This window comes from Crinia signifera, chromosome 12, assembly GCF_055691185.1.
Source record: "Crinia signifera chromosome 12, ASM5569118v1, whole genome shotgun sequence".
NCBI lineage: Eukaryota > Metazoa > Chordata > Amphibia > Anura > Myobatrachidae > Crinia > Crinia signifera.
Window position 1 is genome coordinate 75,162,649 of NC_139228.1, and position 72,089 is coordinate 75,234,737.

At 46.1% G+C, this 72,089-nt stretch overlaps 2 protein-coding genes across 5 annotated transcripts; both read right to left on the reverse strand.

Annotated features, from left to right (window-relative positions):
* Window positions 1-3,481: 3,481 nt before the first annotated feature.
* LOC146050610 (uncharacterized) lies at window positions 3,482-17,784 on the reverse strand. Of its 4 annotated transcripts, XM_083167697.1 has the most exons (7): window positions 17,406-17,562; window positions 17,130-17,250; window positions 12,991-13,069; window positions 11,973-12,684; window positions 7,429-7,629; window positions 6,499-6,715; window positions 3,482-4,424 (listed from the first exon to the last, which is right to left on the reverse strand). In XM_083167697.1, exons 4-7 carry the CDS (start codon window positions 12,649-12,651, stop codon window positions 4,238-4,240), a joined length of 1,284 nt encoding a protein of 427 aa, XP_083023823.1. In that variant the 5' UTR covers window positions 12,652-12,684; window positions 12,991-13,069; window positions 17,130-17,250; window positions 17,406-17,562; the 3' UTR covers window positions 3,482-4,237. The 4 variants fall into 4 exon arrangements, with proteins under 4 accessions (XP_083023823.1, XP_083023825.1, XP_083023822.1 ...); XM_083167699.1 differs by lacking the exons at window positions 12,991-13,069; window positions 17,406-17,562 and adding an exon at window positions 17,646-17,784; XM_083167696.1 differs by lacking the exon at window positions 12,991-13,069 and having other exon boundaries at window positions 17,406-17,560.
* A 12,742-nt stretch (window positions 17,785-30,526) lies between these two features.
* MIS18BP1 (MIS18 binding protein 1) lies at window positions 30,527-53,321 on the reverse strand. Its single transcript, XM_083167769.1, has 8 exons — window positions 53,315-53,321; window positions 49,849-51,559; window positions 47,550-47,722; window positions 44,009-44,160; window positions 42,276-42,424; window positions 41,659-41,746; window positions 32,581-32,632; window positions 30,527-30,922 (listed from the first exon to the last, which is right to left on the reverse strand). Exons 1-8 carry the CDS (start codon window positions 53,316-53,318, stop codon window positions 30,819-30,821), a joined length of 2,433 nt encoding a protein of 810 aa, XP_083023895.1. The 5' UTR covers window positions 53,319-53,321; the 3' UTR covers window positions 30,527-30,818.
* Window positions 53,322-72,089: the final 18,768 nt, after the last annotated feature.

Sequence of the window (72,089 nt, forward strand, 5' to 3'; positions counted from 1 at the left end):
TATAAAAAAAACTATCACACGGGTCCCCACAGGTAACAAAAATAAAATACATTGGCCCTTTACATGAAAAGAAGAGACAAATAAATAACAGTTGAACTGGTGGTGGCTGTAAACTGGTTTGGGCATTTCCAGATCTGGGGGCACACATGAGAACTCAAGGCACACTAGTGTGCCACGGCACAGGGGTTGAAAAACACTGCCCTAGGCAATCACTTCCGAGGCGTACAGCACTCCAACAGTTCATGTTTTCCAGCTCACCTCGTGGATAGACAGGTGCACTCATTACTGACTAACACATTTTAAAAGATCCACAGGTGGAGCTAAATACTTCACTTGTGATTCGGTGAGAAGACCTGGAAAACGTTAACGGTTGCTTTGAGGACTGGAGTTGGCTACCCCTGGTGTACGCCAACACACAGAAACAGGGTTCAGACAAGTTGCTGCCCAGAGAAGACTGGGCACTCTGCCTGGACACAGAAAGGGCAACCCCTCTCCACCATTTAAATTTTTTTTTCCCATCAACCGCACCCCAATGACTTAGTTATGTTAGGCAAAATGCGTGGTCATAGATCATGTAACACCCAAAGGACATATTTCTGAGGCAAAATGCGTGGTCATATCGTGTAACACCCAAAGGACATATTTCTGAGGCAAAATGCGTGGTCATAGATCATGTAACACCCAACGGACATATTCATGAGACAAAATGCGTGGTCATATCATGTAACACCAAAAGGACATATTCCTGAGGCAAAATGCATGGTCATATCGTGTAACACCCAAAGGACATATTCCTGAGGCAAAATGCGTGGTCATAGATCATGTAACACCCAACGGACATATTCATGAGACAAAATGCGTGGTCATATCGTGTAACACCCAAAGGACATATTTCTGAGGCAAAATGCGTGGTCATATCGTGTAACACCCAAAGGACATATTCCTGAGGCAAAATGCGTGGTCATATCGTGTAACACCCAAAGGACATATTCCTGAGGCAAAATGCGTGGTCATATCGTGTAACACCCAAAGGACATATTCCTGAGGCAAAATGCGTGGTCATAGATCATGTAACACCCAACGGACATATTCATGAGACAAAATGCGTGGTCATATCGTGTAACACCCAAAGGACATATTCCTGAGGCAAAATGCGTGGTCATATCGTGTAACACCCAAAGGACATATTTCTGAGGCAAAATGCGTGGTCATATCGTGTAACACCCTAAGGACATATTCCTGAGGCAAAATGCAGGTAGACATACATTAGGCCGACAAGCCAGAATGCATGACGTGCTGCGATTATCAGCATTCTTCCAATCCCATTTGAATTGAATCATCTCCTTAGACCAGGCATGTCCAACCTATGACCCTCTAGCTGTCGTGAAACTACAAGTCCCATCATGCCTTGCCACAGTTTTGCTATTAGGGTATGCTAAAACTATGGCAAGGCATGATGGGACTTGTAGTTTCACAACAGCTGGAGGGCCATAGTTTGGACATGCCTGTCATACCCTATAGGGGTATGGGTCAGAGTTGACAGTATGAAGGTCGACAGGCCTAAGGTTGATGGGTCAGAAGCTCGACACAAGCATTATATAGTCAATAGGAAGGTCGACAGTCAAAAGGTCGACATGTGTTTTTTGCCTAATGTCGCCATAAGTCGACATGGACACCATATCCGTGTCCCACATCCCCTCGTCATCATGCTCCAGCCACAGTGCCTCGCTACACTCGTCATACTATTATATTCTCCGGCCACGCCCTAGCTGATGGGGTAGGGTATGAAACACCGCCTGTTTTGGGGGGTGGGACATGAAAAACTCATGTCAACCTTTGACTGTCAAACTTCACATTGTTGACCTAATGCTTGTGTCGACCTTCATAGGTTGACCTAGGGACTCTTTCCCCTTATACACCAGGTTCTACAAGTGACCATACGCTACTGTAAGAAGTCCCAGCAGTGTATGACTATCCAATCCCTCTCGAGCCTCCAGGATCACATGCGATACATCACATGCAGTCCTTCTGAATGCAACGTATTGCATGCGACCCCACTCCCTGCCGTCGGGAGGGGGGGGCGAGTCGGAGGTCGGACAGGCAGCAGGTCCAACATCCGACCCCGATCCTCACGGGACCGCGCATCAGTTCGGATGTCATAAACATGTGATCTGGCCCCATTTCACCAAGTTCTCAGCCCAATCCCTCGGAATCGGGTAAAATAAAGCCAAAATCACAGTCGAGCCATCTTTCAGACCTACCACCCGGGATTTTAAACCCGGTACAATCCGGGGTTTCAAAAAATCCCGGGACAATTGCGGGTGCGCAGGACTGGGGATTTTAGTCTACTAAAAAAATAGCCGTTCAGACGTATACTAATCCCGGGATCATGCTTGTGCACTTGAAAAATCCTGGCATTTTCTGCATACATCTGAAAAGGGGTATAACATACTAGGGGCATATAAAGCTGAGGTTCCAACGTTGAAAATCTCTCTGTGTTATTCCAAGGTACATGTCATTAATAAACTCTACACTTAGGAGGTTAATCCGGTACATTCGCTCGGATGCGAATTCGAATCCTTGCGAGTGAACCACATACTAAACCGGAGCACCATTCGCAAGTCGCGTATGTTCGCAATGGATGTTTTACATGTGGAAGGTGCACGCATATGTAAGGTTGCTCTGAGCAACCTTACATATGCGTGTACGCTCAGGGGGGGGAAGTGGGCGGGCAGCTGACATCCGGTGATGTCCGCATGTCAATCACCGCCTCATTAGCATGGGAACGCCCATGAAATGCTGGGCGTTCCCATATGCTAATGGGACAGCCCGCCACCCAACACCCCTACGCTAGCAAAGATGGGCGCGTGCACCCAGCAAACAGTTTGTATGCCGTAGATGCACGCACCCAACGCATGCACAGAAACGCGCAAAGATCGGCCCCGTGCGAATCTGAATAAAGGTCCTTATTGACATATGTGATTCATACATGATCTTGGCGGGGGATGGGGCATAAGGCTGGTTAAACATGTTGCAGCTCGACTTTCAGTTGCAAAAAAACATCCTCGATTCAAAGCAAAACATAAAATGTACTTTGTTTGAACCCAACAAAGTGGTGACCCGGATAGAAATCATTGATGTGACAAAAACGTTATTTAATAATGCATTAGGCACTTAATCATTGAAAGACTATTTGTCTCTATTGGGGATATGTACAGTAACGCAGACATCCAGCGCCATAGTCTATCATATAGTGTCTTGTGCATCGTGTAGTAGGCAAATAATAGCCGGTTCTGCCAGAAAGAAAACGTAATCTACGGGTAAGTTTCCTCTCCTAGTACAGCAGTCTCTATGGTTACCAGCACAACTGCTGCACGCTATAAGGGGTTATGGTCACTAGGTCGATGTCCATTGGGTTAGGTCAACCACTGATGACATGGTTAAGGCCAACAGTCAAACAAGTTTTTTTTTTTTTTTAATGTCAACATGTGCCAACAGGTGCCCTACCATCCACTACGGAATGGTGTGAGGAAAAATAAAGCATTGAGCCAAGTGGTACACTTTGACAGTGTCCAAGTCAACATTTTGGTCAAAAAAACATGTCAACCTTTAAACTGTCTACCTAATGCATGTTTCGACCTTCCAACCCTCTCAAACTATTGTCATGACGACCGCCAGTGGTCAACTCAATGCTCCATACCCATCAGTGAGAACCATGTCTATTTTTGCTTATTATACAGGGCACAAGACAATGTAAAAAAAAAATAGAATATTTTTCCTTTTTTGTTTTTTTTTTTTAAAGGAGTAGACCGGCCACCAATACCAAATAAAACTATATATAACAATCCATCAGCCCAACAACAGTTCTGTGACAGAAGGAAAGGGTACCCCCATTGTGACGATTGAAATGTAAACTCTTCTAGGTGCTAAATTATTGCTTTGAAAGAGTCTGACAGTTATAAAAGTAAATTTCATTTTCACAGATCAAAAAAAAAAAAAAAAAAAAAAAGGATTGAAGTTGCAAAGAGAGAGAATAAGCAATCCCCCCCCCCCCCCCTCATACCCCTCGACAAAAAAATGATACTGTTCAACAAGCTTAGAAAATAAATAAATCCAAAATCAGCATCTTTATAAATAAAATTCCCCAGGCAGGTCCCGTGCCTTCTGCAGCGATGTGAAGTGGTGCGGAACGGGTGCAGCAAACAGCAGGAATTACGGGTGACCTTCGGAGTCCGTCTCACCAGCAACAGTACTTTACACTTTCCATGGACCTCTCGAGAATTAAGCCAATTCTGTTCGAAGTGATTTGTCTAAATGCAAGGATTGCTTCGGGGGTCAGATGCAGGTTGTTTGAAATATCGAGAACACGTAAGGAGTACAAGTTAGCGAGAACAACCAGGGTGTCTTCGGTCAACCTGGTATTGCTGGAAGAGAAAGGAGAAATATTGCAAATTTAAATGGTGTATCTCTTCTACTCACAGCAGAATGATATTCAAGTACCTAGACATTACAAGAAACCCAAGAATAAATCAGTGGAAGCCCAAAGTACCTCATACTGGATACTATCTCCAAGTAGATTCTTTAGCTGGTACTAGCTGCATTGCAAAATGTATAGATAATATATAAGTACACTAACAAAATATTAGTTGCTTATAAACTAACATCTTTCCCACTCTCCGCACCTTTGTGATTGTAGTCCAATAAATCAAAAATGATTAATATAGTTTCATTAAGGGGTCCAGTTCAAGCTAAATCAGACTATTTTGTTTCTAAATTTGTCCAATTATTGAACCTTTTAAATAGCCCATGAAAATGACGGCTTCTGCAACGTACTTTCACTTTGAGCTGTGACAGTTTTTAACCCACAAACTCTCCAACCCACTTCAGTCCCTATCTCCAATCTCTGTCTCTACACCCTCTCTATATATCCAGCAAGTTTGAAACAGAAGCGTCCCTGCAAAAATTACTTTAACTTTCAGTTATGAAATCTTTAAAGCACTTTGCCTCATAGAGGTGAGGAGTAGTTAGCCTTTTATATTTATATAGATTCTAGAAGCACGGAAAATTCCCTTAACTGAAAACGTACTATAGATTTTATGTTAAAGTAAATGCCAATGTATTGATCAGACAATTTTAACGCAAAGCAACGTAGAGTAATATGCAGTTAAACTGTTGAGGGATTATGTTTGTAAGGATTTATTTTCTTTATTTTTTTATTTGAAAAGGCCAAAAACAAAATCAACCCAAGGTTTATCAAAAATCCCACGTGACACTTATGGATAAGCCACGGAAAGTAGACAATTTTCAACTTAACAATTACATCATCCAGATATCTGAAGTGACACAGAACCTCCGCAATCATGCAAAAAGGCAGATTACAGTACAGTGGGCTTGATGGGTGGTAGGTCAGTTCACCTGGAAATGGACGGTACACATGAGAATGGAACAGTAGCAGGCCCGGTAGACGTGCAAACTTAAGACTTCATCTCAGCCATTCGGGCAGCTAGGAACAAACCCGTTCACTGTCCGAAAAATCTGTCTCGTACTAATACTATGGAACACTAGGAAAGATGAGTTACCGTAGAGACGGCAAGTGGACCTTGACTGAGACTTGTAAGATATGTGTGGGAGCATCATGGTTAACCATGCTTAGGTACAGGTGACAATTAGTTCTACAATCAAATCTGGTTTAAACCAAAATTTGTGACTCCAGACACAACACCGTGACTTCTTTAAAACCTTGTTGAAAAAAAGCCTATTGTAAGGGATTTCCTGGTGTTAGTCCACATTTCTGTTGTTTGTGGTCTTTATCCAAGTAAGCTGGAGCAATGCAGTAAATCAAACACGCACACTAAACATATAGGGAGGTGAATCAAATAAGGGGTGCTAAGTCTGCCTAGCATCAAGATTCGCCCCAAACATTCTTTAATCCTAATGTATTTCCCATAACTTCTGACTGCTCAGTCCATCTTGAGCTAGTGTAGAAAGTTTTTTTTTTCTTCCTATTGGTTTAATTAATGTTAAGCTTCGAAACAGACAGGGGACCAAAAGGCATCTAAAACTAGTGTTTTAATTCAAAATGCTTCAAGCCAGTGACATATCAAGTGCTAATGCTTAACTCCCTTCTTTAATTGGGTTTGTCCATGTCTATGAAAAGTACTTTTGTAGGTTTTGTTTAAGTCTAAAAAAATATATATTTTTTTTTTAAAGCTTTCAAATAAATCATATCATCAAAACCTAAAAAAACTTAGAATTGTTCACGGTAGAAAACATTAAAAACATGGTTGGTCAGGGTTTCTAATTTATAGAAATGTTTTACAAGGATTAACTTTTTTCTTTGCTTTAAAATGTTAATGAAAAAAAAAAAAAAAAAAAAAAAAAAAACATTGTTTTTGAGAACCTGTTTTTTTTCCCCCCAATCCTTCTGATTGGCCAGATTCCTCCATTTTTAAATTGGCCAGATACATTCTGTGGCGCCAGCAATAGCTTTCCTATTACCTGAGGTAGAGGTTTTGCAGCTGTGGAAATAACCGAGGTAAAGTTTTCACTGTGTCGACATCATATCCGTAGGAAAAACTCAAGTTCAGGGACTTCAGCTGGCTGGCACTCCTGGAGATCCAGTCGAGAGTCTTATAGGAAATTTTTGTGCCCGCCATGCTCAGGATTTCTAATTTAGAACATACTGGACTTATCAATGGTACAAACGGTGCGGCCCCTGGCAAATAAACAGTTCAGTCAGATTGGAGAACATGGAATCAATTCTCTAGCCCACGGGTGGCCAAACCTGTCCTCAAGATCTACCAACCGCTCACGTGTCTCAGGCAACCTGTGGATCTATAGTAGGAATGATTGAAGAATGTTGGAAAATGTGACAGTAATGACTACACCTGTGCACCAGGTAGGTGATTTGGAAACCGTGGAGCATTGGTAGGTCGAGGACCGGTTTGGCCACCGCTGTTCTAGATAATGCCAAGATACAGTATGTACGTCTATGAAACCACCTCAGGCCTACAAGATGTGGATGGACAGAAAAAAAAAACGAGGGACTAGAAATCTATGACTTTATCGGTTCACTCCCAATTGTATCTGCGGTATGCCAACATGCACCCAAAGAAAAATATAAAAAAACAAAAAAACAACTGTCCCGCACCTGATAGCAAAGAGAGAGAGAGTTCTGCCACTGGGACTACTTTTCCCTTGCCAAGGCTTAACAGTCACTGAGGTTCCAGGTAAAATCTAGATCTCACCCCATGGAGGAGGTAACAGAAGGTTCCAACCCTGGAGGCACAGGGAGGACACGAGAAGACAAAGTGGGGTGAAAGGAAGAGAAGGGACAGGGAAATGAGGAAAATCAACGCTTACTTTTCAGTTTGGCCAAAGCTGCCACTTGTCAAGTGACTCAGAAGTAGATGAGAAAAGACGACTTACATTCAATCTTCAGCTCGGTCAGGTGCGGAAGCTTCACCAGAAGGGTCTCGATGAATTCTTCGTGCTGTAGATACTTATAATGGCGCAGACAGACGCTTTTCAGAGTGGACAGCTGGTAAAACGCCTTGCTGGACAGACCGGCGCAGCCAGAATTCATCAGCTCCAGTTTCTGGAGCTGTAATCTGGATATACATGGTTGCTCTGGATTGAAGAGAATACAAAATCTTTATTTATGTACCTGCAGCCAGTTCAGTGTGCACTTTCTGCCACTAACAGAAACTGAGCTGTCTACAGCTTACACCCACACGTATTTTATCTACCTCTCGACTGAGCATCCGTGTAAAACCCCTGAAGTCTTTTTCAAGACGAAACGCGTCGGATTATTGATGTCGTATTCCGAAATGGAAACAATGTCCAGATGTGGATCTTCTAATAAAGCATTCTGGTTTTAATTTAATTGGGTCACTGTATTATATACCAGTAATATTGGTGTGAATTGTACTAGGTGGTGAAAGCGCTCTCTATATTTCTTGTTTCTATTTCCCATTTTTACCTCCCACTAAAAGGGGGGGGTTTATAGAGTAGCTCATATCTAAGGGCGCACGTGGGGTCATTCTTTTGTTATAATTTTGCTTTAATGGAAGGGGGTGGGGGTCAGATTGTATGAAAAAAACATTCTAGAAATAGACAGAAGGCTCCAGAAACCTATAAATGATATAGTATATATTAAATGACATTCAAAAGGTCGACATGGGTTTTCGGGGTTTTTTTTGTTGTCTATGTCAACATAGGTCGGTATGGACACCGTCTTAGTGCACCGCATCCCTTCGCATTGGCTCGCTACACTCGGAACACTATTATATTATCCCACCGCACCGTAGTGGATGGTAGGGCATGAAATATCGCCAGTCGACACATGACAGCACAGGAAAAAAAAAATCATGTCGACCTTCCCATTGTTGATATTCCGACTCGGTCACCATATTTCAGGTCTCGACCTAAGTCCTGCCGTACCTTTATGGGGTCGACCTAATGACCATGTCCCACCTGTACACAATACAGAGAAGACTAATGATAGCAGTGCACAGTATTGCGTTCCACTAGTTATGGGGGAGGAGGTTTTCTGTAACGTACATTACTGCGACTTCCCCGACTGGAGATCCCACTTAAACCGTTCGGGACCTTCCCGGTTGTCAGGATCCTTTTGCATTTGATATATCGCATGCAATCAAAGCAAGTGCTGCCGAAGGCACTTTCGATCTAGGGGCTCGGATCTGATGCGCATGGGACCGTGCGCCAGATCGAACACCCATGACGCCTGCAAAGCATTCTGGGTCTCCTCCAGCTTTGGGCATCAGTGGGAAAGCATGAGCGGAGGTCTGTATTTATTGAGCTCATACTGTAGGGTCCTTATCTGGTTTTCCAGTAAGGGGTTGCACCTAAAGGTGTAGGCAACCACCAACATAATCAAAACAATGAAAATGACACAATTTATCCCATCTCTCTCATTAGCACGCCAGTATAACACTTACATTTTACCCAAATGTAAAATATAAAAACAATTTAAAAAATCTTCCTGAACAGACGAGGCATTATTGTGTGGCCTCGTTCAAATCAGATGGGACTTCAGCTTCACCTACCAAAAGGATCAGGTGACAATGGGCCTGATTCAATAAAGATCGGTCCCCGACGTATTCACTCCTGGGACCGATGTTTTGGCTCTACGGATGCCTTAGGCACTGGTTGGAGGAGGCGAGGGGGATGGTGCATGGGAACACCCAGTGTTTTATGGGTGTCCCCATGGGTATGCGGGCATGCCAACGCCTGACGTCACAGGACACCACCCACCTGCCCCGTTCCCGGAGCCACACTCTGCAAATATAGGTCAGGTAAGACGGACTTATATTTGCGAACAGGAGAAAAATCATTAGATGGTTGGAGACATTTTGCATTGCGGCGTGGATGTTTGCGCGTGGGGCGGATATTCACTCGGGCGGCGTTTGAGGGCTCGTTAAGAAGCAAATCTGCATGATAACGAGTTTTACTAAAATCAGACCCGATATACATGGGGAACTGCAAATTGAAAATTGTTCTTCGTTGTATGACAAAGGGCCTTATTCTAGTTCACTCTTTCTGACAAAATCCTTCTTAGATGGACAAAACCATGTGCAATGCAGGTGGGGTAGATGTAAAATGTGCAGAGAGAATTAGATTTGGGTGAGTTATTTTGTTTCTGTGCAGGGAAAATACTGGCTGCATTATTTTTACACTGCAATATAGATCTCACTTTGAAGTAAAACCCCACCTAAATCTAATTCTCTCTGCACGAGTTACATCTGCCCCACCTGCAGTGCACATGGTTTTATCCATCTAAGAAGGATTTTGTCAGAAAGAGTGAACTAGAATAACCCCCAAAGTACATGTGAGAATACTGTATGTTATAATGTCCTATTTGTGAATACAGAAAACATTATTACAGGTAGTTCTGGCCTTTGGCCTTTATACAGAATCTGATGTTCTACTTTAACACATGAGCTGCTTTCTGCAAACACAATTTGTAAACCCAGCTGGCAGCCATTGTGCTATAAGTGTGTTACAGGTCAAGTACTGTACAGATTACGGATGGGAGTGGGGCAGATGGGAACGGGTTGCACATGTGAAGAGAGATTTAAATCAGCTGTTTTGTTGCTGCTCGAGCTTCCTCTGTAATGTACCCGTATATTTATAATAGGATTGGAGAAGGCAAGTAGGACAGCTTAAAAAATTTTAAAAAAAACCAACACATTATGGTGCCTTTAGTAACGACGTGGGGGAGTGGCTGGATCACTTGGCTTCCAGAAGCAATGGGGGTTATTCTGATTCACTCGGAAATACACAATCACTCTCTCACAAAACCATGTGCACTGCAGGTGGGGCAGATGTAACATGTGCAGAGAGAGTTAGATTTGGGTGGGGGGGGGTGTACTTCAAATTGATATCTATATCTATATTGCAGTGTAAAAATAAAGCAGTCAGTAGTTACCCTGCACAGAAACAAAATAACTCACCCAAATCTAATTCTCTCGGCACATGTTACATCTGCCCCACCTGCAGTGCAGCATGTTTTTTTCTGTTACAGGGTGATTGTGCCTTTCCGAGTGAATCAGAATAACCCCCAATATGCTTCAGGAAACCAAGCAAGGGAACCCGATCTTAAACTGAAAAGTAGCTTACAATCAAACCAGCAGATACAGTTATGCGCATGCTGTGTAATGTAAGCAAATATTGGGGGAGGTTCTGGTTGGCTCACTAAGCAACAACAAAAATATATCGCTGCTTAGCGAGCCATCTAACGCCGCCCACCTGGTGAGCGAATGACCCCCCTCCCCACTGTGGTCCGCACATCCGCCGCTTTGTGAATGGCTGTTTTGCATAAAGAACCATCTGCAAGGTAGAGTACGGGGGGGGGGGGGGGGGGGGAAGAGACGTCTTGTGATGTCAGCTGCCCACCAGCGTTTTCCTGGGCACACCCAGCGGTTTTGTGTACACCCAGGAAACGATCCACCTCGATCCCCCCCCGTGCGAACGCCTCGCAACTATGCAAGTCGCCGAAGGTGTCCGCACCGCAGCCCTGCACATGCGATGCGAGCACACTGGGGACCCAACAGATTACAATCGGGTCCATTAAACAGAGTGTGCAGTCTGTGCGTAGCCCAGGACTTACTCAGCTGCCGCCTTGACGCCACTGTTGGGGGCCGGGCAGGCATCTACAGCGATACTGGGCTTCCCCCGAGCATACCGGTGGGGTCAGACAGCAGGGAACTTTTTGCCCTTTCAAAATCGGGCAGGGTGTGGCGCCCTTCTAAAACAGCCTAGCGTGAACACTATACTAGCAATCTAGTAGTAGCCCAGGCAATGTACCACATTAATACCACCAATGCACTGTAGAACATCCACCACAGCCCTGTGAAGTATATTGTAGCATACAGATGGAGCCGGCCTCATTCAATGCCGGCGCCCACCAGATCCTCTCCTCTGGCGAGCGCCTGCGATAGGGACTGGGATGCACGCACGTGCGTCCTAGTATCACGGCGGCTGGGCAGCGTCTCCCTGCCCATCTCCACTTCAGGGAGATAGGCAGGGTTTGGAGGGGCTCGGGGCGGTGAGGAGGACCGGTGGCGACCCGGGGCAAGCGAGCGTCTCATGCGCGCGGGGGCTGGCGATACTGTCACCAGCCCCTGCAAAGACCAGGCCGACTCCATCTGTATGTAGAACGTGTAATTCAATCGCACAGTCTGGAACGTGATCCTTAGAGGAGGAGGAGGGGTCCCATGCAGAGGGGCTTCCTGTGCTACCCTATGGGAACATCGCTGCCCTCCGTGACCGCTACTACAGAGGCTGCGCATACATTCCCATCAGCCAGTGGGATTTACTAGTGAGCACAATAATGATCCGTAGGAGCCGGACACTCCGTTCCCATTTCTTTAAGCAGCAGTCACATGAATCTGCACCGCACCCAGAAAACAGGTCCGGCCCTAAGGATATGATTGCGGTAAACCCCTTACCTTCAGCTGTGGATACAAAGTTATCGGGTACATTGAAGCACAAGGACAGCTTCCACTTATTCATGTTTCCAATAGCGAGGGACAGCTCGCGAAGTTTCGGGAGCCTAAATAAGATGTACTGGAGAGCCCTCTCGGGCACGGTGCCTTCCCGCGAGTGTAATGTCAGTGAGTACAGGTTCTGCAGTAAGACGATGCTGGTTAACGGTAGAACCCCGGAAAATGCCACTCGGCATAAGGATAAATGCGTCAGCTGCTGGAACAGCACAACCTCTGAGAATATATCTTGGTCCATCACATTGGAACAGTCTGTCAAATGCAGCTGATGAAGGCTTACAAGCGGCCTCAGACCCTGGAGGATCTCCCCCTTCAAGCAGGAGTCCATGGTCACGCTGGTCAGGTCCGGCAAGCAATTAGCCATCTTCTTGAACTGTTTCAGAGTCACCTTCGTCACTTCCACAGAGGAGATTTTCCGGCTCTGAAGGGTATCCCAGAAGCGAGCATTGAAACCCCCTATGCTCTTAAAAACAATAGTACTTTTCTTCCATAAGGAGGGGTGGTCGATAAGTGTCCGCAGGTAAGTGCACGTGGCCCGGACATTGGCTTTCTCCACTGGGGACAGGTACATGAAGATCTCGATAAGGACTTCTTGTGGCAACTGCAGCCACTCCATGAACAACATCTTCACAAGGCTGAAGATTTCCCAGTTTTAGATCTGCACATTAAAAACAAGAATAAGAGTTCATCAATAAATAGGTCATACATGATGTCTACTGGTCACGCACACACACGCCCGGCATTGGCACCATCAAGAGAGTTCACCCAAAAAATTCACTAGGAATAAGTTACATCAACCCATACGGTTCATAGAGGTCACTGGTTGAGGAACCTTCACCACTAAGGTGTGATTAGAAGTGCTGTGTTAAGGTGCCCATACACTAGAACGATCCCAAACCCCGAAAGCACAATTTAGATGGGCCGTGCGATTGTGTGCACATCGTGAGGTATATAGGTACGATACCTGGTCCCACGGGTCAAAGGGTCGATCCTCAGGTCACATGTGCTGCAGAAACAATCGCTCGTTGGATCACTTTTAAGACCTGCGTACAGGTTGTATGCAGGTCATTCTGATGTATGGCCCTCTTGACTAATTAAAACACAGTGAATTTCCATTGACAACAAAAGGATTGGTGAAATGCACATCAGATATATGAATCTAATCCCAATACGATCAATGCATCTAGATCCTCAGCATTTATGTTTAGAGATCAGGCTAGATCAGACATGTCCCAACTACGGCCCTCCAGTTGTTGTGAAACTACACATCCACGCATTCTCCAATAGCAAAACTGTGGCAAGGCATGATGGGACTTGTAGTTTCACAACAGCTGGAGGGCCAACGTTTGGACAGGCCTGCTCTAGATGATTTTTTGGTACTTATGTAGTATCTGGGCTGCCGATTTTTTGATTGTATGCCTTAAGTTAAGGCATACAATCAGATGCGATGCGATGCGATGACCCGATTTTTCCATAGGATTCAATGTTAAAATGGACTGAGTCCATTTTAACATGGAATTCAATGGGAAAAAGGGGTCCTTTTCATACCCCTACTATCCAAGTGGGCATGGAGTTGGATATAAACCTGTGGCGAGCGTAGCGAGCCACCGAGCCCGAAGCGTGGCGAGCGAAGCGAGCCCCGCGAGGGGACGGTATTCTGTGTCCGCTCGCCACGCTTCGGGCTCGGTGGCTCGCTACGCTCGCCACAGGTTTATATCCAACTCCATGCCCACTTGGATAGTAGGGGTATGAAAAGGACCTCTTTTCCCATTGAATTCTATGTTAAAATGGACTCAGTCCATTTTAACATTGAATCCTATGGAAAAATCGGGTCCATCGCATCGCATCGCATCGCATGCGATATGGTCGGGTGCGATGCGATGCGATGGACCCGATTTCAAAATCGGCAGCCCAGTTACTACATAAGTACCGATTTTTTTACATGATAAAGACCACCGTTAATGCCATTATCGTTCATGTTGTCTAGTGTGTATGCACTATAGGGGTCATTCAGCCGCCGCCCCACCAGAGTGCAAGTCGCTCATCTTCGAAGGATTTCCCCGGTCTGTGCAAGACTGCGTAACTAACCCTTCCAGAACTCTGCGACAGACAGGACTGTTGAGGATGCCCAGATATACCATGACATGGTGAAGATCCTGGCATCACGGGACATCGTCCGTAGCCAGCAGCAAGTTGTGAATAAGCCTTTAAAAAAAAAAGGCCATTTCTAATCACAGTCTCATAAAATGCAGGACCATCTCAGGTTCAGTATGAAAGGTGGTGACACGGGACGTCCCTGCTTCAAAAAAACAGGTGTAAATGGGGCCCAAACCAGGAATGTGCCTGCATGTCCCCGGAATTTAATTCCAGGGTTGGTCCCTGCATTGCTGGTGTGAAAGGGGTATTGGGAAATCAATCTACTCCAAACGGTTAACATGCAAAAGGTTCAAAAGTTCAACACAAGTTTTGTTTTTCAAGTTTATCATTTACCATTGACGTAAACTAGGATTGGGAATAGCAACTGGTGCCGGGCACAGCGGTAGCTGGGGGAGGCAGCTTACCCAGGGTGGATTCGGTATGAAATCCCGACGGTCAAAATCCCGACATATAGAATGTACAGGTGAAACAGTCTACATGCCTTTCGGTCGACAGGTGCGAGGTCGACATGGTTTTTTTCACAGTTTTTTCACCCGAATGTCGACATGGACACAGTTGCAAGTGAACCGCAGCCACTCACAATGCCCCGCTGCGCTCGGCACACTATTTTATTCTTCCACCACGCCGTAGTGAATGGTAGGGCATGAAATACCGCCTGTCGGCACATGTCGGTTCAAAAACCAGTGAAAAAACCCATGTCGACCTCGCACCTGTCGACCGAAAGGCATGTAGACTGTTTCACTTGTACATTCTATATGTCGGGATTTTGACCCCGTCGGGATTTTAAATGTCGGGATTTTAAATGTCGGGATTTTGACCCCGTTGACTGCATCTCACCCAGGGCATGGTCAGCAAAGCAAGACTGTAAGGGGCCACATTTCCATTCATTTGTCTCAGATACAGTGAAACATACATTTTTCTGCTAGCCGGACAGGTACGGAAGTACCTGTCAACGTTTTATACCCCTTTCACACCGGCCTAAATTCCCGGGTAGGGAACAACCCATGACTAGCGCTGTTGTGTAATGTTCCTGACCAGCAACCCGGGGTGAGTACTCTCCGCCGCCAACCCGCAACAGAAAATGCAGGTACTTTTCTGATGTGAAAGAGGTCAAACCGGGAATGCCCCGGCATGATCCCTGGGTGGGTCCCTGCATTTTCTGGTGTGTAAGGGGTATTTCATGTCATACTTTTGGGGGTTGACCGATTGACTCTTTTTACTGAAGATCTACTGAACATTACCCTAGGGAACCAACCACAGGATAAGAAGCAGCTTAGACTGACACCTAAAAGGAAGTACATAAAATCTTGCATTGACTCATTCCACAAAACCATAATCTTGGCTCTACATAATTCATAGAAATAATCCATGCGATCCATGTTACAATAACATTTAGGAACAAAAGAACAGTTAAAGTGCATATATTAATTTCCCTGCACATCGGCTGCTACACCCATATTGGTTCCCCACGCCAACTCATTAAGCATCATTATATAATATGGGTGGAAACCCCCTTCAAAAGGAATCACTTTTAATAGGACCAATAAATGTAAACTACACAGGTCTGTGAATACAGAAGAGTCACTAACAATAAGTGTATGCACCGGAGACGCAGGCTTCAGGATCTTGGAGGTAACTCAGACCTGCCGGCCAGCTAGAGTGAAATCCCGCCTTGCGGACAGAGGTGTATGTCCAAACCCCATAGTAAAAGGCTCATTATTGATTTTTTTTACACTGACCACAAGTCATCGTAGGCAGAGAGACTTTACTGCAGCATGGCCTCGCACATACGTACTACGGTCCATATGCTTGCGCAGTGTACCGATAATTGGCACCTGTGCAATCAGGTGTGAATTACCCCCCTGAACAGAACCAAGAGATATTAGACACATGAGAGAGTTCAGCAGAGGGAAACATCCTGTAGTAAAACATAGCAATAACTTATGTTTGAAATTGAATTTTAAAGTATTAACGTTTTATCAAAGGCGTTGCAAATTTGACACACAATATGCGCAAAATCTAACTGCGCAAAGCAGGAAGTGTGGGATTTCCTGTGCATCTGGCCAGATTTTTAAAGCAGCGATCATTTGCACAGCAAACTCATCCTGGTCATGATGTGGAAATGATTGTCCCTTTAAACAACGTGCACAAAATCCAGAACTTCCTGCTCTGCACAGGCCATTATATTTATCCCTATATACTGTATTTTGAAAATAGAGGTGGCAAAAATCCCAGCAGCCCAGATCTCAGGAGGTAAGTATCAGGGTTAGGTAGTAGGGGAGGGTTAGGTAGTAGGGGAGGGTTAGGCTGCGGGAGGGGACGTGCAGGCGCCCAGTAACGCATGTCCAGCGGCATAAACAATATTGCCCAATAGTTAAGACAGGAGCTGCGGAAGGGAGTCAACAATTGAATTACCCCCAACAAAAAGGGAAAACCTGCTATAAATGCTGCAGCAGCCAATCAGCTGGTTTTTGATCCGATAAAAAATAAAATAAAAAAATAAACATGGCTTTTCAACGTTGGTTCGGTTACTGGTGTTTAATACATGCCCAAGACCAGGCCAGAGCTCACGAATCACAGACTTGGACCAGCTTATATCTATGACAATTCTGCAGCCGTACCATATGGCTGCAGTATTATTGTAACGGCTGACTGCACCAACATATAAGGAATGCTTCAATGTAACCAGCCACAAAAAGACAGTGTAAATCAAATTGCCCCAGATTAACAAGATATTACGGCAACACCACACAGTGCAAGGTTCAGGCATGTTAGTGAATACAGTGGAGTTTGCATGATTTTTTATATAACCCCCACACTTATGGACACACAATGCAGCCTTAGCATGCCAGTGTTACAGGATATCCCAGGTTTAGAAAAATTACAGGTTTTGCTAAATATATAAAAAACGTAATAATAGCATAAAGGAATAGATCAATGGGCGACCTGAATGCACCGGCAGCTCCTGTGTCAGTGTCGTGTCCCACCAGCCATCATGTATCAGTGGGGACAATCCTGGGAAGTCACAAGCATGGCAGCAGCAGTCAGGAAGCCAGATGTAAGGTTCCTAAAGGAGAGGAATAACATATAATGTGATCATCACTGTATAAACATGCAGTATAACATATACTACCCGCAGGGTAAACTTTACAGTAACTTTGTGATCACTGCAGCCCCCTTCCCCACCTGTATATAACAACAGCCTGCACCTGCCTTACATACCGGTCACCATAACAGCTGCAACACCCATATATCCAGGGATATGGAGAAACCTGGTGTAAATAGTGTCACACGGTTACTACAGATGACAGGAGCCCGGCATAGGTGTCCTTCCCTTCTTTTGAATCGGGGCGGAGTTTCCCCTTTCCCTTTATTTTCCGCCTAACGATTAAGACAAGGCTGCGGCCATCTTTGTTCAGGGCAAACAAAACAGTAAAACAAAACTAGGCAATGCCTGCTCACCGGCCAAAGTAATCGGCGTGTCCTGCTCAAAGTGAAACACACTCCCGGACAGTTTCCTACTCCTTGTTCGTGACCGTTAAACCCCCGGTAACACAAGACGTCGCCCTTAACTAAGATGGCCGCTTCCCGGGCTGCTACGCCAGTAGTCTGATTGACGTGATTTCGTAAGCGTGCAGCGGGCCGTCTGATTGGACGAGGTGATGCGATATGCTGTGTATGGCGGATATAGCCAGTCTTCTTAATACCGGATAACACGGAGTACCGTCAGGCTGGAGTGTCGAGGGAGAGGTTATCGGGTGAATTGTCGCTTTGTATTAGTTATTATATGGCGTGCAGGCGCTATTAGAGGATACATATATATATATAATTATATCGAGTCGTGTACTAAAAGGCAGATCACAAAGAGGTGACCGCGGACTGCCTGCAGTTCCCTTTCACAGCGCTAGATGTCGCTATCATTTTTACTTTCACCTGGAAATGTACAAACAAGAGGCACACCCCCATACACTTGTACACATTGGCGGATTCAGGGGGGGGGGGGGGGGCACCTCTAGCCCCCTGGGAACCTGAGATATCGCTTGGCAAAGCTGTAACGTTTGTCCGCATAGGATAATACGGTTGGGCTCCACTGCTGCAGTCATTCCCCCCACATCACTCCCATGGGCACTGTACCCCATGCTGTGCTAGCTCTCCTCTCTCTGCAGTGCTTAGCATCCAGAAAACACCACTGCGCATGCGAGAGAGGGCTAGCCGACACACAGACCTGTCCCTTGAATGCTGTGCACTGGGTCTGCGTGATGTCATGACGCATTGCACTGGCCCGGGACCCGCAATGCACCCTTGGGAACGGGTGCTTGGCAGCCAAGAAAACCGGTACATTTAGTACACTTGAATTTTACCAGTACAGACCGTTTAAAAACGGTACTGTACCGGCTAAATCCGTACTATTAGAGGGTATGGGCATATGATGTATCTATCCTATGTAGGGAGGCCAATTCCGGGATCGGCGGGATCCCGGGATTTTGGCCTAAAAATGGCGGGATTTGAATCCCGGGATTGACCCTTCCAATCCCGGGATTGCGGGATTCGTACCTGATTGTAAAAAAAACAGCAGACGGCTGTTTGGAACAGTGTCTGTGTGTGCTGTAGCGGCATGACGGTGGCCGGGCTATGCAGCGTGACCCCTGACATCACACCACGCTGCACAGCCCGGCCGCCGTCATGCCGCTGCAGCACAGTAGCACACTGTTCTGAATTGTTCGCCTGGCCGCCCGCCCGCCCGCTGAGGCTCCCAGCCGCCCGCCCGCCTGCTGAGCAGCAACTAGCCGCCCGCTGAGGAGCTCTGTGCCGCCCGCCCACCAGCCCGCTGAGGACCTCCTAGCCGCCCGCGTCGCCCACTGAGCAGCTCCCAGCCAAGCTGAGTAGCTCCCAGCCGCATGCCCACTGAAGATGGTCCTGCTACTGCCTGTCACCACCATCATGTAAGTGACAGCGCAGTGCAGGGCAGGAGGGATAGTGGGGATTAATCTGCTGTGTCGGGACGTGTTTTTTTTTCTTTTTTTTTTAACCATGGAGGCCAATCCCGGGAATCCCGGGATTGAGCATTTTTCAATCCCGAATCCCGGGATTGAAAAAATGCCCCGGGATTGGCCTCCCTAATCCTATGCGATCCCAGCCGCCAGGGACTTGCCGAGGTACTGTATTGCTTGCCAGGTTGTCACATTTCACCCGATTTTTCGATCCGATACATCGGGATCTGGTTAAAAGTAACCAAATCACACTAGTGTGTGGGCAGCATATATTGACCTTTATGCAAGTGCATAATATATAATTAAAACAAGTTATAATGTTATGTAACCTATATGTACTGATTTACACACTAAATAAAGAAACTAGTATTAATTAGTACTGTTATGCTGCTTTCCCACTGCAGACCAGTTTAAAGTACTGGTAATCTTAAATGGTATTTAAAACGGTATTAGCATTCCCACTGCAGCAGATTGCCGTTTTAAATACCATTTAAGTACCATTCCCATTGCAGTGAACCGTGTAAAATGTAGAGTGCCTAACAACCCCCCCCCCCCTCCAAGAGTAAAGAGTGCCTCCCCTTGTACTTACCTGCACGGGGATGCAGGGCAGTGGGGAGGCAGCGGGGGTCCATGCAGGGTCAAGGCAGTCACAGTGCCTGATGAGAACTAGTAGTTCTCACTTTGCGCATATGTAATGAGTGCACATGCATACTAATGAGCCGCTCATTACATATGCACATATGTAATGAGCGGCTCTTTATTATGCACGTGCACTCATTACACATGCACAAAGTGAGAACTACTAGGTCTCATCAGGCACTGGGGCTGCCTGGAGGCTAAATAACGTTTAAAAGGCTTTCCCACTGCCTCTAAAACGTTATTTTAACGTGTACCGTGTTTCCCTGATAATAAGACACTGTCTTATTTATTTTTTTCAGTCCAAAAACACCAAAGGGCTTATTTTTGGGGTAGGGCTTATTTTAGCTCCTCAGTCCTTCTTTTAGCTACATCATGCCCCTCAATCACCTTATACTTTAAGAACAACTGCCGCTTTCCTTTCCTTCTGCATTTTTCAGCCACTCAGCCTTTCCTCCGCCGCCGCTCTGTCACTCCGCTCCCGTCTGTGAACAGACGCCACTCAGTCCTTGAGGTGCGCAGTGACGTCACATGCACAATGCATCCCTGGGACCGCTGATGCCAGCAGAGGCTTCAGCGGTACCAGGGCTGCTACCGTAGCAGCAGCATCCATTTCATGCGGGTGGGTGGGGGGGTTTAGCGGAGCTGGGAGTTTAATACAGGGACTGGGCAAAATGGGGATTAAGCTAGGGCTTATTTTCGGGGTAGGGCTTATTTTGGACCGTTGTCCAGAAATAAGGGTAGGGCTTATTATTGGGGTAGGTCTTATTATCAGGGAAACAGGGTAGGACTCTGCTTTAAAAACGGGTTGAAATACCATTTAACTTTAAACGGTATTTCAACTCTGGCACTTTCCCACTGCAGCCTTAAAACGGTAAATTGCGCTGAAAATCGGCAATTTACCGTTTTTTAGCTGCAGTGGGAAAGGGGCATTATTCTAGTATTAATATTTAGTCTAGGCACTGCTTTGCTAGTGGGAAGATATGTTTTGGTTATGGTATAAAGCAGGGATGGGAACCTTTGGCCCTCCAGCTGTTGTTGAGCTACACATGTCAACCTTTTCATGTGTCAACTGTTTGGGCCATATGGTGTCGATCTATCAGCTTTTTCCCTGGGGTGACTGTGTTATATGTACATATTTATAGACCTGGTTCTGTATTCTAGGTATTTTTAGTGGGAAGATGGCTACGTTATTTATGTCCATGGTCTTACCCAGTCGGCAGAATTCATTCTGGGCCCGATGAAAAACCCCATGTCGATCTTTTGACTCTAGACCTAGACATTGTCGAACTAATGACCTTTCGACCTAAACCCATGTTGACCTAGACACATGTCGACCTAATGGTGTGGACCAAATGATCCCAACCGGGTTTGGTTGGGTGTTAGTAGACGTACCAGGATGAAGCTGACCCCTCTATTGTAATGATCAGATGGGTTTGGTGGGTAGTTAGGGGGGTGGTGGGGAAGTGGTTCAGGCTGTGTGAAAGCACCGGAAAATATGCGTTCTAAAAAGGACATTTGTCTCTCGGCATCAATTTGAGACATAAATGCCTGCCGATTCTGCCTCTCAATTTACCAATGGGGGTATTCAGGCGCCTTATGGACTGCTTAGCCAATGAGCTGCTGCTTGGGTGAGGTGTATAGTCACCCTCCTCGGATGTACACAATATGCAGAAAAAGAAAAAAGCAGCGCTGTGTGAAGATGATACCATGTATAAACAAGCGGGACTGTTTACACTTAAAAAAAACACAATTTATTAAAAAATGTATACTAACATTTAATATATCGCAATATTGCTAAATTCTCATACAATCTGATTGTAATGCACTTGGGGGGGAGCACTGGGAGGAGTGGATCCTGGTTGTAAGGGCCCCCATACACTAGGGCGACTTGTCCTTAGGACAAGTCGCCCCCGACTTCCCCCTGAGCTTCCCCGGGGGAGCTTGATTAGATTGGCACTTGATGTGCCATTTTTACATGTGATAAATCGTCTCGATTTATCACATGTAAAAAACCCGGGGAGCAGGGGGGGGGGGGGGCTACAGGGCAGGGCTGCTGGTGGGAGCAGGGGGGGCTGGGGACGCTGCGGGGGACACAGGCGGCATAGAGCCAGGAGCTGTCAGTGCTAGGAAAAAAAGCCTATACAATGAATGGGCAGCCTGTGATTGGCTGAGCGCTCTCTCAGCCAATTGCTGACTGGCTGAGAGAGCGCTCAGCCAATCACAGGCCGCCCATTCATTGTATGGGCTTTTTTTTTTTTTTCAGTACTGACAGCTCCCGCGGGCTCCCCCTGCCTGGCTCTATGCCGCCTGTGTCCCCGCAGCGTCCCCAGCTCCCTCTACCGCCGCGCCGCCCACTAGGTCCCAAGTCGGGTGGTCGGACGTGCAGCAGGTCCGACCACCCGACGCAGATCCGATGCGCACGGGACCGCGCATCAGATCTGAGGGGACATCAAAACTAGCCGATTTTGGTCCGATTTCGGCCAGATCCGACTGATCTGGCTGAAATCTGACCAAAATCGGCTAGTGTATGGGGGCCTTAAGTGTGGCAAGTCTTTCGGAATGAATAAAGTGTTTCTCACCACTGAAGGATGAATTAGAGCAGTCTCTGTGTGGGTCCTCTCAGTTTGCGCTCAGGATGTTGTTACCGCTGCGTTCTCCACATAGGAGGGGTCCTGGTGTCTTTCTCCAGAAGTAAGCAGCTGAATTGGATGGATTGAATGCCGCTGGAGTGATGGTTGATGCCGGGACATCCGTGCTCTCCTCACTAGGACGCGGTGGATATCACTTGGTATCAGCAGTGAATGGGTTGCCAAGGATTTGGGATAAGTGTCCAGGATTTAGTGTGGTGCTGTGACCCCTCTCACCAACGCGTTTCGCTGATGCAATACAGCTTTTTCAAGGTGCCTTGTAAGTCACCTGTGCTCAAGCCTGGATATCACTAAAACCTGCACTGTTGGTGTAACTTGAGGACCGTGGTTGGGAATGCCTGGTCTAGGCGTTAGACTGCTCCAATTCATCCTCCAGCGGTGAGGAACACTTTATTCAGCCCAAAAGACTTTGCCACACTTACAACCAGGATCCACTCCCCCCCAGGCTGCCCCCCCCCCATGCCGAAGTGCATTACAATCAGATTGTATGAGAATTTAGCAATATTGCGATATATTAAATGTTAGTATACATTTTAATAAATTGTTTCTTTTAAGTGTAAACAGTCCCGCTTGTTTATACATGGTATCATCTTCACACAGCGCTGCTTTTTTCTTTTTTTCTGATTCTGCCTCTCAGCTTCCAAATATTTGTCCATGCGAGCATCCTCCTTTGGTTGGACATCAGTATCCAATTGGCGTAGAAGTTCCACTATCACCGATGTCATCGCTTTAGCCGCTAGTTCAGACCGGTTAAGCTTTTTCTTTTTGGCAGGAACGCTGTACATTGCAATTTAAAAAAAACAATCACATTAGACACTTCCATGACAAGTGTTATATAAAAATAGCAGTATAGTTTGCCTAAATGTACTAGTGGCCTTCCACCTGCATGCTAGCAACATTCTGCAGCAGATACTGGGCCTCATCCTATCCCATCCCACCCACAGGCTGTATTTGATTTTACTATGTGAAATGGGTGTAAGTATAAAAACTGTCTACTTACAATTAGAGCGTAATGGAGTGCTTTGATTGGGGAGTGCCGTCTGACTGTTTGCTTCCACGACATCATCTATGGCTGCTTGGACGCTGTCAGAATCCATCATATTCTCTGCTGCACCATCTTCACCAAACAGCAGCGGTGAAGCCGGGCTCATGTGTGCTAACATCTGCGTGGCTTCAGAAGCCAGTGAGAACAGGGACAGCTGGGAAGCCTGGGTAGTTGGTCCGTCATGACTATTGTCCGTCTGGCTGCAATGCGGTGGCAATGGAGGACAGGGCTACTGGGTTGCAGAGTGCAGTGTTCCCAAATGCACTGTAGCACAGGTCATAGTGGGCAGTACGGATGGTGTAGTGGTTAGCAATACTGCCTCACAGCGCTGAGGTCATGGGTACAATTCCCACCGTGGCCTTAACTGTGCAGAGTTTGTATATTCTCCCGTACTTGCGTGGGTTTCCTCCCACAATCCAAAAATATACTGGTAGGTTAATTGGCTCCAAACAAAATTAACCCTAGAATGTCTGTGTGTGCATGTGGTAGGGAACATAGATTGTAAGCTCCACTGGGGCAGGGACTGATGTGAATGTTCAAATATTCTCTGTAAAGCGCTGCGGAATATGTGTGTGCGCTATGTAAGAAACTGGTAATAAATAAAATAAATAGTGCACCCAATCTGGCCTAGCTGCACCGCTTTTCTTGCGCTTCTGGTCGGTCACTTTGGTGAACTGCTTCCGTAGAGATTTCAATTTATTTACAACCTACTGTTGCCTGCGATGGATTCCTCTGGATTTCAGTATCTCCGCAATATTGCGATACACCACCGCGTCCAGATTGGTGCCGGTCATCTGACGCCGAATCTCCTCATCTGCCCTGATTTGCAGGAGCTCACTTACCTCCTTATCAGGCCAGTTGGATGTAGTGGACATGGACATGATGGTGCAGGTCAGGTTTGGGGGTCTGACAAATTGTCAGGCTGATGCTGTGGGACACACTGTGTGACAGCCAGCGTGTGTTGCTGCAGATGAGGCTGCAAACACACTGGGGAGAGGGATGCCGGACCATTTGTCTACAACAAGAAGATAGACAGCCATTAGGTCAACACCATTAGTTTGACAACTCAATAGGTCGACATGCTTTTAGGTCGACATACCATTAGGTCAACATGCCATTAGGTCGACACTGCCATTAGGTCGACAGTGTCTAGGTCAACAGTCAAAAGGTCGAAATGTTTTTTTTTTTTCCACTGTTTTTTTTACCCAAATGTCGACACAGTCAACATGGACACAGTTTGAAGTGAACCGCAGCCGCTCGCAATGCTTTGGGCATGGTGCCTCGCTGCGCTCGGCACACTATTATAATCTAACTCCACGCCGTAGTGGATGGTAGGGCATGAAATACTGCCTGTCGGCACATGTCAGCTCAAAAACAGTGAAAAAACCATGTTGACCTTTTGACTGTCGACCTAATGGCATGTCGACCTATTAAATTGTCGAACTAATGGTGTCGACCTAATGGCTTTCTATCTTCTTGTTGTAGACAAATAGTCCGGATACCGGGAGAGTGCCTCCAGCACAGACTGTTGCTGTAGTGTAGGGTACAGGCTGTAAACAGCGTGGTAACGCTGCTTCTGCTGCGATGCTCCATGTGCGGGTCTCCGGCAGATGACATCATCTGCCAGAGCCGCAGAAGCACCAATCAGCTCTTCGCAGCCTTCTCCCCTCCAAATAACCCAGATAATGACCATTTACACCACCCCGAGCCCCGGATAAACCCCGTGTCCGACCCTGAACATTTGCCAGGTCAGATTCCCGGGGAACAGTACCCGCGTTATTTTTTTTTTTTCAGCTCATTTACACCGCCCCCACCCCGGACTGGAGCGGCAATATCCCGGGTCCAACCTCTGGTGTAAAAGGGGTATATGTGACTTAAAGGTGTGTATTCAATGCAGTCCGCGAGGGGGTTAAACGGCGAGATTGCTGAAAACAAGCGATCTTCGCTGTTTAATTCTGCGCCGGCCGCTCTTCCTATTCAACGCGGCATTGAAATCCTCACGGATTCCCCTGAGCAGCGAGGCTCACTGCTAATGCAGGGCATTTTGCCGGGATCCTCGCTGTTCTAGCAGCCGCACACGCCTATTCCCCCTCGCTCCAAAAACCTAGCATGGGGGGAATGTGCAGGGGGTCAGTTGAATACTGATCCTTCAAGCTGTGACCGCGAGCAGACAGCATTGACTACACCCCATAGTGTCCGATAAAAGTCACTTTACTGTAAGACTGTGATGAATTGGGAGCCATTGAGCCGACTTGTTGTATGTCTATACTAGTTATTGTCACATACAGGGGCGTAACTAGAACTTTGTTGCCCCCCGCCCCCCCCCCCCCCCCCCCCCCGAAGGAAGAGGGGGAATGGTCGGAGAGATAGATGGACAAATGGGAGGGGGCATAGCCGGAGAGGCAGGCTGGACCCTCTATCTACAGAGAGTGCAGGGGATGCAATTGTTATGGGTCTCAATGACTTGTGGTGGCCCCAAGGAAATCCCACTGCACCCTTCAAAGCTTGTTTTCTATTTTTTATCTTTAACCTCAGGCCAGGTTGGGCCACCCTCTCCCACATAGACCTAATTGTTCCCCATGTCCTCCAGTGCATAGCCATTGTTGTGCCACCCTCTCCCCCTATATATATCCCTGTGGTGCCGGATGTGCGCGGCTGGCGGCCTGTTCAAACTCTTCAATGTGCATCCGTCGGCCGCGCACAGCCGGTGCCGCAGCTACTGTAGTTCCGGAGTCTGCACATAAAGCTGCTTCACCTCTGTACTCTCAACCAGTAAGTAAAATACTGTTCTCACTATACGGAGCATGGGTCTTCAAACTGCGGCCCTCCAGATGTTGTGAAACTACAAATCCCAGCATGCCTTGCCACAGTTTTGCTATAAGGGAGTTAAAACTGTGGCAAGGCATGCTGGAATTTGTAGTTTCACAACATATGGAGGCCCGCATTTTGAAGACCCATGCTCTAGAGGGTGCAGGGGATTGCCTTGGGGTCCCCCAACCTGCTGGGCCCCATAGCAACTGCACCCTCTATAGTTACACCACTGGTCACGTATGATAAAGAGTGACAGTTTGATAGTCTCCCAATATGATACCGCAATGGGGGAGGGAGTATCCGTTATTAAATAGAAGATCTAGACAATGTCAGGTGGCTTTGTGTATTTCACACAGTCAAACAGAACTGCTGTTGTGCGAGCCTTGTAAAAGAAAGCGCACTGTGCAGCTATCCTAATAGCAAATTAATAGTCGCCCTTTGTGATGCCACAATGGGAGGGGAAAAGTCCCAATGAGTGATGCCAGATATGCGCAAACCAGGTTGGTTTATTTGAATTGGTATAAATGGGCAGGGAGTTCTGCTAAAGTGCGTGCTTCAATACAGTAAGTATGCAGCGTGCAGTTACCGCTGAACTAATGAGGACTAAACAGGACACTCGTTTACTTGGATTAGTATAATCAGGCAAGGTGGTCTGCTATGGTGCGTTCTCCAATGTAGTAGATATACAGAGTGCAGTTATAATCACCACTGACCTAATGCGGATTGGGCAGGACACTCGTAGATCAATGAGAAACAAGGGTGGTATATTGCCCCAGTATAGGGGGGTAGGACAAGTTAGTGGTTGATATGGCCAACACAATAATACATTTTTAACGGTCACATACACATACCTACCAACATGACCCTCTCCAGGGTCCTCAGCATGCAGGACAGAGCAGAGCTGGTGCACAGTGTAGCAACTTCTTCTAAAACGTTTGCTGTGTGTGTGTCAATATGCGCACTCAAGTCAGTGCACTGGACCAGAGAGCAGCTGCCAGAGAAGAGAGAGGCACCTTACCCTGAAGTGGGAGAATGTGTGCTTATGAACGCAGTAGGAAAACAAATGACTTCCCAGCACGTGCTGCAGCGGCACTACCCCAGAAGGGTAGTGCTGCAGCACGCGCTGTTAAGCCATCTGCTTCCCTACTCAGTCCATCCCCAACCTCACAGGTGTCCTCCGCCCCCCTGGCCAATAAAGCTGCTTCTGACTCTGAAGTGGACACATGAAATAGCTCAAAAGGCCTAAGGTCGACACAAACAAAGGGAAAGTCAACAGTCAAAGGTTTTCATGTTCTTCTACTCAAAAACAGGCGGTTTTTCATACCGCACCATCCACTAGGGCAGTGGTTCCCAACCTGGGGTACTCTGCAGACCAGTTGGGGGTACTTGAAAATAATATTGGTAATGGCGGACGATGAAAAGGTCTTTTGATGGCTGAAGAAGACCCATTGCCATGGAGACAAACCATGTTGTGTCATATGCCTGACCAGCAATCCACTGGGAGCTTCCCATGCTGCTCTCAGACATCAGCAGTCATCTGCCCAGCACTGACAAAGGTGGAGGAAGCAGCGGCATTAATCCTACCGGTGTTAGCGGGAATCCTGGAGATAATATACAACCAGTGTCTAGACACAGAAGGGCACGATTCCTTGCTGTATACTACTCCTCCGCTCATCCTTAATATAAGGATCCGCATACCGCTAAGTACTGTCCATATTTCAAAATGAGAGGAGGGGGTACTTATCAATGATAAGCCTAATCAAGGGGTACGGGAGAGAAAAAAGGTTGGGAACCACTGCACTAGGGCTTCGAGGGAGAATAGAATAGTGTGCCGAGAGCAGCAAGCACGGTGAACCATGCAAAAGGGACACAGTAGACTGATAAGATGTCCATGCCGACCATCCCATTAACTATATAATGCTTGTGTCGAACTTCTGAGCTCTTTTTGATGCGTCGACCGTAGCCTTGTCAATCTTTATTGGTCGACCTTCATACTGTCGACGCAATGACTACTCATGCGGGGAGTGAAGTTGGCGGTAGTGGGAGACATGACCGTGCGCAGCGCAGACAGCGAGGGAGGTGATGCGGAAGAGATGTTGGACATTACACGGCGTCCATGTGGAAATAGCCTGAGACCAATGATCACAACAGCTTCAGGCTCTCAAAGAGAATACAAAGGAACAATCACACAAGGGTCCTGATACAGGGTGTAGATAATTTACCCTCTGGTTCTACCTGCCCTGTACAGAAGCACCGCTGGGGTTTTTGGAATAAGCATATGAGCATTCTACGTACAGTCTACACCAAGTCATTTCAATTCATTTCCCTTCAAGAGAAAAAATAAAATACTTTATTCAATTATTTAAAACCAACACACAGAAGTGATTTCAAATAAGAACAATGTTTATACAACATATCTGTACAAAGCTAAAAAAGATACGCACATTATAAACGAGGGTTTCATTTGTAGAAGATCTCAATTTAAACAAGAATTTCAAAAGGTACCCTGTGCAGGCACGAAACGCATAGATGCCACATTGATATAGGATGAAAAATCTGCTTTAGCTTCACCTTGGGTGCCTGCATTACATGCACCACCTGCAACCAAAGTAGAAGTGTTCCCGGTGTGCTTGAGCCGCGATCACCCCATTACACTGACCACTACGGTGCTCTTCTTGTCCGCTGCACTGGCGCTTACACACCATTGGAGGAGCAGCGTACCCAATGGTCCACATCCAGGATGTACTACCACTACAGTGACCTAGACCTGCCATTGGTGCTTCTATTTTACAGAAACTACAACTTTAACCATTCCTAATTGAGGAGCAGACAGGAGTACAGCTAGGGAACCATCACATGAAGAGTATAAGAAGTCTGTAGGAAGACAATTAAAGGGAGGGAACTTTTCACTATTGTTGGCTTCCCTTATCCCACACAAATCCACTGACCACACTCATCTCACACCGGAAAGCGTGCGGGATCCAGTGGGAATAACGGGCTTACGGAGCTGTAGGAGGAACTGGTCTGTGTACACACACTCACTGGATCCTCTGACTGATCATGACCTAGTTACCCGTACATAATGGATTGTGTGACTTCCATTCTGATAGATAAGTATATGTTTTAGAACACAGGTTCTTAACCTCGGCTCTCAAGTCCACACACAGTGCACGTTTTGCGGGTCTCCACAGAATCACAAGTGAAATAATTAGCTCCACCTGTGGCTCTTTTAAAATGTGTCAGTGATTATAAGTGCACTTGCCGGGTGATCTGGGAAAACGTGAACTGTGTGGGGTCCTGAGGACCGAGTTTGAGAACTCCTGCTTTAGAACACTTTCTTCTTAGCATATATCCATGAGGTCACAGTTTGTGAGGTTGTTTTACCCTAGACATGAATGAAATCTATACAGTTATAATTGTATTTCTATTTAGTAGTACTTTTTTGGGCTGGGATCATTTGGTCTACAGCATGATGGTCGACACCGTTAGGTCAACATGGGTCTAGGTCGACATGGGATTTTTCACAGGTTTTTTTACCCGAATGTCAACACAGTCGACATGGACACAGTTTAAAGTGCACCGCATCCCCTCGTATCGCTCAATATGCTTCGGGCACGGTGCCTCGTAGACCTCAACCCACTATTGTATTCTCCCACCACGCTGGGCAATTGCGGCCCTCCAGATGTTGATGAACTACACATCCCAGCATGCCTTGCATCAGTTTCAGCATTGCCACATAGCAAAACTAATGCAAAGCATCCTGGGATGTGTAGTTCATCAACATCTGGAGGGCCGCAATTGCCCAGCCCGCCCTGTCGGCACAAATGTCGGCTCAAAAAACAGTGAAAAACCCCATGTCGACATTTTGACTGTAGACCTAGAGACTGTCGAACTAATGACCTTTCGACCTAGAACCATGTCGACCTAATGACTGTCGGCCATCATGCTGTAGACCAAATGACCGTATCCCGCTTTTTTTGCAATTTGAGGTGACATTTTTAATAAATGACATTTAATCTAATGGTTTTCGCTTGTGATTATTTAGTACTCTGGTTTTATTTCCTGGGCCACGTTTTATATGTCTGCCAGGTTTAATGTGCAAGGACCGATACCCACAGAAACCTGCTGCTCAGATTTATTTCCATGTAGAACGTACATGTTACACATTGTATTATCTATACATCATATCCATAAGTGCCAGGAACAATCTGCTCTTTCAGGTTATCATTTATTTTCTAAAAACTGTCAACTACATGATTCACAATTTAAAAATGGATCTGAGCAATGAGACGCAGGACGGATAAGAGGCCGCGGCCCGAGCCACAAGAGGCCGCGGCCCGTAAGTCTTCTATTCTTACTCTGGCTGCGGGCCGAGCCACAAGAGGCCGCAGGCCCGAATAAGAAGCGAAGACTTACGGTTTACAGTCTAATCTAAAACCAAGTAGGAAATTCTTACAAAAATAGAATTTGTATTTACAGGGTTCACGAAAACAAAAATCGCTCATCTGTCCTCAGAGACATCGGAAAAATAATGGTCCTTCTCCTCCTCGTCATCCGACGTCTCTGGATCATCATTTTTGAAGAGTTTCCCAACCAGCGAAGAGTCTGCAGCATATAAAATAGCAGAGAACAGATGTACAAGGTATTACTGATGTAATGTAATATAGGAGAAGGAATACGTAACACCAAGAGCAGATTCTTTATCAGTTTGTCATTTGGTACCAGTGCCATTGCTGGTCTGTGATCACATACTCCGGTTAATTATACAGCATTTATTCATTATGGTCATTATTCTGTGGAATTCTACAAAGGTGTGTGATCCAAGCACCACTAGAACACTTACAGCAGGACACTCTCCTTACTAAAGTTTCCCAGACTGATAGGAACACGAAAGCAGCTGGTTACAGCAGCACCTGTACTATAGGCTGCCCTCCTGTGCTACCGATATCTCAGGATATACAAGAGGAATTGCTTCAAAAGAATTTCATTTTGATATAAATTAATCTGCTACTAGCATCCTGAGACTAAGCTTCCAGAGGGCATGAAGGACCCAGACAGGCCGGGGATGCAGTACGCCCCATACTTACTACAGCTGGCCAGTATTGCCACAGAATTTTTGGTGTATTGTGTACAGAGAGACGTTTTATTGCTGCAATGTTTTATAGCGCTCTCTGGTATCTTACAGGAGTGGGGTCAGACATCCTACCCTAGGTAATAGCGCCCTCTGGTGTCTTACAGGTGTGGGCTCAGACATCCAACCCTAGGTATATAGCGCCCTCTGGTGTCATACAGGTGTGGGCTCAGACATCCTACCCTAGGTAATAGCGCCCTCTGGTGTCTTACAGGTGTGGGCTCAGACATCCTACCCTAGGTATATAGCGCCCTCTGGTGTCATACAGGTGTGGGCTCAGACATCCTACCCTAGGTATATAGCGCCCTCTGGTGTCATACAGGAGTGGGCTCAGACATCCTACCCTAGGTATATAGCACCCTCTGGTGTCTTACAGGAGTGGGCTCAGACATCCTACCCTAGGCAATAGCACCCTCTGGTGTCTTACAGGTGTGGGGTCACACATCCTCCCCTAGGTAAATAGGTCCCTCTGGTGTCTAACAGGAGTGGACTCAAAAGCCTAGCCTTCAACCCAATTACCAGTAACCAATGCCAGCCCAGTGAGGAAGCAAGTTTGTTATTGCTAAAAGTTGCTAAGTAGATCCAGATTTACAGGTTTGCGGCCTGTGTTCCAACAGCATCACCTTTATTTACACAGTTAATTGTAAAAAGATGGAAAATCTGTCTGTGATTTGTTTCCAGATCACTCCATCAGACTGAGGCTAGTTTAGTGTAGTATATACCTTTATGGAAGATATGAATGTGTTTCCTAGTGAAGGGCCATGGAGAGTCGCCCCACAGCTAGATCCCTGAGACCCCACAGCTACATCCCTGACCCCTACCCAACTTTAGCTTTAAAGGGCTGCAGCACCTAAAATATTAGGTTGATAACAAAAGAACAGCATCTTGGTTAGGAAACAGAGTTTTACCACTAACATCACTCACAGGAGAGGGCACTGACTGGCCAGAATTACAACATTGTGAGAAGACCAGGAAAACCTGCCCTGTTAGCAGTCCCAGTCAGGACTTTAGAAACCCTGTCTGTGTAAGCCAACATTCCATGAGAATTATTTTTTTTAAACCTTTGCATGTATATTTCCCCAATGATAAGTGGCATAATAAATACACTACACATGGAATTATTTATAATTACCTTTGTTTGGTGATGGAAATTGAAAGGTGGGTTTCTCATGATAAAAGTCTTTCTGTAATTAAAAAGAATAAAACACATGGCATCATGTTCTATATTAAAGAGGAAAACATGGGGGGGGGGGGGATATACTAGGATGGGATTTCTATTTTACACGGGATGTCAGTATGGGCTACCAATCAGAATCTACTTATTTATTTAGCACCTTCTAGAAGATAATAGATAGTCGCTGATTGGTTGCCCATAGCAACATCCCTTGTGAAGTAGACCGCTCATCTCAGTAAATTTCCCCCGAGGGGTTTGTACTCTGTTCATGCTTTATAAGTGGATCTCATTAGTAAATGATGTAACAGGACAGGCGTCTGGCCCCAGGAATGATACCAACTTGTCCGGTAAGTCATAAACATAACCTAGGAGGACAGCTATTGTATGGTGATCATCGTCATCATCATAATAAACAAACAAAAAGACAGAAGGCAACAAGCCAAACAGACTAATCAACATCTGATCCAACCATGGTGGGTGATAAAGCCCTGTACCGCATACCAATCTACACAGGAGCAGCACTGGGGAATCTGCAGCATTACTATGGCCAACAAGGGTGGGAACAAAGTCATGCAGACCAGCAGCCACGGAGGTCAGAAGACATGAAGTCTGCAACACCTTGTTCCCAACACTGATACCTATTGATGCCCGTCATGGATTCGGGAGTCCGATCCCCTGACAGGAGTTGGTGTTCTACTTACTGAGACTACAATGGGGAAAGATAAAAGGACTAAGCCGAAAAGAAAGAAAAAGAGACCACGCCTCAGGGAAATCCAGGAACCAACAACACACAACGGAGTGTTAAGGTGCCCATACACTATGCAACTTCTCCCCTCAAGACCGCCTGGGACCCTCCAGTGCGGCAGGTTCGCATGCGAAGTAGCCCTCCTGCATGTGATCTCCGCTCCCTGTCACCGGGAGGGGGTCTGATACAGAGGTTATACAGTACGTGCAGTACTTCGGGTCCGATCCGATGCACACAGGACTGCGGATCGGATGTCAGACACATGCTATTTGGGCCGATTTCACATTGTGTCTGGGGGCCTTAGGACTCAGACACTAATTGCAGAACATAGAGAGATGTATATAGAGGAAACAACAGAGTGCCTTTATTGCGGTGCACAAACAAGAGGGTATAAATAAAATATAACCTTTAACCCCTTCCCGACATTTGACGTATATATACGTCATGGCCGGGATGTACTTCCCGACACATGACGTATATATACGTCATGACTTCAAAGTGCCACTGCGTCTCGAGACGCAGTGACAGAGGGACGATGTCTGCTGTCCCTGACAGCAGACATGTCCCTGCATGCCCAGGGGGGGCTGCGATGCCGCCCCCCCCGTCGGCGATCACTGTGATTGGCTGTTCATTGTGAACAGCCATTCACAGCGTTTTCCTGTGTTACTGGCGAATCAGACGCTCGGTAACACAGGTGTCAATCACCGCCGGGCGTCAGGGGGCATGAGGGGGTCATCGGTGACGACGACACCTCACCCCACCTGCCCCCAAGGCTGTGATTGGTCCGTGGGACCCACGGACCAATCACAGCCAAGGCGCGTGATTTAAACTAACGGTGACTGCGCTGCAGACGCCATTCCGGTCTGGAATTGCGTGCAGAGCGGTCACCGTGCCAATCTGTCGTGATACATACCTGATCCTTGCCTGAAACTTACCTGATCACCGCTGGTAGCGTGCTGCCAGCAGCTGGATACTTCCTGGATCTTGTGACTTGTGTGTGTGCTGCTGCAGCAGTGTCATAGAGTCACAGATCGTGAGAGATAGGGACAGATAGTGACAGAGAGTGATAGAGAGTGATAGAGAGTAATAGATAGAGAGAGATAGAGAGAGATAGTGACAGAGTGATAGAGAGTGCTATATTTTGTGTCTGCTACCCCCCCTTTTGTGCTGATCAGTATATCTGTGCTGATCAGCAACTTTTTGGGGGTGCAGGTTTTTTTTTTTTTATATATACCTGTCAGTTGCTGCCAGTTGCACTGTCAGTTGCACCAAAGGTTGTGCACCTGCTGCCCCTCACTGGTAATCAGTGTCGCATCACTGATCACCTTTTTTTTTTTTTTTTGAGGGTGCTGTGGGGTCTTTTTTTAATTTTTTTTTTTACACACACTGTGATTTTGTGGGTGTCCTGTGGCCACTGTGCGCTGATCAGTGACGTACATCACTGATCAGCTTTTTCGGCACAGGGTTGATCTATTTTTTTTTTTTTTGATCAAATTCCTGTTGCCTTTGAGCGCTGTTCAGTGACGGACGTTACTGACCAACATCTGTGCTCAATTTTTGGCGCAGGACCTTTTTTTTTTTTTTTAACCCCTTCAATTTTTTTTTTTTTATTGGGATCAAATTCCTGTATAAAGTATTTTTTTTTTCTGCACTACATACACACTACACACTACATACCCCCCGTGTTGAAATAAAGTTTGTACCCCCCCTACACTATACACGTGTTGAAACATTACACTTACAGAAACACAAAAATAAAAATGGCATCCCAAATGTCATCCCAGTCATCCAGAAGAATGTATTCAGCGGAGGAGGCATATGCCATGCTTGCCTCTGACTCTGACACAGCCAGTGATGCAAGCGGGGAATTTGAAGGATTCGCCTTAAGCTCCTCTTCCTCCTCTGCTGATGAGGGACCCCCTCAAAGACGCCCCCGTAGAGCAGCTGAGACCCCCCCCCCAAATGATTGATCCCGTATAGACCCCACCACCAGACAATTTTGAGCCCCAGGTTCCTGAGTTTTTGGCCATCCCAGGAATCCAATTTGATTCAGCAGGTCTCAGAGAAATTGACTTTTTCAAATTATTTTTCTCTGATGATTTTATAAATTTAATGGTGGACCAAACTAATTTATATGCCCAGCAGTTTATTGCTCAAAACCCCACGTCATCATTTGCTAGGTGGACCCCTGTAGATGCAGTAGAGATGATGACGTTTTGGGGTCTGGTGTTACATATGGGCATAGTAAAAAAGCCAGAAATTAGGCAATATTGGAGTACAGATGTTCTGTACAGCACCCCATTTTACCGTATGGCCATGACTCGGGCTCGTTTTGAGATAATCCTTAAATTTTTACATTACACCGATAATACACTGTGCCCACCCAGAGATGATCCCACCTTTGACCGGCTATTCAAAGTCAGGCCGGTCATTGATCATTTCAGTGCCAAATTTGCAGAGATGTACATCCCTGAAAAATTTATTTGTATTGACGAGTCCCTTATACATTTTAAAGGAAGGGTTAAATTCCGCCAGTACCTTCCCAGTAAGAGGGCAAGGTATGGCATAAAAATGTATAAGCTGTGTGAAAGCACCTCAGGGTACACCCACAGGTTTAGGGTATATGAAGGGAAGGATTCAAGAATTGAACCGCCAGAATGCCCCCCCTCCCTCGTAGGTGTTAGTGGAAAAATTGTCTGGGATTTAGTGCACCCCTTCCTGGATAAAGGTTATCACCTCTATGTGGATAACTTTTACACTAGCATCCCCCTGTTTAAGGCCCTTGGTTCAAGAGGTACAGCAGCTTGCGGTACTGTGCGTAAGAACCAAAGAGGCCTCCCAAAAACGCACATTGCCCAAGTAATGAGAAGGGGTGAAAGCAGGGGAATATGCACCGAAAATATGTTGTTGGTCAAATATAAGGACAAGAGGGATGTCCTTATACTGACAACAATTCATGGAGACAGTACCACCTCCATCCCTGTACGAGGTACCAGTACCCACACCTCAAAACCTAATTGTATCCTAGATTACAATAGGTACATGGGCGGAGTGGATCTTTCAGATCAGGTACTGAAGCCGTACAGTGCCCTGCGGAAAACAAAAATCTGGTACAAGAAGCTGGCCGTGTATATCATCCAGATGGCACTGTATAACGCTTACGTGCTATTCCGTTCTACCAGCCAGAGGGGGACATTTATGCACTTTCAAGAGGAAGTCATAAAGGGCCTAATATTTGGGAACCAGCAGGCAGAGGGCCCCAGTACTTCTAGTACTGGCCCCCGTATTGTACCAGGGCAACCTTTTTCATAACGAAATCCCCTCCACTGCAAGAAAGGGCAGGACACAAAAAAGGTGCAAAGTTTGCTATAAAAAGGGAATAAGAAAGGAAACTATTTTCCACTGTGAAACTTGCCCCGACAAACCCGGCCTATGTATAAAGGAGTGTTTTAAAATATACCACACATCTATGGATTATTAGGTTCATCATTTCACCGTGCTTCGGGGGTCTTGCTAATGCCACATAGCACCCACCATTCATTCCACCAGAATCTGAGCTGCAAAATCCAAAAATCACTCCTTCCCTTCTGAGTCCTGCCATGCACCCAACTGGTATTTTTTGGTCACATATGAGGCATTGCCATACTCGGGAGAAATTGGGGCACAGATTTTGGGGTGCTTTTTCTCCTTCATACCTTCTGAAAATGAAAAATTTTGAGCCAGAACTGCATTTTTGTGTAAAAAAATGTAATTTTTCATTTTCACTGCCCAGTTGTATCAAAATTGGTGAAACCCCTGGGGGTTTGAAATGTACACTATACCCCTAGATGAATTCCCTGAGGGGTGTAGTTTGCAAAATGGGGTCACTTGTGGGGGGGTTCCACTGTATTGGTGTTTTGGGGGTCTTGCTAATGCGACATAGCACCCACCAACATTCCACCAGAATCTGTGCTGCAAAATCCAAATATCACTCCTTCCCTTCTGAGTCCTGCCTCTTTTTGGTCACAAATGAGGCATTGCCGTACTCGGGAGAAATTGGGGCACAGATTTTGGGGTGCTTTTTCTCCTTCATTCCTTGTGAAAAGGAAAAATTTTGAGCCAGAACTGCATTTTTGTGTAAAAAATGTAATTTTTCATTTGCACAGCCCAGTTGTATCAAAATTGGTGAAACCCCTGGGGGTTTGAAATGTATACTATACCCCTAGATGAATTCCCTGAGGGGTGTAGTTTGCAAAATGGGGTCACTTGTGGGGGGGTTCCACTGTATTGGTGCATGGGGGGTCTTGCTAATGCGACATAGCACCCACCAACATTCCACCAGAATCTGAGCTGCAAAATCCAAAAATCACTCCTTCCCTTCTGAGTCCTGCCATGCACCCAAATGGTATTTTTTGGTCACATGTGAGGCATTGCCGTACTCGGGAGAAATTGGGGCACAGATTTTGGGGTGCTTTTTCTCCTTCATACCTTCTGAAAATGAAAAATTTTGAGCCAGAACTGCATTTTTGTGTAAAAAAATGTAATTTTTTATTTTCACTGCCCAGTTGTATCAAAATTGGTGAAACCCCTGGGGGTTTGAAATGTACACTATACCCCTAGATGAATTCCCTGAGGGGTGTAGTTTGCAAAATGGGGTCACTTGTGGGGGGGTTCCTAAATTTTAGCATCTTATGGTGCCTAGAAACCTACATGGTGCCTAAAAAATAATCTCATAAAAAGGAGGCTCCAAAATCAAGTAGGTGCTCCTTCTATTATGAAGCCTGTGGTTTGGTCAACGTGCACACTAGGGCCACATATAGGATATTTATGAAAACAAAAGAATTGGGGGAATCAATTTTTAGTCACATTTCTCTAGTAAAATCTACTGTGTTCCTTAGAAAAATGTATTAAAATTGCAAATCTGCAAAAAAAATGAAATTTTGAAATTTCACCTACACTTTGTTTTAATTCCTGTGAAACACCTAAAGGGTTAACAAACTTCCAAAATGCTGTTTTGAATACTGTGAGGGGTGCAGTTTTTGAAATGGCATCATTTATGGGGGTGTCTCACATACAAGTCCCTCAAAGTCACATCAGAACTGAACTGGTCCCTAAAAAAATCAGTGTTTGAAATTTTCTTGAAAATTTGAGAATTTGCTATTCATATTGTAAGCCTCCTAGTGTCCAAAAAAATTAAAAGGAAGTTGAAATAATGATGGAAACATAAAGTAGACATATGGTCTATGTTAGTTATTAACTATTTTGAGTGGTATGATTATTTGTCTCACAAGCAGAAAATTTAACATTTTGCAAATTGCTAAATTTTCCATTTTTTTTACGACATTTTGGTATTTTTCACAAAAAAACACAGACTGTATCGACCCAAATTTACCACTAATTTGAAGTACAATGTGTCACGAGAAAACAATCTCAAAATCACTGGGATAAGTAAAAGCAAAAAAAAGTTATCCCCACTTAAGTGATACATGTCAGATTTGAAAAAAAGGGCTCTGTCAGGAAGGCAAAAACTGGCTGTGTCAGGAAGGGGTTAATAAGTATATTAAAAATTGTTGCGAAGATAAAACATACATGTAATACACAATACACAAAACAAGGGTTTTAATACAAAGGAATTGGACTTCCTGACGTGGCGGGGGTCAGAAAATGTGTGGTCTTTTTACTGGTAAATAATAGTAAAGCAAAAGGGGTGCGACCGGTGTCAATGAAGGCAGTGGATATTAATTAGTACTCCACAGATTGGGAACCTTGTCCCTATTTGGCCTTATTATCAGGAGTGATATGTACAGAAGACTGGTGCGGGCAGCATCCCGTCTGCTGCCTGTCTTATTTAGATGCTATGTGAGACGTTCAAGGACTCACGTCTGTCTTCACAGCAAAAGGATGCTTCCATATAGCAATACAGTTTTAAATCACCATGTGTCTACGTTATTATTATTATAATTTTATTTATAAGGCGCCACAAGTGTTTCGCAGCGCCGTACAAAGGAACAATACAGGGAGACAAAACTTGGCATAACATTGAATAAATAACAAAAATACAGTACAAATAAAGAGCCCCACAGTTCAATACACATTACAGCTTAAATGTAAGTAGTGAGGACCCAATCAACATACAACTAGAGGCTTGAGGCCAATGATGGAGATGAGTATGAAGATGGTCACTGAGTGTTGGAGTAAAGGAGAGCTGTGAGTGAAATGTGAAGAGAAGTGGGCTTTGACAACAGGAGGGAAGAGGGCCCTACTCGGAGGAGCTTACAATCTAGTAGGAAGGGGAGACAGACAGATTACAAGAGGTGCAAGCGAGGGGGTGGTGGTTAGATAGCAGGATGTAAACAGGCAAGGGGTCGGAGAACCAGCTGGTTTATGCAGTGGAAGGGTACGCTTTGATGAATAGGTGAGTTTTCAGTGCCCGTTTGAAGCTTTGCAAGGTCGGGGAGAGTCTAATGGAGCGAGGGAGTGCGTTCCACTGAAGGGGTGCAGCACGGGCAAAGTCCTGTACTCTAGCATGGGAAGCAGTGATTAGGGTGGAGGAGAGACGACAGTCGTCAGCTGACCGTAGAGGGCGGGAGGGTGTATGAATGGAGATGAGGTTAGAGATATATGGAGCAATGGAATTAGAGATGGCCCTGTATGTGAGTGTGAGGTGTTTGAAGAGGATTCTGTAGGGGAATGGAAGCCAGTGCAGATTTTGTTAAAGGGGAGTGGCAGAATTAGAGCAGCCGGAGAGGAAGATAAGCCTGGCTGCAGCATTGAGGACAGATTGGAGAGGAGCTAGTTGGGATTGAGCGAGGCCGGTGAGGAGAGCATTACAGTAGTCAAGCCGTGAGATGACTAATGAGTGGATGATCAGCTTAGTTGCACTCTGTGAGAGAAAGGGCCTGATGCGAGCAATGTTGCGTAACTGGAACCGGCAAGAATGGGCCAGGGCTTGGATGTGGGGTGCAAAGGAGAGGGAGGAGTCAAGAGTGACACCCAGGCAGCGGAGTTGGGGAACAGGGGAGATGATGGTGTTGTTAACAGTGATAGAGATATTAGTAGGGGGCATAGCTCTGGGTGGGGGAAAGATAATAAGTTCGGTTTTGTCCATATTCAGCTTCAGAAATCGCTCAGACATCCAGGTAGTGATGGCAGCGAGGCAGTTGGAAACTTGAGAGAAAACAGTGGGGGACAGATCAGGAGAGGAGAGGTAGATTTGGGTGTCATCTGCATAGAGGTGATATTGGAAGCCAAAGGAGTTAATGAGTGCACCCAGAGAGGAGGTGTACAGAGAGAACAGAATGGGGCCAAGGACGGAACCCTGAGGGACCCCGACAGGAAGGATAGAAGGTGGTGAGGTAGAGCCAGAGGCAGAGACTGAGAAGGAACGGTTGAAGAGGTAAGAGGAAAACCAGTTGAAGACTGTGCCAGAGAAGCCAATGTTTTGGAGTGTGTGGAGGAGGAGAGGGTGATCCACAGTGTCAAAGGCAGCAGATAGGTCCAAAAGGATAAGCAGGGAGAAGTGACCCTTGGATTTGGCTGACAGCAGGTCATTGGTGACTTTCACTACGTTTGATTATTATTAATAGTGGGATGGCGTTGGTTTCCATTAATGACAGCGTGTGCCCTTGTTATATAATAGCCAACAGAGCCCTGCGGCTTGACGGGTCCTGGACCGTGTTCTTAATGAAATCACTGCACATATCACTTCACACTCGATGTAGTAACAGTGTTGCCACACGTGCTGGCATATGCTTTTAGATTAGTTATCAGCAGACCACTGTAACATGAGGGCGCACCACAATGCTATATATAAATCAAACATCAATCAACCCACTTTCCCCCGCTCACGAGAAACGCAGACGCGCGTTTCGCAAATGAGCTTTTTCAAGACTGAGAGTCTCCTCAGAGATTAATTATTGCTATATGAACTTTACGCTCCTGTGTCTTGAGATGCCAGAAGAAGTAGCCTAATTCTAGGTCTCATTGCGGTAGCCTTACCCCATACCAGATCCCATTTCACGACTGACACAATACTAGTGACGTCAACACTAGCCTTTGGGCTGAACTAAAACACATGAGAATGCAGCCTGTAGGAGCAAGGGAAATCCAAGGGGCATGAGCAGAGACTACCTCCATCTAGTCATCAAACAAAGTCTGTGTTCAAACCGTACCTATAGACAACGCTTGTTAGGTCAACAGTATCATTACAAATATGGTAACGTGTCTTATGATAGGTGTTGCAATATGGAACCGATAGACAATTTATTCTGTAACAGAACATTTCCCCCTGACATAATACAGACAAAACATACCGATCGCTTCTTTAAGTTGTCCCAGCACATGACCTTGTCCCAATTGTGGTTCTTCTGAAGTCTGTAGAGGTACTGATCATTCTCTTCTCTGTGTGGACATACAGAACCGCTTACTGAGCAAGTAAACCACATTTTACAATAATAATATTAACAACGGCTGTTACTAAATATGATATTGTTGAGCACTGCCCCCATCACCTCCTGCTGATCACAAGTGCAGCCAGATGTATCACGCTGATCGTGTGGAGAGCGATAAACAGCCAGCCAATCAGCTCCTAACCATTTACAGCAGGCATTCCCAACCATGGTCCTCAAGGCACACCACCAGTGCAGGTTTTTTAGATATCCGGGCTTGAGCACAGGTGACTTAATTAGTATTCGGATTAAACCATCTGTGCGGAAGCCTGGATATCACTAAAACCTGCACTGTTGGTGTGCCTTGAGGACCGTGGTTGGGAATGCCTGGTTTACAGGCAGGGAATGAATAATGACAGGTAGGAGCTTATTGGCCAGTTGTTCATCACTCTCCACTTTATCACTATCTGCTCAGCACTGAGGACCAGCTGTATCAAGCTTCAGTCTATCCAATGATGAGTCAGTTTCAGTAATGGCCTCACATGTTCAGGGGCTCCAGCATTCCGGGGGTGAGGTAGTCACACTGAGGAGTAGAAGCCAGCGAGAACACACAGGAGGTCGGGGTGGTTGGGTTTAGCTCGGGCAGTTGGAAGTCAAATTCCTCTTGACTGCTGCTGTTCAATTTCGGCATCTACGTGTACAAAAGAGACATAGAAGAAAACACCACATTATGGGAGCTGATTGGCTGGTGCAATATCACCTTCCACATAACATTATTTATTGGGATAGATACCAATTCTCCATCCATTTACCCCATAATAACTGTGCGCTACTGGCTGTATACTCCCCATCCACCACACACACACACACACACACACCAATAAAATGCTAGAATTGTCCATTGTCCCCATGAAAGTCAGAAGATCTTTCTCCATCATCCATGAAAGAAGTCCGGAAGCAGAGCGCAGGAAGACACCAGTTCACCAGCAGGGATGTGAGAACAGCTCAGCCCCAGTGTACTGGACTTTGGGGGTCATTCTGGTTGGCTTGATAAGCAGTGGTAGTTCGCTGCTCAGCAAGCCTTTAGTGCGAATGCCCGGCGCCCACTGTGAATATACCTTCTACACTGTGAATGGCTGTTTTGCACATCCATTCGCAGTCAGTCTCTGCTGACTTAGACTTGCGGCATCCTGCTCGGAGAACTGGGCAGGCCCCGGCAGGAAGGTTGCCGCCGGTGTTTGCTTGTGGACGCCCAGTTTTTTTTCTGGGCTCACCCACTGTTTTGATGGGTACACCCATAAAAACGCAGGGTGTTCGCATGCGATTCCCCCCCCCCCGCCTCCATCACGACCGCTAGTGCGAGTGCCACAGAGACTATGCAAGTACCAAAGGCACCCGCACAGAAGCCCTGCACATGCGCATACGCGCAGAGCCTTAACATCGGTCCTCCGTGCGAACACGCGGGGGACCGAACAGACTTTTCATGCTGGTGGTCTTCTTTAGCTTCATAGAAGACAAACAAGTCACCTGTTCTAATGGGCTGTATGATGAATATAGATTAGTTATCCCTTACACCATTAAGTGATGTAACCCCCCTTTGGACACATCAAGGGTAATAAAAAAAAATACTGAAAATCACTTTCAATTGAAAAGATGCTTTCGTCCTGGTAACAAAACAATGAGGGTAATTCAGTCCTGCTCGCTTGGCTGCCTCATCTGCCCACCCCAGGCAGGTAGGGGCACGCCTGCATTTGCAGGTGTCCGCCCAGCGTTTCCATGGGCGCACCGTTTTTTTTTTTGTGGGCAGCCCCCTGCTTGTCACTCATTCTCTCGCCATCGGGGCCTAATTCGGACCTGTACGAAAACCTCTGAATCGGCCCCAATGTCCCTAGTTACGATCCTGTACTGTCAGAGGTCATTGCGTACAAACTGCTGTGGTCCTGAAAATCCCACATATCCAATATCGTTACCAGAATGAGTTGGTAATGAATGAATGAACAGACAAAGTAATAAATGAATTACATTCAATTGTGAAAGAGAATTAGGTGGAAGGTTTGGGATCAGAACATTTTGTGCCAAATGACATACCCTGCCAATCGGTCACCAAGGGCTTTTTCCAGATGGTCACCGGTGCCCTGTCTCTCAATCCAGCAGCCCTGAATTCCAACGCATTTCAAGCTACAATACAGTCTTCAAAATGAGCTCAATTGCAGCTCGAAACGCATCGTGGTTCCTCGATCCTGTAACGGCCTCAATCCCATTGCCTGTGCTTTACCTTCACTTTCTCGTTCTGGAACATTGTATCGCTGAACAGGTCGTCATGGTCATCCACCTCCATCTGATCCAAAAACTCTCGCATTTGCCGCTTTCTTTTTAGAGTCCCCACTTTCGCTGTGATTTTTACAGTCTCCTTTTCTTTACTCTTTGCTAGGAGACAGAAATCACTCCCAGTTAATGTTATGTCCCCCAGTCCTTCCCATCGGGCTGCACAGAGGTATTAATGCAACGTTTACATTAATACAATAATTACTTTGGGTGGGTAATTTTATTATATTAAATCAATGTTGTCGGATTAGAAAGAAACACTCAAGTTACTGCCACAAGTGTACTGTGAGGATACAGTATTTAATGTAAAGATGCCAACACATATGGTGTAATATTACCGCCTCACAGCACTGAGGTCATGGGTTCTATCCCCACCATGTGTTATATATACAGGGCAGTACGGACGGTGTAATGGTTACATTACTGCCTCACAGCGCTGAGGTCATGGGTTCTATCCCCACTATGTGTTATATATACGGGGCAGTACGGATGGTGTAATGGTTAGCATTACTGCCTCACAGCGCTGAGGTCATGGGTTCTATCCCCACTATGTGTTATATATACGGGGCAGTACGGATGGTGTAATGGTTAGCATTACTGCCTCACAGCGCTGATGTCATGGGTTCTATCCCCACCATGTGTTATATATACAGGGCAGTACGGATGGTGTAATGGTTAGCATTACTGTCTCACAGCGCTGAGGTCATGGGTTCTATCCCCACCATGTGTTATATATACAGGGCAGTACGGATGGTGTAATGGTTAGCATTACTGTCTCACAGCGCTGAGGTCATGGGTTCTATCCCCACCATGTGTTATATATACAGGGCAGTACGGATGGTGTAATGGTTAGCATTACTGTCTCACAGCGCTGAGGTCATGGGTTCTATCCCCACCATGTGTTATATATACGGGGCAGTACGGACGGTGTAATGGTTATAGCATTACTGCCTCACAGCGCTGAGGTCATGGGTTCTATCCCACCATGTGTTATATATACAGGGCAGTACGGACGGTGTAATGGTTACATTACTGCCTCACAGCACTGAGGACATGGGTTCTATCCCCACCATGTGTTATATATACAGGGCAGTACGGATGGTGTAATGGTTAGCATTACTGCCTCACAGCACTGAGGTCATGGGTTCTATCCCCACCATGTGTTATATATACAGGACAGTATGGACGGTGTAATGGTTAGCATTACTGCCTCACAGCACTGAGGTCATGGGTTCTATCCCCACCATGTGTTATATATACAGGACAGTATGGATGGTGTAATGGTTAGCATTACTGCCTCACAGCGCTGAGGTCATGGGTTCTATCCCCACCATGTGTTATATATACGGGGCAGTACCGACGGTGTAATGGTTACATTACTGCCTCACAGCACTGAGGACATGGGTTCTATCCCCACCATGTGTTATATATACAGGGCAGTACGGACGGTGTAATGGTTAGCATTACTGCCTCACAGCACTGAGGTCATGGGTTCTATCCCCACCATGTGTTATATATACGGGGCAGCACGGATGGTGTAATGGTTAGCATTACTGCCTCACAGCGCTGAGGTCATGGGTTCCATTCCCACCATGGCTCTAACTCTGCGGAGTTTGTATATTCTCCCCGTGCTTGCGTGGGTTTCCTCCGGGTGCTCCGGTTTCCTCTCACAATCCAAAAATATACTGGTAGGCTAATTGGCTCCCAACAAATTAACCCTAGAATGTCTGCGTGCGCATGTACATGTGGTAGGGAATATAGATTGTAAGCTCCACTAGGGGCAGCAACTGATGTGAATGTTCAAATATTCGCTGTACAGCGCTGCGGAATATGTGTGCGCTATATAAGAAACGTAGTAAAATAAATAATAAGTAAATATATATAGGAACTATTGTAAATAACGGAATATATTTATGGAAACTGATACCAAGCAGACAGGTTTGTCCCCAATGCCAGTTTGTGTCAATGACTTGTTCATAGCTGCACCATCTGCTTTACCTGCAACTTTATACCAACTTAGTTGGCACAAAGGGAATGATTCAGACCTACTCGCACGCCCACCCTCTCCCCGCCTTGTGTACGCTTACATGCGGACACACGGAGGAGAATCATCCGATTGTCACTCACCATCGGATGATTTCTCCAGCCGTCGCTCTGAAAAAGTAGGTCTATACTTACTTTTCAGATGTCCGCTAGGGTATGCCCAGTGTTTTTGTGGGCACGCCCATAAAACCCTGGGTGGTTCCCTGGGTCCGTCCAAACTATGGCCCTCCGGCTTTTGTGAAACTACGAGTCCCATCATGCCTTGCCACAGTTTGCTATTAGGGAAATGCTAAAACTAGGGCAAGGCATGCTGGGATGTGTAGTCAGGCATTTTTGTTGCTATGGGAAACTTCTCCACTTTAAATTTTTTGAAAGTTTGATGCATGTTGCCCCCAAGTCTAGATTTTACAATGGGATCCTTTTCAACATAAAATGTATTAGAAAAACAACAAAAGATAATATAGAAAGGACTTTGCAATAAGGGAGGGGCATCTACAGCTAATTTACATAATCAGGTAAATGTTCCCAGTTAGAATTATGCCATTTACACTTGCATTGGATACAGTTTGTTGATACCTTATACACCCATGTCAGTACGGGTGTGGTATGCGCAATGACACGCTTTTGTTGAGTGCAGTCTAAATTTCCCGAAAGGTGCCGGATAACTCTGACAGCTGGGATTCCGGCGGCCATTTCTCCAACATCGGAATCACAACGGTCAGTAGTCCGACAAGAGGGGCGAGCGCATTGTAGGAGAAACGACCGCTGGAATCCCAAAGGTCAGAGAGTCATCCAGCACCCGTCGGCACAGCTTAAGGTTCTCAGCCAATTACTGGTTGCCCATTCATTTGTATTGTTTTTTATTTTCTTACAGCTCCCTGCTCGCCTGCACCCCACCCGCTGCCTGTGTGTCCAAGCAATTGGCAGAGAGAACTATTAGCCAATCACTGGCTGCCCATTCCTTTGAATCGTTTTTTTTTCTTCCAGCTCCCTGCTTGGCTCACCGGCATCCCACGCCTGCTGCCTATGTGTCCAAGGAATTGGCAGAGAGCTCTCAGCCAATCACTGGCTGCCCTTTCATATGTATTTTTTTTTTCTTCCAGCTCCCATCAATGGCTCACCGGCATCCCACGCCTGCTGCTTCTGTGTCCACTGCCCCTGCTCGCCTCGCAGAGTCCCCTGCCCGCTGCCTGTGTCCGCTGCCCAGCTCGCAGTGTGCCCCACCCAGAGGCTGCACATAAGCTTTGCTAAAACTTATGTGCTGCCGGTCCGACCTCCAGACTCCAAATCGGGTGAAATCTGGCCCAAATCGCAAAGTGTATGTGGGCCTTAAGACTGCTCTCAACAAAAGTGTGTCAGAACTACACAATAGTACACACTGGCATCCAGTGGACTGCAATGTGAACGTTAAAAACATCTCATGCTTTTGCCTTTGCAATTTATATTACTTTGCTTTTTCTTCTTGGCAGTAGCAGATTTTTGCTTTGGTTGTGCTTTTTTCCCCTTTCTCTCCTGTCTGTCCATATGTTTCTCCTGGCAATGCTGGGCAGATCGGCTTCCTACCGCCTTCGCAACATCCTGCCAAAATCCTCTCTTGTAAGGTGGTATAGAAGACACAGCCCTGTAAATCCACAAAATTATTATTAAAGATCAATCTCACACCATAGGCCCCACCCTGCTTCCTGTTCTAAGTATCGCACTCCCTGGCCCCACTCTGCTCTCAGCATCTCACCCCCTATCCCCACCCTGCTTCCTGCTCTCAGCATCTCACCCCCTAGCCCCACCCTGCTTCCTGCTCTCAGCATCTCACCCCCTAGCCCCACCCTGCTTCCTGCTCTCAGCATCTCACCCCATAGCCCCGCGCTGCTTCCTGCTCTAAGCATCTCCCATACTAGCCCCACCCTGCTTCCTGCATCTCCCATACTAGCCCCACCCCTCTTACTATTCTCAGCATCTCACCCCCTAGCCCCGCCCTGCTTCCTGCTCTCAGCATCTCCGATCCTAGCCCCGCTTCCTGCTCTCAGCATCTCCCATCCTAGCCCCACCCCTCTTACTATTCTCAGCATCTCACCCCCTAGCCCCACCCTGCTTCCTGCTCTCAGCATCTCCCATCCTAGCCCCACCCTGCTTCCTGTTCTAAGTATTGCACTCCCTGGCCCCACTCTGCTTTCAGCATCTCATCCCCTAGCCCCGTGCTGCTTCCTGCTCTCAGCATCTCCCATACTAGCCCCGCCCTGCTTCCTGCATCTCCCATCCTAGCCCCACCCTGCTTCCTGCTCTCAGTATCTCATCCCCTAGCCCCGCTCTGCTTCCTGCTCTCAGTATCTCCCATCCTAGCCCCACCCCAGTTACTGCTCTCAGCATCTCATCTCCTAGCCCCAAGCTGCTTCCTCATCTCAGCTTCTCCCATCCTAGCCCCACGCTGCTTCCTCATCTCAGCTTCTCCCATCCTAGCCCCACGCTGCTTCCTCATCTCAGCTTCTCCCATCCTAGCCCCACCCTGCTTCCTGCTCTCAGCATCTCCCATCCTAGCCCCACCCTACTCTCAGCATCTCCCATCCTAGCCACACCCTGCTTCCTGCTCTCAGCATCTCCCATCCTAGCCCCACCCTGCTTCCTGCTCTCAGCATCTCCCATCCTAGCCCCACCCTGCTTCCTGCTCTCAGCATCTCCCATCCTAGCCCCACCCTGCTTCCTGCTCTCAGCATCTCCCATCCTAGCCCCACCCTGCTTCCTGCTCTCAGCATCTCCCATCCTAGCCCCACCCTGCTTCCTGCTCTCAGCATCTCCCATGCTAGCCCCACCCTGCTTCCTGCTCTCAGCATCTCCCATGCTAGCCCCACCCTGCTTCCTGCTCTCAGCATCTCCCATGCTAGCCCCACCCTGCTTCCTGCTCTCAGCATCTCCCATGCTAGCCCCACCCTGCTTCCTGCTCTCAGCATCTCCCATCCTAGCCCCACCCTGCTTCCTGCTCTCAGCATCTCCCATCCTAGCCCCGCTTCCTGCTCTCAGCATCTCCCGTCCTAGCCCCGCCCTGCTTCCTGCTCTCAGCATCTCCCGTCCTAGCCCCACCCTGCTTCCTGCTCTCAGCATCTCCCGTCCTAGCCCCACCCTGCTTCCTGCTCTCAGCATCTCCTGTCCTAGCCCCACCCTGCTTCCTGTTCTCAGTATCACACCCCCTAACCCCACCCCGCTTACTGCTCCCAGCATCTCACCCCCTAGCCCCACCCCGCTTACTGCTCTCAGCATCTCCCATCCTAGCCCCACCCCGCTTACTGCTCTCAGCATCTCCCATCCTAGCCCCACCCCGCTTACTGCTCTCAGCATCTCCCATCCTAGCCCCACTCTGCTTCCTGCTCTCACTACTGACTGCTGTTTATTTCTACATGCTTAAAAACTAAGGGATCAAAAATTGAATAGCCTACAACCTGAAGGCATCAGCAAAATGTAGGCGTCTAATCAATGTTTTAAAGTGATAACTATTTAAAAGACGAAACCAACCCGATTGCCAGACACCAGGATCTTGCAGATGCCTCCAAATTGCAGGCCAGTACAGTTCCCCCTCATTGTTTTTAAAATCCTGGATTAAAAGGATTTTTTTCACGCAAAAAAAAAGAGGGGTAACCGAATTACCAGGAAAAAAAACTGTACACAAAACAAAGTGGTGAACTCTTCCTTTTACCAAGCAAAACCATGTACAACACCACAGTTCTCGAACAGCACACTGACAAACACTTTAATACTTGCTTGTTAAGCTTCTCCAGTTCTTTCTTCGTCCATTCCTCCTCACAGCTTATTGCTGAAAATGGTTCTGGGTTGGAACGAATATCTGATTTGTCTTTCACTTTCTGCAGAGCTACTTTTAGACTTTCAGAGTCATAAGATCTGTGGATAACTTTGCTGCTCCTCTTGGGTTGGTTTTGGTCGCCAGGTCCATTTTTCTCATTGTTGCTGTCTTTAGGATTTTGGTTACCATTTATTTCTGTACTGACAATGGTCCCCGATTCCATATGGGTTTCATGTTTTTCAAGGAGATTAGAGAATTTTCCTCTGCATGAAGTAGGGGTAGAATGGCTCTGTATTTTTGAGGAATTACTATGTTGTGTTGGTCGGTTCTCCTCTGCAGACTCTGTTAAATGGTTCTTACGCTTTGCAGCACTCGAGAGAGTTCTTGTGTCTGCTGACTCCACATTGACCAAGTGTTGGTCAGAACTAGACAAAAGCTTTTCTCTACCTGGGAAGTGATCTGAAGGGGACTGTTTCTTTGGATCATTAGTCTTTGGAGTGTCTCTGCTTGAAACATTTTCCTCTTCTGAGTCATGAACCTTAGCCAAAGGACTCTGCGATTGCGCAGAACTAGCTGGCTGGCTATTTTTGTCAGTGCCACCACCAGAATGTTGTTTTTCCTTCTGACTGCTAGCCAGTCGAGAGCTTTTTCTTGCAGTCATTTCTGTTTCTGAACATTCCAGAATATCACCCAGTTGTTGCACAGAAGATATTTTATTTTTCATACTTCCATCACGAACCGTAAGACTCTGTATCGTCTGAGAGCATGACGGCTGTCTCCGCTTCTTTCCTGAAACTTTTTCCTCCTCAACATCATCAGATTCTTCTAAATATCTCCGTGGTTGGGCAGAGCGAAGTGGTTGTCTCCTTTTAGCTGGGACAGGTCCTGGGAGGGTTGGTTGACGCCGAGCTCTAGTCCCCCGCCGCAAGCCCTTTACTTTATCTGGTTCCGCAACAGGACCCAGAGATTCACTTAAATCACTCCGTACCTGGGCAGAAGGAGACTGATGCCTTTCTGTACTTGGGGCATGATTTGGAACAATTGGATTATTCTGAGTCTTGATCGGTTGTTTAGAGTCTTTTCCTGAACTTATTCTGTCGTCTAACATTTTGGAATGATCATTTCGTTTTTCAGGAGTCCGAGAACGTAGTCTTCTACTTGATGCGGAATTAGATTTTATTGGGCTGTTTGTTTTCAGACTTCTAGGATTTCGTTGACACTTACGTGCTGGTAACACTTTTTTAGAGACTGGTTTTGATGTCCTTTTAGTATACAAGTAAGGTTCATAATCATCAGAGGAATCCTGGTCTGACGAGAGGACTATCTCAACGTCACTGTCTTGCGACGCGCTTGAGATATTTATGGTGGCCTGAGAAGCTGCTTTGCTCCTGGTAAATTTCTTCTCTATTTCTTGCTTCCCATTTTCCACATGTGGCTCATCATCAGACACAACGTATGTGTCAGTGTCTTCTGAACGATGATGGCCAACTTGAGGTTGCAAATCTTTTATTTTCAGAACATTCTTGGATTGCGTGGGTGGGAGCAAAAGTGGAGGAGAATCCTTGATGCGACTTTCCTCACTCTCCTCTGGGATGGTTATTAAAAGATTCTTAGAGGCGCTAGGAGAAACCTTGGACTTTGGAAGCATTTTATGAAAGAGGTGCTCAGATACTAAGGAGGAAATAAATATATACAGTATGTTAAACAGGATAATTGAATAGACTAAAATATGTACCATCAATTTTATTATTTGCTTTTTTCTCATGTAGTTACGCAAGGAGGAAAAAAGGAAGACCGAACGTGTATATTGGGCGTGCCTGTTAAATGAACAATTGTCTAAATTATGAACTAACGCACACACATAAAGGCAAAGTAATCTAGAAATTCAAATGAAAACGTTTGATGGCGGCCAGTAATTCTGTAGCTCATATATTTATCAGTGGCGAAAGTATATATATAACTCTGGGCAGATGTATCAAGCTTCAAAAAGTGATAAAATAGAGAGCGATTAACAGACAGCCAAACAGCTCCTACTTGCCATTTTTCAAACCCAGTCTGTAACATGGCACTTAGGAGCTGATTGGCTGGACGTTTAACTCTCTCCACTTTATCACTTTTTGAGCTGGATACATCTGGCCAAATGTCTCTAAAGCCTCAGACAAGATATCAGTATAGTATAAAGGGATGCGGTAATTTGGTCTACAGCATGATGGTCAACAGTCATTAGGTTGACACCATTAGGTCGACATGGGAAAAGGGTCTAGGTCGACATGGTTCTAGGTTGACATGGTTCTAAGTCGAAAGGTCATTAGTGCAACATTGTCTAGGTCGACAGTCAAAAGGTCTACATGGGGTTTTTCACTGTTTTTTGAGCTGACATGTGCCGACAGGCGGTATTTCATGCCCTACCATCCACTAGGGCGTGGTGGGAGAATAAAATAGTGTGCCGACCATAGCGAGGCCCGTGCCCGATGCATGGCGAGTGCAGCGAGCGTTGCAAGGGGATGCGGTGCACTTTAAACTGTGTCCATGTCGACTGTGTTGACATTCAGGTTAAAAAAAAGTGAAAAACCCCATGTCAACCTTTTGACTGTCGACCTAAACATTGTCGAACTAATGACCTTTCGACCTAGAACCATGTCGACCTTTTCTCATGTCGACCATCATGCTGTAGACCAAATGATCCCAACCCGATACAAAAGGAGAGACGCATAAAATTAGTCTCAAATAGGGACTTATATCAAACAGCAAAAAGATCACTGGTGATTGTGTAAGTATTGTATCCACCTAGTGCAGTTTCTGTCATGTGATGCCTGCGGATTAGTCCATAGCTGACAAATCTATTGATTTATATACAGATTGTCTGTCACTGCATCATAATAGGTAGAATATAAACTATAGCACAGTATTAGGAATTAGCCAAAAAAAAAAAAAAAAAGGAAGAGGGTAGTAGCCCAAACTTGACTCACACTGAATAGAAACACTTTAACAGAGTGCAGCCAACTGAAGCCGGGACAATGCAGGGAGCAGACACATACATTACGTAGTGTTCATTCTGGCACCCTTATCTTTAAAAACCTGCACGGTGCCGCTCCCTGCCTGGGGTGTCGCTCTCTGCTGTATTGCTTTGAGCACAGGTCTGGCCTGTATATCAGTGCTGAAATACAGACTAAACCGTGCAGGAAGCACCACAGCAGAGAGCGACACCCCAGGCAGGGAAGAGGAACTGCACGGGTTATAAAAAAGATTATTAATGGACCAATATAACTAAACAAAGCACACGTAAGTAAATCCTTAAAACATGGACTGTGATGGTCTAAACTGGGAGTGAGGTTGCAGGCAGCCTTTATATGCATCTGGAACCACTATAGAAGTCTACAAGTCATTCACAAATCTATTTGTCTTGTGTATGGAAGCTGGACTTACACATTGCCACCTCTCCTCCTCAGGGACTTGTTTCCCTTTGCTAGACCCAGCTGGGGGAGAATCACAGTGGGATGTGGGGTTGGAGACAGCCTGGAGAGTCTCTTGCCTTCCAGAAGTTTCCTGCTGCCTTTCGGATCCGCAGGTCCTTGTCCCCCGTTCAATCACACCTTTGTCTGTAGTGGACCCGGTTGACAATTCCTCGCAGTAAACTTTATTTTGCAAACACTTCTTTCTCAATTCATGTTTGGAGCGGATGGGAGTGAGCATCACTTGAGGCACTTTCTGCAGATCCTTTATAGCAGTGCTTTCCAGACCAAGAATCGCAGTAGAGCTCTGAGTAGCCAGTTTTGGGGCTAAGGGAAATATACAAAAGAAAATCAATCACAGTATGAACTAGGGGGGGGGGGGGGGGGGGTTGGCTGACGGTGTATATAGAGAACATGCTGCCCATTCTGTGAACTTAACTTACCTTTATGGACGATATTGATTTAGATTACGAGATATAGTATAGTTCATGGTGTAGGATCAATGGCGTTACTGATGCGCACCCACAATGAGCGATTTCGGCCCTTCTGAGCGATATGGTTAGAATTATAATGCGTGCTCCTGTAGGTTGTTGACTACCATTTTGGCAAGGGTTTGAATACTTATGCAACGCTGCGAGTGGAAGTGTTCGCTTACGCATGCTCTCTTACAGAGAAGAAACCTTTCAATGGTTCCTCACCAGCAAATGATTTTCCTCTGTTAGCAGATAAAAGTAAGCCAAGACTTTTTAGATGGCCGGTCTACTGTAAATTGGTGGTGGGCGCGGACGTCATCCGACCGCTGCATTCGCTGGGGTCCGCCCAGTATTTCTATGGGCTTGCCCACTATTTTTGTGGGTGCCCCCCTTGAAATGCTGGGTGCCCACCCCGGAACGATCAGGCTGCGAGCGCCCCAGAAAATTAGCACATGCGCATTAACCCCCTATGCGCAATCCGCCACTACCGGGGACGGAGCCGAATTCGGACCAAGTGTCATTTGTAATTCACAAGCAAGTAGCTTTCAGAATGAGGGTTTAACCTAGGCATGTCCAAACTGTGGTCCTCCAGCTGTTGTGAGGCTACACGTCCTAGCATGCCTTGCCATAGTTTCAGCATTCCTTAATAGCAAAACTGTGGCAAGGCATGATGGGACTTGTAGTTTCACAACAGCTGGAGGGCCATAGTTTGGACATGCATGACCTTGTAGTTGAATACTTAATGCAAGTCACTGTGTGCAGACGGACATCTTCCCTCACCTTCTCCCTTCTGTCCTTTAGGATTGGATGAAGACTTCCTTGATTTTTTTTTCTTTGGAGTATTTTCCTTTGAATTGGATCTTAGGACAGTCCTCGTACCATGTGCTCTGTTACCCGCTCCCTTGAATAAAGTGGGGACAAATGGGCATAATTAACACATATGAACAAATATTCATACAGAGTCACATCAGGCCGTGAGAGAATCTTCTGGAGTTGGGCGTCTATTTTGCCTAAAATGAATTTTAACCACAATGCAATGTCACTAGGACAAGCCAGGAGATGGGGGAATTATCTCATACAGTATATGACACTTTCATATATATATAAAAATAATAATAAAAAAAAAATTCCCGTTGCGCCCTAGCAGTAAGGGCTGTGCCCGACTTTAGCAGAACTGCACGGCACTGACTGCTCGCTAACACCAGGCATCCAGCATCGCAAGGCGTACGGAGGATAGATGCATGAAGGCCTATCTGAATTCTCCAATCGTACGATGAGTTGGTTCCGTTTAGTACTCACAAGGGCATTGCTGAGAGGGTCTGCTGCTATCGTTAGGACTTTCGCATTCATCAGACAATCAACCGATATGCCTTCTCCACACCAGTACTTGAGGACAGGCTTGAGGAGCCGGCCGCTGCGACTCTTCTCCGTAGAGGTACCTGTAAAACACCATGGTCATATAAAAACAGGCAAGAGACCAATCCGGTGCCTGCACCCAGCACACGAACCGCTGAATTTATGTTGTGTTTATTTTTTCTATTGAGGCCTCTGCACTAATTCCGCATTAGATGTTAAATTGATTTCAGCTAAATCTCTTGGAAAAAAAGGGGATTTTGTACTTACCGTTAAATCCTTTTCTCAGACTCCATAGGTGACACTGGAGAGTTACAGTGGGGAATAGAAGGCGACCACAGGGAGCTTGGGCACTTTAGAATAAATTAACAGCGACTAACTCCTCCCCTTCTACTTCCTCTCCTAGGCAGTCTAGGTATGTGCCCGGAGGGAGCTGGAAGAAAGGAAAAACAACACACTTCCGAGAGGAGGTCAAACATAACATAATACCACTTTCACATCGCCGACACGTTTTAAAAACCGGTATTTAAAACGGTAATTAAAACGGGTCAGAGCCTTAACATTGCTGCAGATTACCGTTTTAAATACCGGTTTATACCCCTTTCACATCGCACTTTTAAAACGGTAAATTGCCGTTTTTTTTCCCTTTTTAAAACGTTTAAGCCTGCACTGTGAATGCATAGCATTGTACACATTCACATTGCACAAAAAACGGCAAGGAACCGTGTAGGACTCTGCTTTTTACACGGTTCGAAATGCCAGTTAACTTTAAACGGTAAATCGGCTGTGGTGCATTCACAGTGCAGGCTTTAACGTTTTAAAAAGGGAAAAAAACGGCAATTTACCGTTTTAAAAGTGCGATGTGAAAGGGGTATTACATAACAAGTCACACACACACTCACATAGAGTGAAAATATATTTTGAAGAATAGCATTCATAACAGAATGAACCCAACCATAAAAAACTTGGTAAAACTCAGAATTCAGACTAAGTATAACAGTCACTTATCCTCACTATTGAAACAACCTGAAACAAAACAGTAAAAGGAGAGACAGCGTCGGGTGGGCGTCCAGTGTCACCTATGGAGTCTGAGAAAAGGATTTAACGGTAAGTACAAAATCCCCTTTTCTCTTTCCTCCACTAGGTGACACTGGAGAGTTACAGTGGGGACGTCCCAGAGCTCCCAACACGGGTGGGATGACGCTGAGAGCCCCTTAACACAGAATGGCCAAACCGCGAAGCAGCTGCCGCAAAAGTGTCAAACTTGTAAAAGCGGACAAAGGTCCTCTGACCAGACCACGTAGCCGCTCTACATAGATCCTGTATAGAAACTCCACGGGCAGCCGCCCAGGAGGTACCCACCGACCTTGTAGAATGGGCGGAAATCGAAGAAGGTGGCACCCTAGAGGAAGCCACATAAGCTTGACGAATTGTCAATCTGATCCACCTGGCCAGGGCCTGCTTGGAAGCGGGCCAACCAGGACGCAAGGAGTCATAGAGGACAAATAAAGCATCCGACTTACGTACAGACTCTGTTCTGGCCACGTAAATGCGCAAGGCCCGGACCACGTCCAGCGCCCTAGACTCCTGTGAGTCCTCCCGAAAGGCCGGCACCACAATAGGTTGGTTAATGTGGAATGCCGAGACCACCTTTGGGAGAAACACACTAGAGGTGCGCAGCTCCGCTCTATCCTCGTGGAAGCGCAAGAAGGGTGGCTTACAAGAGAGAGCACTCAGCTCCGACACCCTTCTAGCCAAGGCCAACAGTAGGACAGTCTTCCAAGTGACGTATTTTAGTTCCACCTCCTCCATGGGTTCAAATACAGAGGACTGGAGAAACGCCAGAACCACATCCAGGTCCCATGGAGCAGTAGGAGGCCTGAAGGGAGGTTGCAGCCGCAACACCCCCTGGAAGAAAGTCTGTACCTGAGGAAGAAGAGCCAGCCTCCTCTGGAAAAAAATGGAGAGGGCGGATACTTGAACCTTCAAGGACCCCAGCCGGAGTCCTGAAGACAAGCCCTTCTGCAAGAACAGAAGCAATCTGGCCAATTTAAAGTTCACAGGAGAGACCCTCCTGGATTCGCACCAGGCCACATAGGCCCTCCAGATGCGGTGGTAATGCAACGAGGTAACATGCTTTCTAGCTCCTATCATGGTTGGAATCACCGCCTGCGGGATCCCTGCTTTCCTCAGGACGGACCTCTCAACAGCCATGCCGTCAAATGTAGATGCTGTAAGTTGGGACAGGTGAACGGACCCTGTGTTAGCAGGTCGTCGCAGAGAGGCAGGGGCCATGGTTCGTCTACTAACAGGCTTGTTAGAACCGTGTACCACGACCGGCGCGGCCAGTCTGGAGCGATGAACAGCACTGTCACCGACTCCCGTCGGATTCTCTGCAGAACCCGAGGGATGAGAGGCACTGGAGGGAAGATGTAAAGGAACTGATCCGTCCAGGGTGCCGTGAGAGCGTCCACTGCCACTGCCTGTGGATCTCTTGTCCGAGCGCAGTATCGGGGCAACTGGTGGTTGTGTCTGGAGGCCATCATGTCTATCTGCGGACAACCCCACCGACGAGTCAAGGTCTGGAAGACCTGAGGGTTCAGACACCACTCTCCGTGGTGGACGTCTCGGCGGCTGAGGTAGTCTGTCTCCCAGTTTTCCACGCCTGGTATGAAAATGGCAGACACGGCCCCTGCGTGCTCCTGCACCCAGCAAAGAATCCTCTTCACCTCTCTCATTGCTGCACGGCTGCGGGTGCCTCCCTGCTTGTTTATGTAAGCCACAGCCGTGGCATTGTCCGACTGCACCCTGATGTCCTTGTTCCGGAGGAACACTTCCGCCTGGAGCAGGGCATAATACACTGCTCGCAGTTCCAGCACATTGATGGACATCTGTGCTTCCTCCAGGGTCCACAGTCCCTGGAAGTGGAGGCCCAGCGTGACCGCTCCCCAACCCCTGAGGCTGGCGTCCGTGATGAGGAGTGTCCAATTGTGTATGGCGAACCTCCGCCCCTCCTGCAGGTTGCTGGAGTTGAGCCACCACGCCAGTAATGCTCGAGCCTGATGGGAGAGAGAGATTCGCTGCTGTAGAAACAGGTGTGAACCTGTCCACTGGCGGAGCAGACACAGATGGAAGGGGCGAGATCGAAACTGCCCGTACTGCACCGCCTCGAACGTGGCCACCATCCTTCCCAGCAGCCTTGTGCAAAGGAGAACTGTGACCGTTCGATGCTGCAGCACCAGTCGAACCGCTTCCTGCAGGGACAAGATCTTGTCCATGGGAAGGAATACCCTTCTCTGGACCGTGTCCAGAGTCATCCCTAGGAACAGAATCCTCTGCGATGGGGTCAGCTGTGACTTCTGGATGTTGAGCATCCAGCCATGGGACTCCAGAGTCTGACGTGTCAAGTGGATGTTGTGCAGAAGGACCTCCCTGGACGGAGCCTTCAACAGAAGGTCGTCCAAGTAAGGGACAATTGTAACTCCCTGAGCCCTGAGTATCTCCATCATGACAGCCATCACTTTGGTAAACACCCGGGGCGCAGAGGAGAGGCCGAATGGGAGGGCTCGGAACTGCAGGTGACAGTTCTGGACAGCAAACCGCAGGTATGCCTGGTGAGGGGGCCAGATGGGGATATGCAGGTATGCATCTTTGATATCGATGGATACAAGAAACTCCCCTGGTTCCAGGCCTGCAATGACAGACTGCAGTGACTCCATCTTGAAGCGAGTGAACCGCAGGAAGGGATTGAGCTGCTTTAAGTTCAAGATGGGTCTTACTGAGCCGTCCGGCTTGGGAACCAGAAAAAGGCTGGAATAAAATCCCTTTGCCTTTTCCGGTTCCGGGACCGGGATAACCACCCCTAAATCCTTCAGCTTCTGAATGGCGGCCTGCAAGGCCCTGCCTTTCTCCTGTGAAGCTGGCAAACATGTGGGAAAAAACCGTTGAGGAGGAGGCAACAAGAAATCTATCTTGTAGCCTACTGCTACCAGGTCCTTTACCCATGCGTCCTGGCATGAACCGGCCCAAACCTGATGGTAAAACAGCAGCCGGCCCCCCACCCTGTGTTCTGGACAGGAGCTGGGAGAGTCATGCCGAGGGCTTGGAGGTAACCTTTGCATCCAGGATTGGAGCGCTGGCTGAACCTCTGCCTCTTCCTCGGAAGCCTCTGGAGCTAGTAGCCGCTCCCCTAGACCTACCCCTGAATCTGGGGGTGGGCCGAAATGACCGAAAGGACTGCCCTCCAGTAGTAGGAAATGACCTACGCGGAGGAGGAGCTGCAGTGGGCAGGAACTGAGACTTACCCCCTGTAGCCTGTGAAATCATTTTGTCCAGCTCTGGACCAAAGAGGGCCTCACCAGCAAAGGGTAATGCTTCCACCACCTTCTTGGAATCGGCATCTGCATTCCATTGTCTTAACCAAAGAGTACGGCGAGCAGAAACTGAGAGGGCAGAGATACGAGCCGCAAGCATACAAACATCTGAAGAGGCTTCTACCAAGTAACCTGCAGCCTCCCGTATGTGTTCCACTAAGAGCAACATATCACTTGCCCCTGGGTCTAGAGAGGAGGCCACCTGGGATGCCCATACCTCCATGGCCCTATTGACCCAACATCCCACTTGTGCTGGGCGTTGTAAAAGACCTGCGGCTGAATAAATGTTCTTTAGAGCACTCTCTAACCGCCTATCAGACACATCTTTAAGGGTAGAGGCTCCTGGAATGGGCAACACTGTCTTTTTGGACAAGCGTGATACCGAAGAATCAACAGAAGGTGGCGTCTCACATGCCTTCCTAGCATCCTTTGGAAAAGGATAGGCAGTGAAAAATCTCTGAGACACCTGAAACTTTTTGTCTGGGTGTAACCAAGCCTTTTGCAAGTGTTCATCCAGCTCCTCTGAGGCTGGGAAATATGCAGACTGTTTCTGCTTTTTAGCAAACACTGAGGGACGCGCAGCAGGTCTCACCTCCTCTGTGACATTGAGGGTTAACCTGACTGCTTGTATTAAGTCCTCTAAACCCTGAGAGGGGACATCAGTGTCCTGTATAAGCGGAGCCTCAGGCTCAGCATCAGGCTGAGCATCAGGGTCATGAAATTCACCCTCCTCTAGAGCTGGCATGTCATCATCCGTATCATCTAACAGAGGGACCTGAGGAAACATCCTATTAGCAGAAGCCAGTCTAGGGGGAGGGGGTGTAGAGGAGTCTGCATGCAATGCTCTAGACAGACTCTCCACAGCAGAAGTTAACTCTGCCTGCTGATCCCTGGCTGCATCCCTATCTTGTCTGGCCGAAGATAACTCAGAAGCTAGCTGAGAAATCACTGTAGACAACTGGGAAGCCCATACAGGTATATCCTGCCCCGTTGTTGAAGGGGTGGGGGCTGGGGATGCAGCACATGAGGGACATAAAATGGCGCCCTCCGCGTGTGGCGCGAATTTATTGCTGCACTTCTTGCAAGCAATCTTTTTACCAGCCATCATACACTCAGCAATCTTACACAGAAAGGAGAGAAAGATGGAAAAACTGGACAGGAGAGGAGGTATAGAAAAACGGCAGAGTCTGCCACAAGCCCGATACGCGCACTGTATATAAATATAACTTGCGCCGGCTAAGGGACCTTTTTGGACACAGTCCAAGCCGCCCTGACCTCCTATGTCCCGCTGTGACTCACTGAACCAGGGTCACCGGCACTTCCAGACACCTCGAGGGAGCCGCGGATCACGCTGCTGCTTCAATGGCTGCCGCTCCTACAAAGAAGGAGGAAGCGGAAGTACCCAGCATGCCGCGCTTTTGCTCCTCAGTAAAGGCGCTGTATTTAAAAGTGCGCTGCCGCGGCATTTTACACTGAATCCCCCGCTAGCAGGGGATCAGCGCTATACTTACCCCTGCCTTAGCTGTCGAGTGCGGCATGCTAACAGGTCCTCGAGGCGCGCTGCAAGCAGCGGCGACGGGACCTCAGGATCTGTGGATCCTGTAGCCAGGTACCGGAGGCAAGCTGCATGCAGCTGCGACCGGACCTGCCGACAGCGCCCGCGTCGCAGGCAGGTAGGGACAGGGAGCTACCTGCCTGTCCTCTTGCTGATTGTAGCATCAATTTACATAAAAAAATATATAAAGGTCAGGAGTGAGCCTTGAACGCACCCAGCTCCCGCAGGGCACATGCTAAGACTGCCTAGGAGAGGAAGAAGAAGGGGAGGAGTTAGTCACTGTTAATTTATTCTAAAGTGCCCAAGCTCCCTGTGGTCGCCTTCTATTCCCCACTGTAACTCTCCAGTGTCACCTAGTGGAGGAAAGAGAAAAACAAAAATAAAATGTTTGGACCATGTCGGGTAGATAAAGATCTAAAGAAAAACAAAAACAACCCATGTGTATAATGTGCGAAGTTACTGCCTACACAGTAGTGTATGTGGCGATAGCGATTTTGATTGTGCCCAGTCCCCAGAGTGACAAAATGGGTCCAATTCAGACCGGTTCATTAGGATCTGAATTTGTCCTTGACGTTCGGGGTTTGCGCACGAACAGCTTTCGGTGAGTTTCACAATCGCCGGGCCGTTCTCTACGGGAAGGGAGGGCCGGGGGCAGGACTACGCCCCACGTTTAATGGGGACTGCAGCTACATGACATCAGCACCGGCCATCGCCGGGCAAAATAAAAAAAATTCAATCTTGACTGACTTATTAGCGAGCGGAAGAGAAATCATTTGATGGTGAACGACCATCGAATGATTTATCTTCGGTACTTGTGTATTAGCGGGGCGCCCGGCTACACTACGCTGACATTGTACCTTAGGATACGTTGTCAGAGTAGCCGGGCGCCCTGCTAATATGTGGCTTTATACTTACTCGGCGGCCGGCGGCTGGTGGGGTACTGAAGGGCGGGCGGCGGGGCACTGAAGGGCGAGCGGCGGGCTTGAGCAATGTATGTAAGGCAGCGTACTGCCACTGGCGGAGCATCAAATGGTGTCCCTGCTCCCCCAGCGACACTACGCTAATTGCGTACATTAGGGAGCGGGGATCTGGCACTAGTGCACAGTGACCGGTCAGTGGCGCACAGTGACCGGTAAGCCTGGCACAGTGACAAATGCTGCAGGAGGGGCAGCGCAACGCTGCCGCCGGGGACATATAAGTATAAAATACCACACACACACACAGACACACTAACAACGTCATATGCCCACTATCCACGTCATACCCCAAGTATCCATGTGAGCGTGGAGTTAATTTTATAAAGTGTGGCGAGCGCAGCGAGCCCCGCGGATACGCATCCCCTTGCAGGGCTCACTGCGTTCGCTGCGCTTCGGGCTCGGTGGCTCGCCACACTTTATAAAATGAACTCCACGCCCACGTGGATACAGGGGGTATGACGTGGATAGTGGGGATATGAACCATTGTGTATAAGCACAGCTCCTGAACAAGTTACGTAACTTATGTAGTTTACGTAGCCAGCATAGTGGTGTATTGGTATTCTCAATACTCCACTACGCAAACTACGTAATGGGCACCGTGATAATACACAAGTACCTTCTCTTCCATTTGGCCGCATGCGATTGGTTGTGCGTGCGGACATACCCAGTCCCATGCTGGTGAGCAGACTCCGGGCAGTTGGGGAGGCATTTACCTGTTGGCTAGACTGCAAGTATACGCAGCCTAGCGTACAAAGCTGAATTAGGCCCTATATTTCCAGCCTGCAGCGTGTAGAAATCCACCAGTCCACGTGGTTGATGCTTACAGAGCAAGTCTGCAAATTCATCCAACACACCACCGCTCAGATGTACAAACCCTCTTATCAGAACCGGAGGAATATGAAAGAGCATGGAGACTATTCGTTCTTTTAATACGAACAACAGCAAATTTGTAGTCACAGAAAAACATTTTAAAAATAAAATAAAAAAAGATAGAAGCGCACATACCACTCAGCAGCGATGTGCCGTCTGTAGATTTGCTTTTAGCGACCTTGCAGTTGTTTGTATCAGATTTCAATCCCACGGTTCTAGCAATTTTTGGCTTTGTGACATCCACCTTCCTCTGTAGACACGACTGATCGTCCTCTGTATTGGACGTGGTGTTTGTCGTCTTCCTTTCCTCTTTTAGGACACGGTCACTGTTCTGAGGCATGACCGGGCGATTACGTCCCACGTCTTGTTTTTCAGTCCTACATTTTACAAAAGGGAGAAGCTGAACGCTGCACGTTTCATAAAGCCGGATTTCCACGTTACCATCACAGAGCTATGGCGGTTCATATAAATATTGTAAAATGTATTGATTGAGATCACAATATAAAACCAAACGCTTATCTATTGCGAAAAGGAAAAACAAAGCTCATTTTTTACATTTTTTATTGTCAAAATACTTTAAGACACAAAAAGACCCGAGAGACTTTTTGATTTTGTCTGGGAGGTTACAGTTGATCGCCAATCGTGGACCACCCTTAGTCAGACCCGTTAGATGGCTAAAGCTAGTTGACCGCGTCTAGCTCGACAGTAAAGGAAGTTGGATGCCAGCGTAAGAGCCACGGGAGCGTGGTCTACAGGAGTCTAAGTTTTCTTTGGCACAGGTGTCCCCGTGGATGCTATATGTGCACAGTGTCCCCTCACATGGCTCGCTGCACTCGGCACACTATTATAATAGAACTCTGTCCACTTGTATAGTAAAGAATGGTCCAAATCGCCATGTGACATTCAGCACCATGAAAAACTCATGTTGACCAAGCTCCCATCGCTATAACATTGGCGCCTAACTTCCATTACGGCGATCTAAATGCGGTCGACTGTCTTTAGGCATCTAACTAGACAGGGTTATCTAAGCGTGGTCCCACCATAACATGGTCGATCTAGACATCGTAGATCCGTCCGGATACGGTCTGGGCGGGGCATCTCAAAACCGGAGATGCAGTCAACATGCCGGCAGTTGGGTTGCTAGCAGCTGAAATCTCGGCACCAGAATCCTGACCGGTGGCCAGCATCCCGATTTCTCTAGAAAATCTAAAGAAGGCTAGGGTTAATCCCCTGCATGATCTAACACTAAGAGACCTTGGCACCGGGGAGGGGGGTTAGGGATCTTCTAACCCAGGGCTTGAAAAATACCGGGTGCCAGGTCGCCACAGATTCTGCTTCCTGGCGACCAGATTTTTTGCAGGGAGGGAGGAAGCAGAATCTGGTCGTCAGCAGCCTTACAATCCGTCTCTTCCCTCCTGACGCCAGGCATAGAGTCTCCACAAAGCCACTGACTCCGCTGCGCCTCCTGACCCAGCCGCACCTTCAACATGCAACCCCTGGGCAAAAGGGCAAGTTACCCCTGGAATCAAGCATGCAACCCGTAGCAAAGAGCATGTAGGTAAGCAGCAGTTATGTGACATATGTACTAAGCGTTACAGCGTGTGGTAGTATATGTAATGGGCATACCAGTGTTTTGTAGAATGTGTAATGGGCATTAATGTGTGTGTGGCATAACGTGTAATGGGCATTATGGCATGTGGAATAACATGTAATGGGTGTGTGACATGTGTAATAGGCATTGCATTGTAAAAAATATTCTGTGCCTTCGGCGCGCACTGCCCCTACACTTTCATGCTGGCTCCTAGATTTTCAAAAATTTTTGACAAGCCCTGTTCTAACCACGGATTTGCAGTATGTATTCCCATAACTATGGGGGTTAGTGGGGAACAGAGGCTTCAGTACATAATGGGCGATGTACCCTTCATACACTAGGGCGATGTACATGCAATTTGGGCAATTTTCATGCGATTTCAGTGATAAATCTCATGTTCAGTGCCCAGATTGCATGTACATGACAGGAGGTGAGATGCAATGCGCGTTCCTGTCCCTATCGCAGGTCATCAATCTGCCGCAAACCCCAACGTGAGACGTCGCCGCCCAGTCTCCAGCGGCTCCCTCCCTGCTCAGTGGCCGCACCTCCCTCAATGATGGCAGCAGCCTCGGACACAGCATAGAGAGAATCCGAGGCTGCTGCTTCCACTGTCCATCAATGTTTTAATATTACTATAACACTGGAATCAGCCCTCCACCCACAGCCCAGAGGTGGCAGGGACAGCGCTGGGCTTCAGCCCGGGTCAGTGTTCCCCTGGAAGGGGGACCCCACTCCCCTAGTGACCTGGCCCGGGCTGACCAGCCAGGGTGCTCATGCTTTGGCCAGTGGACCTGATGTATAAAGCGCCCCCCAGCTGTGGCAGGACAACGCTGGCTGTTTGAGTCCGGTGCTGGTTTCCAAAATACGGGAGAACCCCCAGTATTTCTGTAATCAGGACCTGCGCAATGAGCCCGGGGCTTGTTATAGCCTGGCGGGGGGACCCCATGATTTTTTTTTTTTTTTTAGGATTTATTTATTTTTGTATTTTTTTACACAGAGAAGCCTGCACGGATCTGACTGATCTGTGTAGGCTTCAGCCAAATACGCCTGGAAAATGAGTATTTTCCAGTGGTATTTTCTGCTGAATTACCGTCCATATCCAGCAGTACAGCTGATTCTGTGTGTGAATGGGTACGACCATACGAATGAAGAATACAGCACATGTACTAAGCTGCCATATTCTCCAGGTTCGTATTTACGGCGCTGTGATGGCCCTGACGTCAGCATCCCTCCCTGCCTGTTTTCGCTGGCTTTGCGCAGCTGATCGATAATCGGTCGGAATGCAAATTTTCCGATCGACCGAATGCGTCCGAATCGGCCCCATAGGTAGGGTAGCTACTAGCTTGAAATAGCCCTATTTAGGCCAGTCCCCCTAGCACCCTGTAGTACAGCCCATCAGATAAATTGTATGGTACAAGCGTACGCACTAAGTAAAATTTGCATGCGATTTGTCACGGGTAGATAAATTGCATACAATATATCTGATGCAAAATACGCACTCAGGTACAGAATCGGTCCTGCAGGACTCCCCGGAAGCTCGCAGGGAGTTCAAGGGAAATCTGACGCAATTTCAATTGTCAAAAATTGCCCTAGTGTAAAACTTTTAGCTACTGATAATACAGAAAATCAACTAATCAATAAATCTATGCTTTTATTATATTCTGTTTTCCTGACTGCCGCTATTATTGCTGCAGATGACTTTAGCTTGTTGCACACTGTACTATTCACTGCGTATGAGGCCTTCCCTTTGCGCTAAACAGTTATAATATGTTAGAAGCAGCAGCCATTTTGTTGAACCATGACTTGCATAAATATTATGAAATGGCTGATCATTCAGAACAGAGCTGTAAAAGTGATTTCTTATAGAATATTGTTTTTGGTTTTAGAAGCTTAAGAATGTGATGTTGACAGTATAATAGAACAAGGACAGACACCTAGACTCCACAATCATCAACTATATGGGAACAAGGCCACACATGCGTAGACCCACAAGGCCACTGAAGTTGGGTGTTGGGTTAATTATGACATCATGATTGAAAGCAGAGCTTTCCAATAAGACTCAATGCTTATGAGTAATTAATTAATTAATGTGATAAAGGTTTAAATATCAGAGTGATAGAAGGAGGAGGAAGGCAGTTGAGAAAGAACCAGCAAGCACGGGGGGCTGGAGGTAATTATGAAGGAGGTTTAATCATGGCTGATCACTGTCCTTGAAAGGTGTCCATTTTGATTTGGTTTAGAATTACTGTTTAAGTATTAGCTAATCAATTTTATGTTTCTTGTGTTAGTCTGCATTTGCAAATATCTGTAATGAAGCTATTTTTTAAGTAAAGCATTGTCATACCTTTTATAACAAGGTTGTGTGGGTGTGCAATCATTTCAGCGTTGCCGTTATATTTAAAGGTAATAAAGTAAATAAATTTGGTTTGGGTTATTTATCATATCTAAGCTTATCAGATAAATATCTGGTTTATCAGTTGGAGGCCCCAGCGAGATTCAATGATGTTGGTTTTCACATTTTATCAGTTGAGAAAATCAAAGTTTGAAAAAAAAAAAAAAAATTGGCTATTTAAAAAAATAAATAAATAAAAAAATGTGTAGAAAAAATTGTAAAGTCGGTGCATTTATTTGTACCCTTATCTTTCTCAACATCTGTTAAAGTGTGCTAATCCAATATCACTTGAAACAACTTCGATCTTTAATTATAAAACCAATAGATCGTAATTTAAGGCATGGAAAGACAACGCTGCATTTTGCAGACTGTCAGCTTGCTAAACCCCCCCGCATCGCCCATTTCTTCTCTGTGTCAGAGAATAGATAAGGAGAGCAGCGAGAAACTTGGCAAGAAGTTGTAAACAACATTGCTTGGGTCAGGAAGAGTATTTCTTTAGTTTATTTGCAAAGCATGCAGACTATAGCAAGCATATTGGTATAAAGGTTATGCTGGCAATACAGTTTCTACTTTAAAAAAAAAAAAAATCATAGAGGTATTTGACAGGAAAGGTATTCTAAGGAATAAATCAATGTATGGTTATTGAAGGTTGGTTGCACTCACCATTCACTAAAAGGTTTTAGTCAAAATTGAACATGTTAACACATGCACATTGAGAACACATTATTTAGGGTGGGTGTGGAAATCACCATGAGTTGACTTGAAGTTTTGTCTTCGGTTTTGTATGACATTCACACTACTCCTCAGCAGCCACTGAACCTGTCCCCTTATAAGATCATTATTTTAATTTATATATACATTTTTTATTTTTTTGGGAGACCAGCAAACCCTATTCAACATCCAGCAGCAGACTTGTCACTCTAATTCTCACATCATCTAAATACTTTGCCAGAAAAGCAAACAAGCTTATGAAGGGATGTTGTTATAAGGTTCAGCCTGGAGACTATGCAATGGTGAGAAAATTCTTACAATTAAATGTCTCACAGATCAAAGGCAAGACCCGTCCCTGTGAAACAAACCAATTGAATTAATGCGTCTCACTGCAAGAAGGTTTCCGACCTGGTGGTGATATCAGTTGAAAGAAATAAAAACTGATGCAGATAAATATTGTGACTGTGATTCTAACTTAATAAACTTATTTGATGATGGGCCTGTCCAGGGCCCCCACACAGACCAAGACAAGGTCCACGGAATCGGGGGGCATCCTTAGTGGTGTCCCTGCGGGTTGTGGGCAAGAAGAGGTCCACGGAATCGGGGGATACCCTTAGTGGTGTCCCTGCGGGTTGTGGACAAGGTGTAAAACAATGATCCCCATGAGTGACCAAGTTTCCCATACATTAACTAACTGAAGAAGTCATTTTTGTTTTTTTAAGTTTTCATATTTTTATAGTGAATGAGGGTTACCAGGGATTGGTTGCTGGCAAGGACAGTGTGTATAGTTATCAAAGAGGTATTACTAGAGTCATGGTGGTGTATTCTACTTCTGCTTTTAATTTAATCCCACAAGTATAGTAATAATCATAACAGACACACATATACATCATACTACTGATGCTCCCAGGTTTCGGTATGCATCAGAGGATGGTAATAAAATACTGATAGCCAATATGTTAAACTAATTAGAAGGTTTAAAATAAATATATGAGTAATAACATAAAAGTAACTAAGAACATCCACACCAGAACCATTGATAGAATACATCTAGTAAGGTATCAGTAAAGAAGAGGCATTCTAAGTAAGGATGGTAACAATGGTGCAAACATAATATCTACAGTATATGCAAACTGACATTTCTTCTTTAAGACGCTCATCATGAGCTGATAGAAAGAACAATAAGGTAAACTGATTGTTGGTTATATTGTCATCTACGGTATCACTCCGGTAATGTTGGGTTAATGGCTACTTATATTTGCAGTCAAATCAAACAACACTTCATTTTCTATGTAGGATTTACACAAGTTAATCTTATAAGGTTACTGACTCTCCCTAGGTTTAAAATTGGTAAAGAGTGTAATAACAGGAGATATTTTGGAGTACAACAAAACATGTAGTTATCATGTGACAGAGTTGGGTGAGCTAGTATAACATCTAGAAAAAAAAGGGGTACTCATTGAATTGTTTCTTATGATGTTTTCTCAAACATACCGTCACATAAGCCATGGACATTACCACAAGGATTATAAGGTTTCTAAATGGTTACAAACAAGATCTATTGTAATAAAATTTTACTTTTACTAATTAATACAGTGGTGATTCAACATAAAGATTTGAAAGTAACACATGGTATATTAAAGAAACACACTTATTTACATTATCCCAAGTTTATAAAATTGTATTTGAATTTGTGAATATAATTAAAATATGGTACTAAACGGATGATGACGTTAAAAGGAAAGTTGAATGAAATTATTTGGGTTAAAAAATTAGTTTATTGAACAGGTGTGAGTGATGTGATTCCCCACAGTTGGTTTATTTGGTTGAACCCCAATAACTGGTTCGCATAAGTCAATGTTATATATGCTTTAAGAAGTTTGATGTTTTTGCCAAGATAATATTATTGATTTTTCTGTATACTAGTGAAATGCTTCAAGAATGTTTTCCGATGTATTAAAAGAGAAACAAATGATGCACAGTACGAGAGATATGAACTTTTTTTTCGGAGATCTGAAAAAAGTTGAGGATGGACTGATAATACAGAAAATCAACTAATCAATAAATCTATGCTTTTATTATATTCTGTTTTCCTGACTGCCGCTATTATTGCTGCAGATGACTTTAGCTTGTTGCACACTGTACTATTCACTGCGTATGAGGCCTTCCCTTTGCGCTAAACAGTTATAATATGTTAGAAGCAGCAGCCATTTTGTTGAACCATGACTTGCATAAATATTATGAAATGGCTGATCATTCAGAACAGAGCTGTAAAAGTGATTTCTTATAGAATATTGTTTTTGGTTTTAGAAGCTTAAGAATGTGATGTTGACAGTATAATAGAACAAGGACAGACACCTAGACTCCACAATCATCAACTATATGGGAACAAGGCCACACATGCGTAGACCCACAAGGCCACTGAAGTTGGGTGTTGGGTTAATTATGACATCATGATTGAAAGCAGAGCTTTCCAATAAGACTCAATGCTTATGAGTAATTAATTAATTAATGTGATAAAGGTTTAAATATCAGAGTGATAGAAGGAGGAGGAAGGCAGTTGAGAAAGAACCAGCAAGCACGGGGGGCTGGAGGTAATTATGAAGGAGGTTTAATCATGGCTGATCACTGTCCTTGAAAGGTGTCCATTTTGATTTGGTTTAGAATTACTGTTTAAGTATTAGCTAATCAATTTTATGTTTCTTGTGTTAGTCTGCATTTGCAAATATCTGTAATGAAGCTATTTTTTAAGTAAAGCATTGTCATACCTTTTATAACAAGGTTGTGTGGGTGTGCAATCATTTCAGCGTTGCCGTTATATTTAAAGGTAATAAAGTAAATAAATTTGGTTTGGGTTATTTATCATATCTAAGCTTATCAGATAAATATCTGGTTTATCACTGTATATAAGCTCCACCCCTCCATCCTCTGTTTGAATTTAAAGAGCATCAAGGATAAGTTGATGAAATAACTATTACCACCTTTCTCATATACTCAGCCAACAAGTGTCCCCCAGATGAACTAGAATGATTTAACCAAGTACGAAAAAAAATCTATACCTATGGGTACTAGATTCGCCCCGAGCTTCACCAATCTCTTTATGAGCACATGGGAGGACACCAACATCTGGTCCAAAGGGGAGCTCGGGGAGAATCTAGTACTCTGGCGTCGCTACATAGACGACATCATTTTCATCTGGCGAGGCAACGAAGATAGCCTCAGAACCTTCACAGACAAACTTAATACAAATGACAACAACCTATTTTTCACCACACAGTATAGTAAAACAGGTAAATTTCTTGGACTTAACCATTTTCATTAAAAATCAACAGCTGAATACCACCGGTAGACGTAAACAGCTACATACTTTCCACCAGTAGCCACCATCCAAACTGGCTGATGAGCATACCCCTCAGCCAGTTCCAGAGAGTGAGACGTAACTGCACCGATATTGAAGATTACCACACACAAGCAGAACACATGAGCGAACAATTCCTGGAAAAAGGGTACAAACAAGAAAACATCAAAGAGGCCTACGATAAAGTAGAACTGATGAATAGGGACCTCTTACTTGAATACAAAGACAAAACAGTAGAGACAGGTAACAAACACAAGCTTTCATTCATTACACAATATAACAAGGACAATAGACAAATACAAAAAATCTTAAACAAACATTGGCATATCCTTCTCCAAGATGAAACATTAAATGACATACTAACCCAAAGACCCAGGATCACATATAGAAAAGGGACAGACCTCAAACAACAACTCACACACAACCATATCAAAAATACACAGACAATTACAGAACAAAAAGGGTTTTATTATTGCGGGACATGTAAATATTGCATCAAAGGCCACAGATCAACCAAAAGACGTGAAGAATTTAAATCTAACACAACAGGAGAATCCCACAAGATCCCAGACCACATATCCTGCAACCACACGGGGGTGATATATTTGGCCAGCTGCCCGTGTGGTCTCCAATATGTAGGCAGAACGATTAGAAAACTTAAAACCAGAACAGCAGAACACATACGTAACATCATTAAAGGTAAAGAGACACACAGTTTATCCCAACATTTTAAAGAAAAACATGACAGCAACCCTGACGGACTAGACGTGATAGGGATCAAATTAGTCAAAAAAAACTGGAGGGGTGGGGACTATATTAAAACAATCAATAAAGAAGAATTAAAATGGATGTATATACTCAAAACACTGACCCCCAGAGGACTGAACATCGACAACGAAGTCAGATCCATTAGCTTACTATAGTTAGCTCCTTCTCTTCATAGTAAGGGCAAATAGCCCCAATCAAAGATGGCCGCCACCATTCACTTACTCACCAGCTCTCGTTAGTAGGATCACTAGCGTTATTAATATAACCAGTAACCACACCAACTTGCTATCCTTATGAGGTGGAACAGTCATCACCGCATATGCTCCCA

Excerpts from the sequence above, each read along its gene's own strand:
- LOC146050610 (XM_083167699.1), bottom strand. The coding sequence starts at position 12,651 with ATGTTGTTCATGGAGTGGCTGCAGTTGCCACAAGAAGTCCTTATCGAG. Across the intron at positions 7,630-11,972 it reads CTTTGTATCCACAGCTGAAG|AGCAACCATGTATATCCAGA; the intron begins GTAAGGGGTTTA and ends TCTTCAATCCAG. Across the intron at positions 6,716-7,428 it reads GACCGAGCTGAAGATTGAAT|GGGCCGCACCGTTTGTACCA; the intron begins GTAAGTCGTCTT and ends TTTATTTGCCAG.
- MIS18BP1 (XM_083167769.1), bottom strand. Across the intron at positions 47,723-49,848 it reads GAACTGGAGAAGCTTAACAA|GGCTGTGTCTTCTATACCAC; the intron begins GCAAGTATTAAA and ends GTGGATTTACAG. Across the intron at positions 41,747-42,275 it reads ATGCTGGAGCCCCTGAACAT|AGAAGAGAATGATCAGTACC; the intron begins GTGAGGCCATTA and ends ATGTCCACACAG.